At 37.0% G+C, this 72,089-nt stretch overlaps 3 protein-coding genes across 8 annotated transcripts; 1 reads left to right on the top strand and 2 right to left on the bottom strand.

Moving 5' to 3' along the window:
• Positions 1 to 1,792: 1,792 nt before the first annotated feature.
• Positions 1,793 to 16,042, bottom strand: EBAG9 (estrogen receptor binding site associated antigen 9). Its single transcript, XM_039354546.1, has 7 exons — positions 15,834 to 16,042; positions 13,551 to 13,648; positions 11,463 to 11,541; positions 11,174 to 11,332; positions 8,991 to 9,098; positions 6,866 to 6,957; positions 1,793 to 2,308 (listed from the first exon to the last, which is right to left on the bottom strand). Exons 2-7 carry the CDS (start codon positions 13,631 to 13,633, stop codon positions 2,188 to 2,190), a joined length of 642 nt encoding a protein of 213 aa, XP_039210480.1. The 5' UTR covers positions 13,634 to 13,648; positions 15,834 to 16,042; the 3' UTR covers positions 1,793 to 2,187.
• Positions 16,043 to 19,163: 3,121 nt separating this feature from the next.
• Positions 19,164 to 24,638, bottom strand: ENY2 (ENY2 transcription and export complex 2 subunit). Of its 6 annotated transcripts, none has more exons than XM_039354543.1 (5): positions 24,486 to 24,638; positions 23,026 to 23,126; positions 22,847 to 22,917; positions 21,060 to 21,134; positions 19,164 to 19,493 (listed from the first exon to the last, which is right to left on the bottom strand). In XM_039354543.1, the coding sequence occupies exons 2-5, from the start codon at positions 23,091 to 23,093 to the stop codon at positions 19,417 to 19,419; spliced, it is 291 nt and encodes a 96-aa protein (XP_039210477.1). In that variant the 5' UTR covers positions 23,094 to 23,126; positions 24,486 to 24,638; the 3' UTR covers positions 19,164 to 19,416. The 6 variants fall into 6 exon arrangements, with proteins under 6 accessions (XP_039210477.1, XP_039210479.1, XP_039210478.1 ...); XM_039354545.1 differs by having other exon boundaries at positions 23,026 to 23,123; positions 24,486 to 24,606; XM_039354544.1 differs by having other exon boundaries at positions 23,026 to 23,123; positions 24,374 to 24,511.
• A 1,620-nt stretch (positions 24,639 to 26,258) lies between these two features.
• On the top strand, positions 26,259 to 49,262 carry NUDCD1 (NudC domain containing 1). The gene is made up of 10 exons (XM_039354538.1): positions 26,259 to 26,504; positions 29,335 to 29,489; positions 30,352 to 30,537; positions 33,236 to 33,419; positions 34,623 to 34,808; positions 36,261 to 36,468; positions 37,097 to 37,244; positions 37,977 to 38,102; positions 46,735 to 46,891; positions 48,389 to 49,262. Exons 1-10 carry the CDS (start codon positions 26,288 to 26,290, stop codon positions 48,679 to 48,681), a joined length of 1,860 nt encoding a protein of 619 aa, XP_039210472.1. The 5' UTR covers positions 26,259 to 26,287; the 3' UTR covers positions 48,682 to 49,262.
• The last annotated feature ends 22,827 nt before the right edge of the window (positions 49,263 to 72,089 follow it).

Here is a 72,089-nt window from a genome sequence, read left to right as displayed (position 1 = left end):
GAGACTCGCCCATGGGACATTCCTAAACAAGAAGCTGTGAGAACACAGGATTCCTACAAACTTTCAAGCTTTGACAAGCACTCAAGAACTGGGTCAGCTTGCTATATTAAGATACTGGAATAATTCATTCCAAGCAAGAATAAACAAATGCTTATTTTTCTCTTTAGAGAATCTTACTTCATAATGATTTATGATAACCTTGTTTATTTTCAGAATTATGGATGCTTGGCCTAGAAGCAATAACCCTTAAGTTACCAAGAAGTAAAAGTTTATTTATAATCTTGCACTATTCCCTATTTGCCTCCAATATTTTTATTTATTTAAAAGATTTATATGGTCACCAGTGGTGGGATTCAAATATGTGAACAACTGGTTCTCTGTGTGGATGCCGCTTCCAGAAGTCCATTCTTGGCCTGGGTAATAAAAAAATTAGCTACCGGTTCTGCTGAAGTGATGCGAACTGGCTGAATCCCACCAGTGATGGTCACCTATCTTAAGCAATTCCAGGCAGCTCACAGCATAACCATAAAAAACCCACATAAAACAGTAAAAAGATCAGACAAATAAAAGCTTTAACTATCCCCTACTGCTCCTCAGTAAGCTACAATGACTCGTTTCATTCTTTTCTGTCCTATCCTGAGTAAAAAAACAGGTCTTGATGGCCTTCCAAAAAGCTAAAATGGGGAGGGGATTGAATTGTTGGGAGAGGAGGGCATTCCATAGGTTAGAGACAGGCATGTAAAGGCTGAGGCCCTATTAAGTGGAAGGATTTCAGGGAAAGGATCTAGATTAGTGTGCCTACTGTACCTTATCTAGTGGACAGCCAGATATTCTTAGATAGAGTGGTTCTACAAATAACCAGGTCCACTGCCATGTAGGGCTTTTAAGATAACCAGCATGTTGAATTGGACTCAGAAGGAAACTGGGAGCAAGTGCAGCTCATAGAGGTGTAGACAAACCTATTAACACCTAATACTGTGCACACCACTGCATTCTGGACCAGATGTAACTTCCAAGTGGCCTTCAAGGCAGCCCTATGTAAAGTGCATTCCACTCTAAATGGGAAGTAACTAAAGCAAGAGTGGTCATGAGCAAGGACTCTCAGTCCAGGAAAGGACGCAATGGGCATACAAGATATGCAAAGCCCACCCACCCAACCACAACTGCCATTTGCTCATCAACCAGAAGCTATGAGTTCAGGACACCCAAGTTGTGCACCAGCTTGATCCACGGGAGGACAACCCCATTCAAGTCACCATTGTTTGAGGGGCCAAAAACCTAGAGTCACTCCATCTTGCGAGAGTTGAGCCCACACAAACTGTCACAGCCTTCAAGGACTTGGACAGCACCATTAAAGCATTACTTGTCTAGCTCAGGGTAGAAATGAATAACTGGGTATTTTCAGCATATTGATGATACAACACCCTATGCTTTCAGATGACCTATGCAGCAGTTTCACATAGATATTAAAGGAGAAATAGACAAGCCCTAAGGCAACCCCCCTTTGCAGGGGTCTAGGGCTTGACCTCTTGTCTATCAACTAGAACCAAAAAGAGACAAAAGAGGGTTTTGCTGGGAACCATATCACATAAAATTGTCACTTAATTTTTCCCTATTTGAAAATAAGCATCTAATTCTGAAACAGATATGCCAGAGACACAAAGCAAAAAAGTCAACATCACTATAGCTGGCATTTACTTTCTGCATAATGCTGTCAGTTCAGTCAGCTCCTTCACAATAGGCAATACAATACCAAGCAAGAATTGTGGGAATGAGCAAAAAAAAGCAAGACTTTGTTTAAAATCATTTAATTAGTCTTTTCAGTAATAAGCGTAATAGACAATAGAATAGATTGCCATCATTCAATTATTTACACCTTTTTTTTTTAATTTAGCTTCAAAACAGGCAGCTGAAGAATTTACATAGCAGTATCTCTTTGCAAGGAATGCAATGCAATCCAGCTTCAGCACAAAACCCCGTCCTGTCCTAGAGGAATTGAGTGCAATGAGGCTTCTGTCATTTCAACCGTCCAGCTGAAGATACACTAAGGAATTATGAACTGTTTTTCCTGGATGACTTCAAAAATGAAACAGAAAACTTTAGTTCTATTAAATACTGAGATCATTAGAAAATGATGCAATGCTGTGGAAACTGAATTCTTTCCCTTTGCAGGCATAACAAGTGGCATTAAGACAACTTCACACCAATTTTGTTCTGTTCTTTTTTCATTAACCGCTGTACTTCTTTCTCCATTTTTTTCCTTTGTTGCTCAGCTGCCCGTTTTTCTCTTTCTGCCATTTTCTGCTGCCTGAAATTTCACAGAAAATACAGAATTAAATGCTCCTCGAGTAACTCAGTATCATACAGTATTATAGACATTTCCTGAACTTCACTGGTATTCTTTGCTTATACTCAGCATGGAAATGGATTGCCAAATACCTGAACTGTACAAATGACCCAAATAATCCATTGGAAGGTAGAATAAGCTGAGCACCATTTAATTTTAAAAGTAGAATTATTACTGCTTATTAAGCAATCAAGCTAAGAAATGGTAAACTGAGCTCTATCGATGTAACTTTCTGTATTCAGTGACCAGCATCCTGCAGGTTTAGATGGAACTCCTCCATCGGGCCATGTCCAGCAGATAACAATATGCCCAGTTTTCTACAGATATAATTAATAAGCTTATATTCTATCCAACATTTAGGGGGTTGCTGTAAAAGCTATTATGGGGAATCTGACCATTTCTGCCATATTTGTTACCTTTTTCACCTGCAATTTAACTTTACAAAATACACCCTCAAAACTCTTTTGATAATTACATTTTTAGTACATCACTGTTAGTTTGAAATACAATATGTTCTACATTTTGAGCTCAGTTTTGATGGTATATTTATATCATCAGTATATTTATATACTGTCCTTATTATTTTACAAATAACTTAAGGCAGGGAACATATCCATCACAATTTCCTCCTACTTCTGTTTTCCCCACTGTTAGGTGGGTTGGGCTAAGAGAGAGTGACTGGTTCAAAGTCATCCAGCTGGCTTTCACAGCTGAGGCGGGACTTGAACTCACAGTATGATGCTTTTTAAACTCGCAACGTCACGTGACGTGTCATGACTTTTTTTTTTCATTGCCAGCAATGGGGTGGATGAGGTTTCAGTTTGACACCCCTGCTCTAGATCGTATTAGAAAAACACACTTTTTGTTACTCACTTCCACTAGTGATCTGTCTCCTCACTAACTCTATGGGAGTGGAGTTGGATATTGTTCCAAGAAATATTTAGGCAGCACTAGAAGATACAGGTAGTCCTCAACTTACAAACATTCATTTAAAAACCATTTTAAGTAACAGTGGGGCTGAAAAAAAGTGATTTACAACCAGTTCCTGCATTTATGACCATCAGTCACATGATCAAAATTCAAATTCTTGATGATTGGCATGTGTGTACAGTGGACTTCTGACAAGCAAAGGCAATGGAGGAATTCAGATTCCACTTAAAGACCATGTGATTCACTTAACAACTATGGCAAAAGGTCTTAAAATCAGGTGCAACTCACTTAACCACATTCTCTACCTATAGAGAGGGCCACTCTCTCTTATGGCCCAAATTGTTTTAGGACTACAATTCCCATTATCAGAGTTGTAACCCTACAATTGTAGAACCAAGAAAATACTTTTTTTTGCACACTGTATATATAAGATATAGAACTCACGGACAGAATCTAATGATTATGGCAGTTATTAAAGGAGGAGCATGACAAATTCATACAGGAAGAGGTTATTTAAGGACACTAATTGCAATGGTTGTTTACCACTTTCTGAATGATAGGCAACGTGCCAAAAGTTTCAGACTTCCCAAATACAGCAGGGCTGTTCTTATGTTTTCTCTGAAATTAGGAACAAATGCTCTCCAAAGCCAAGGACATAACTTTGTTAATAAGACATATGCTCAATGTGTATGTTGATAAAACACTTTCAAGAGCCTGCAGAGATGCAAGGTACTTTACAAGGAGAAACTAGAATGGTTGAGAGTAAAAATGGCCATTTGTTCATTTACAAAATTTATAAGGCCGCTCAAACTCATTTATGAATCAAAGCAGAATACATCAGTTACAATAAAAAGCAATTAAAATCAAACAAAAGAAATATAAAAGCCATTTAATAAGCCACAATAATACACAATTTTTTTTATATAACAACTGCCATGACACTTTAATAAAATTAAAAATTTATAGAATAATAAATTAAGCAGTGGAAATCTGTAAATAATAACCTGATACTTGAAACGTAAGTCAGTTATAGAATTCAATTTAATTTGGAAATCATGGAACATGTTATTTTTTAAAAAAACATTATGTTTGTATTGATATTTGTTTTGCTTATTCCTTATCTTTTCTACCATGTTCTTAAATACTCATTAAATAAATAACCCCCTTTTGGGAATTTTCTTTGTTTGTTTTGAGGTTTGTGTCCAAAACATACTGTCTTTGAGGAAACAGTCGATTTCAGCTTTTTAGCTTGATTTTACCATGGCAAAAATTTCACACAATGTCTAGCATTAGAAGAAAGAGGGTAATCTTCAAGCAATGCTTTCTATCCACGACTCTAAAAGGCAATGTTAGCTGTGTGCTGAGCCCTCTGCTGGCTTGCTTGTGGGTTGTTTTTAATGTGAAACAATAGTTTATGGATATATAATTAAACTCCCGTCAGGCTATTTTTTCTTAAGGTGACCAACATTATCAGAGCACAGAAGAGAGAGTATGAAATAATAAATCAAGGAAATTAAAGGCATGAGAGAAGAAACAGGAAAGGAAGTATAATTAAAACTAGTTTACACCAATCCCATTCTTAATATATCTCTGTATTTTTGTAAACTATCAAACTATCCACCTTCTACCAACATGGCATATTTCATACACTGTCTTTTGTTCTTCAAACTACTTACTTTTTCCCCTATGGAAGATCTCATAAACTATATCCAACCACTTCTTCAGTCTTCCTCTTCCTTTCAACCTATTCATTATTCCTTGATATATTTCTTTTACAATTTGATCCTCACTTATTCTCCTTATATGATCAAAGCACCTCAATCCACATTTGATCTGAGTCTATTCATTCTCAACTCTTTTTGTTTTACCACATATATTTCTTAATCACCCTACTCCTATTCTATTCAAATCACTGTTTATATATCTCCTGTCATAGCCAAGTCTCACTTTCCTACAATGAACTGGGCAGAAGAAGCCTCTGTGCTTCTTTCAATAAACATACATTCCTTGAAATACATATACCTATTATCTTTCTGCCTGCCACACAAGAAAAAGCAGAGAACAGGGTGCCAGAGAATGATAAGCATCTTATCAAATAGCCATACAGACTTTGTAAATTGTTAAATTTGCTACTGTCAGCTCGGAGGCGAATCTCCATAGCATCTACATAAAAACATCATTTAAGCATTTCAGCAAAGCAGATCCCATCACTTCGACTTCTGAATAGCTTTTTTATTGGGGCAAAAAAGGAGTCTTCAAAATAAAATTTAAAAAACCAGTGTGAAAAAAATATAGAACAATTTTTTTTCTACGTCCTACCTCTCACTTTTGCCATGCAACAGTTTCATGAGAGAATAGTAGCAGTCAAAATTTTGCATCCTTGATGCATGGGAATACAGTCTTAATAAGCAGTATGTAACTTATATTGTGGCTAAGTGTTAAATAATAACTGATCAAAGACTTCCCATTGACTTGAGTACTCTGCATGTATCTCCTTATTTATTTTACTGAGTTTAAAGATGCCTCCCATTATAAACAACTCCGACTGAGATACATCCCAACCTCCTTAAATGGAGTTAAAAACAATACAATAAAAAGATAAGACATGGAAAACTGAGTTCAATTCTCTACATAGCCAAGCTATTCTCCACCAGTGCCTTACCTACTTGCTAGTCATATGAGAATCTTTATGTTTTACCACCCTAAGCGCTTGGTAACAGAACTGGGACAATAATTAGACAACTACCTAATATTTGAAAAAAATGTTAAATTATTATCCTAGCAATGACAGCACTCTTTAAGAGCAAAGGGCTGCTAAACAGAGAAGGTGTGAATTAGCAGCACCAACAGCTGACATGATTTGGCAGCGGAAGGCATAACACATCTATTTCAAGTCTGGCAGAAATCCTCACCAGTAATTTTCAAATTCAGATGAAATGATTAACTGCAATGGAAATGGAGAGTGAGAAGTTTTAGAGTAGGTTTGTACTATAAACTTCTTCACATTTTTCAGAATAAAAATCTAGTTCAGGGGTAGGCAATATAGTTTCTACAAGCATCAATGTCTCCTTAAGAAAATATTTGGTGCCCATCAGGTTACCTATAATTTTTGCTTCTTTTTTTAAAGAGCTTTCTAAAAAACATAAATAGGTGACTTCCTACAAAGCAAAGCAGCACATCCTGGCATCCTATTTATTTGCAGGAATGACAATGAACTCCACCAGATCTAATTGAGATGGCACAAAATATCCTGAGAAAATAGGTACTTGGTGATACATCATGCTAACAATTGTTTATTTCCTTTACTCACATACTTCTAATTGTATCCTCAGGTCAAAAAGAATGATTTATTGATAGAAGCTTAAGTTCAAACTTAAATTAAGGTTGTTAAATACAAAGAAAAGCTAAAGGCTTTAATGTGCTCTTACTTCCATACCAGGAGAGAGGGAACAAAACTCACATTATGACTTCATTGATCGTATGATAAACTAGGGTTTGTTGTTATATCCAGATACACTCACAGTGAACCTTCTCTGAATCATGGTGGATGGATAAGTTATAATCAGTTACAGGATTTGGTAAAGTTACCTCAGAACCTCTTCTGCTTGCCAGGAAGCATCTTCCTCTTCTTCCCAAGCATTTTTGTTTTCCTGCCATGTCTCCAAGTCTCCTAGTTCTGGCTGCAAATGGAAATTAATTAGCATCTCCAAAATACTGTTTCACGCTAGCAAGTAATTATTCTAATAAAGTACTGCAATTCAAATATTGGAAAACGTAACTTCCTTATTCCTGGAAAGCATTGAAGAGAGACTTACGGACAGCAATTTTCTTTGAATGAATTCATTGTAATACAGAAAAAACCTACCCACTTTCAAATGCTAGCTAATACTTTCTTAATTAACATGTTCTCATATATCTGTTACAGGCAGTCCTTGGCTTAGGTCTATTTGTTCAGTGATTGCTGAAAGTTACAGCAGCACTGAAAAAAATTAGCGTACGATTGATTCTCAAAGTTCTGGCCATCACAGAACCACTATAGTCACATGATCACCATATGAGTTCCTAGCTCACAATCACAACATCATAGGAAGCCATGGCCACATGGCTGCCATTTGCAACCTTTCCTATCAGTTTCCCACAAGCAGTTGGTGGGGAAGCCAGCATGGAAGGTCGCAGGTTGTTCTGGTAAGTCCCCTAGGCTTTCCTGTGCTTGCACAACACCATTCACCCCATGGTCTTCTTGCACTTACGCAGCACTCCTCGCCCCACAATCTTGCATCACTACACTCTCCACATGGCCTTCTTTCATTCACACAGCAGCACACGCCCTATCCTACTGTGCTGGTGTAGTACCATACCCGCCATTCAATGGTCTTCCTGCACTCACATGGCTCCCTGAATCAGATAGTCTTGTGTCACTGTAACCGCCACCCCATGGCCACTGCATATCTTGGAGTTATGACGGTAAGACTGCTAGGATTGTTGTCACTAATCAATGTAGTCACATGACACCATTCTTTATGACTACATCACTTAGTAATAGCAATCTCCACTAGTAAGTTCTTGGTCATCATGCTCTCACTTCCTAATTCTTGGTAGAGTAAGCATATTTCTTTTTATTATGCTTAATAATTTAGGGGATTGTGCCTATTAAATGCATAGGTGGGACAACACAAAAAAATGCTTTTGCAAAACATTCCAAAATTCCAATTATTCACAATCATGTTCTTCTTCCACATCAACGTCCTCTCTCACCTTCACATACTTGAGTAAATGTCTGAGCTTCCCAATATAAACCCATACTTGCTCACCAAGATCTATTCTATCATGTTCAATGAAACATACTTAATAAACTAATCCACCTTTAGTTTTTGCCTTTGCTTTTGCTTTCTTTCCTCTATGGGAATAATAAGGACATTCCTTTAATTGTCAGGCACATATGCAGCCACATTAAGCAAATTCCAGAACCACTTCATAGATAAAACATATCCATAAATTAATATTTCTCAATTATGCTATCAAATTCTGCAACCTCTCATTTTTTAATACTGCCACATTTATGATTTCTTTTTCATCAATTCTTTTTGGATGCTAACATATAAAAAATGTTTCATTTTAGTCTTCAGTATAACACTATCAGTTCCAACCAAGTCTCTAAAATACCCATTCCAGCATCCCTTCACTTAGATTTCATTCCAAATTATTTCATCAGTTTTATTTTTAATTTTATTCAAATACTTGGCATGTTGATCTGAAAATTCATGAAAAACCGAGGAAGAGGTTATGTACAAATGGTAAAAAGCAAGTTGAAGTACATAAATATGAATACCTTGGTAGACTATTTACTAAATGTGGGAGAATGAATGGGAAAAATTAGATATGCAGATGTTGATTGAACGGTAATAGGTAATACATGACCTATGGTAAGGGATAAAAATTGTTGAAAGAAGCAAAAACTTATGTATAGAAGAGCATGTTTTTTTAAATAAAAGTGAGAATTTGGAATGACAGGAGAAACAGGTTAATTCATTGGAGTACCTAAGACAACAGTATGGGGTTTTTTTTTTACACAATTTAAGGCTTTATTAGATTATGGCTATCAATTTGTCTTACCTATGCCCTCCCCAAAAAAACCACAACAGCTAGTATTCCTTCTTTAAGACATTCTGGAAATTATACATACAAAAATATTTATGATAAAGAAGTTACTTACAGATTGATGAATAAAAGGAACATCTGGTGTAGCTGCTAATCTACTTGAAAATCCGGCACTACCATCTTGGTTGCCAAAATTTAAAGGTTCACGTTTTTTAACAATGATCTGAAAAGCATGAATTTAAAGTCGTAATTTGCAATATTGCTATTTATTAACAAATAAAATTGGAAACTTATTAACCCAACTATAAAAACTGATGTCACGCAACAATGCCATGTTCGCTGTTTCACAGATGTCAACTTACATTTCCTGCCAGTGCAAAAGCAGCAGTGGGCCTGAACCCTGCAAGAATTTCCCATCACTTTTTCAATCAACCAAAGCATCCTTAGCTCTGTCATCTCAACCATTTGATTTCTGGTTAGCAACTTGGAAGTGGAACTGGCTGCATGAGCAGCTCCTCTCTCTTTCCATGCTGCTCTTCTGACATGGCTCCTCTTAGGGCCCTATACTTGGGCTACCAGATTTAGACTATAAAATCAGACACTATAGCAAAAACTCTTTTCACTGTTGCCTTTGGGCACCTGGATTTTGCAGGCTGAATACAGAAGTCCAATGACAATTGTTAAAAGCATGAGGCCAAAAAAAATGAGGATAAGGAGAAGACCAGCAGGATTTCCTGTGCTTCCACTTCTTCTCTTGCCTTCACTACAATTAAGCCACTGCTTTCCACCCTTCTCTTTTTTTGGCCACCAGGGGTTAGCCATCTTCCTGAACTAAGTTTAACTCCCAGTTATAAGCGAATATGGAAAGCATTGCTCTTCTTACATTTTTCATCAACCCGTAAGTATGGATGAAAAGGAAAAAAGTAATTTGTTTTAAAGGAGCAAATGCTTCTGTGCTGTTAATATCTACAAAAGAAATGGAAAGAAAGGGACATTTGCAAGCTAAAGGTATTTGCAGGCTTATTGACTTCTCAGATGGTCCAATATTGTTTTCAAAAGCTTAGTTGATTAGTATAATATACACTCCAGACTGTTCAGAATTCTATACCCTGAAATGTGTTATCTTACACATTCGCTTGGCCCTAATTACATGCAATATCCTTATTGCCTACTTATGGTAAGGGATAGGACTGTAACAAACTGAAGCAAAGCCCTTTGACTCTGCACATTCACTTGCACATAATAGGCTTATCTAGCTGCTTGATGGAATGAAGTGGGGCTTTACCACAGCATCAGTCAGAAGAAAGTTGGCATGCAATCCTTCAAAATCCTCAAACAAACATGTATAACCTCAGTCAATCCACATAACTTAATTCATGTGTAGCAACCAGTTTTGCTTTCAAACTTTTTTCTTTAACCTCACCCTTGATTAAAACTATATTGCTCAGTATATAAACTTATTTAAATGACTGGGAAATTATCTTAACATAACAAGTTGTTCAATGTGATTACATTTCAAATGCAAAACAGAAAGGACGAAATAATGTAAATTATTTGTTCACTATACATATATATTCTGCTGTACTCCCAAAGAATACAAACACAAATGTCATAAACTCTGGGTAAAAATGAAGGTTTTTTTATGATACAAAACTGAAAAGGGAAAATTATTTTCTGCTTTGGCAGTTTCACTCATATTCATGTCTATGATGATGAATTTAAATTGCTCAAAATGCTGCACCTCTACTGGATACGATTATTTTTAAAATACAGTAGTTAACTGCATAAGCTATCTAACTGAGCCACAGATAGAAAATGTCATGGTTGACTTGCTACGCACCCCTGCTCACAACAAGACAACAGAAACAGGGAGGGAGGACGGAAAGTATTGAAATGCAAGAGAGGCTTGGGAGGGAATTGAGGAATGCAAGGGAGCCATCATAGCATGGGACAGTCCCAACACTCCAAGGTCAAACGCTGGGAAAAGAGGTGCTCAGATTTTTTCCAAAACAAAATGAATGCAATTGATTGGTGGACAATGAACAGTGGGTAGGTCCAGGGGGAAAAGTGGATTTTATCTATGCTGGTTTTCGTGCGAAAACTTTAGAACTGGCTTTGCTACTTCCATGCCTATGTGGATTTATCAGTAAAGTTATACTCTTGGTAAAATAATGTCCCAGAAGTTTATTTTGATGCATTTATCAAAGGGATGGTTGACAGAAAACAATTTTCACTGCTAAATAACTACATTAGAAGGTAGTTTTAGGTTTTAGACTGTTGTGAATGCTGAAAACATACTTTCTGTGTTTTCCTTATTGTTGGTGTCATGTCCTTAAAGTAATCAGGCTCCATTTCTTCCAATCCATTTTGTTGATTGGCTACACTGCCGTTGCCACCTTCAATTTTCACACTTGTAGGGGCATCTTCATCCCATGAAGACCAATCTTCTACTTCTGGCTAAAAAGAAAAGGGAAAGAGTTCCATTCTTTATTGGCCATCCAATGTGCATAATACATAACCTATTTTTATTGGGTCATTAGGTAGAATTAATTTTAAAAATTGATATCCAGATCATTCAATATATTACTTGTTTCGGAACAGATGAAAAATCCACAGTAGTTGGCAAAGTTATTTGGTCTCCACTAAGCTTTCGTCCTCTTCCAGTCCTGAAAAACAAAAGTTTCTTTTTAAATCTGATACATTTGAGAAAACTGAAGTTGTAAATAAGAAATCATTTAAAAGCTACATTAAAAGTTAGAATACTTAAAAAACTTAGCACTTTTTATGTAATTTTAACTACAGAGAATCCTCAACCTCACAATCGAGCCCAAAATTTCTGTTGCTAAACAAGACAGTTATTAAGTGAATTTTGCCTCATTTTACAACCTTTTTTGCCACAGTTGTTAACTGAACCACTGTAATTGTTAACACTGTTGTTAATTGAATCTGGATTTCCTATTGACTTTGCTTGTCAGAAGATCACAAAAGGTGATCACAAGACCTGGGATACTGCAACTGTCATAAATATGAGTCAGTTGTCAAGTGTCTAAATTTTGATCATGACTATGGGGATTATACAATGGTTGTGCAAAAAATGTTCATAAGTCACTTTTTTCATTGCCGCTATAACTTCGAATGGTTACTAAATGAACTGTTGTAAGTTGAGGACTACCCATACTGATTAAAATCCTAATTTAAGAATAAAACCAACAGTTCTATTTTTCAGATCTTTTTCTACCAATTTAAAATTTAAGGCACATTTTCTACTATCCATATTAGTCAAGGAATTTTTCACTAAGATATGATGAGCTTCCTTTATAAAATGATGCAATAACAAGAAGTACAGTAGAATCAACATTTAAGAAATAAGCTAACTTTAAGAAAACAACTTAGTTATTTCTATAAAACAGTACAGATTACATTATGATATGTCAACTATCACATTCATGCATATTTAGATGAATTCTCCTATAATATGTAAAGAAACTCGGACATTTCCCAATTGAAGAGATTTATATACTTGAGTGCTTCTCAGTACTAAAAGCATGTACCCCATTTTATTTCTACCACAGCATATAAAAAAATATGCATCATTAAACTTCCAAATCCTGCAGATAGGTGAAAAAATTAGCATGCATGCTGGACGTGCATATTTGAAAGGGTAAATCATTATAAAAAAATTAGTGTAGAAAACTGTAGTATATGTTTATAAAATCAAAACCTTAAGACAGGGGTGTCAAATTGCTGGCCCGCAGGCCAGATGCGTCACACAGAAGCTGCACCCACCCCAACTCCGGCAAGGGAAAAGTGTCATGATACGTCGCGACACGTCATGTGACACGGTGAGTTTGACATCCCTGCCTTAAGAGCCAAGTAACTTGGACAGAGAAAACTGTAAAAACAAAAAGCAGGTCTGTCAGAAAGTAAGGAAAAATATTCTTGTTCCAATCATCAGAATTTTCAAGAGAAATTGCCATTCCTTTTCCTTTACAAATCAAATCAAATATTTTTACAAATATTTTCTGAATAAATACTTATTCCTATTCCTGTTTAACAGAAGTAGTATGTATAATTTCAGGTAACAATTCACAGCAGTTCTCAAAACATACAAAACTTAACCATAGCAGAATACTAGTATTATATTACTAACTCTCCTTCTTTATATTATTTGACTTTGTGGCTTTTTCCTGACTGAAAAATATATATTATTTTCCCTTTCTCTGAATACTTGCGATATATATTAATCAATTACTCATTTTACGTATGCAAAGAAAGAAGCACACACTTACAAAACAAGTTCTTGTATAAATATTTGTATCATACATATTTATTTTTAAGTGGTAAAACTAATCACATGATGCCGTAGTTTTCTGTTTTTCTAAGATTATATCAGTTTATTTAGCTATACAAAGATAATAGAAAGGACATTAGTAATTTTTTAAAAAATCTCAATGCAACTTCAAATTATGTCACTATTCATTGTTCAATTAAGGAAGAAATTCCACTTCATGTTTGTAACCATTTTAAACCTTCATATAAAAAAAAACTATTAAAGGAATACTACATTCCTCCTTCCCCAATTTGAAACACACACAAAGTAAACTCTCAAGAGTAATGAGGTAGAAATCTTAGAGGAAAAATCAGAGCAAACTCACATGCAACCTTTGATATTTACCTGCAAATCAATCTTTTAAAAAAAGATAGTACTGCTGCCAAGCATGTACAAATTTTAAATAGACGGAACTGTGTAATTGCCATGATGAAAGACTTCACCTGAAAAAGAGGGGAAAATGTACTGATAAGCATAATGCTATTTGGATGCTTTTGCAGCCATAGGCGCTAAAAGAAGTCTGCGCATACATTTCAATGTAGCTACAACCCATAAGTACGACTTCAAATTCATATTAGTAACAAAAATCAAAAGGAAAGTGTGGTATTGATGAACATCTAATGCAGTTCACAGTACTAGTCTGCAAGCAGGATTGCTATATCCAAATATCCCACTGATTTTTAAGAAATCAAGAATACTAGTGGAATATATATTCATACTGTGCTAGACCTCAACAAAAACTGTCAGAATCTATAGACATCTAAAGCATTTCAACAATGGAAAATGTTTTTTTTTTTTCCTGACAAGGTGGGCCAGCAAGTTAATTGGTTAACTAGCTCAATAACTTAATCGTGGATGGTTTGGGCAGGATGCTCAAGTCATTATGCTGCACTCTTTGTGCTTCCTTTCCAAATCATATTGTCATCTATTCCATTTCCACATTCCCATTAGCTTTCTTTGATATCCCAACTAGGTGCATTACAATTAATACTAAGAGTGAGATTGAGAATGTGTCTCTGAACTAACAAGGAAAAAATATTTTAAAAAAAACCCTAATTTGGATGAAAACTGCAGAAATATTTGTCCATCAGAGTAAGAGGAAAGAAAAGCTCCAGGAAAGTAGAAGATGGATGAATAGGATCAAACTATTAATCAAATAGTTTGAGCCTATTCAAATAGAAAATTTTCAAAGCTAAACCATATTTTGGTTACAATATCTGAACTTTTGGCTACAATGTCTGAACTGGTTCAATATAATGAAGATTGAATTCAAATGTTAGGCTTCTTTCAATCTTCTTCCTAGCATTATTCCCGCGCTATGGCAGGGTCCGCTTAAGGCTTCTTTCAATGTTAATTGAAAAGTTTGCTTTAAAGCAGTTCAGCAACAGAGTGGCAAAAACCATGTTATTTCTAAAACACCTTCGCAAAGTCTCAAAAAATTATGAGATTGCTTGGCCTCATATGTACCTGTGTACCTATGTGTCAAAGAAACAACTAGTCCACAATAAAAAGCTGCTTTTATGGAAGTCTATTTTAAAAATACGCTCCAAACTATCAAACAAGTTAAATGACATACAAAAGATGCTGTTGCCTAATGTTTGTTTCCTTAGAGTCAACTACCCAGGGAAATCCCTGCATTTTCTGAAGTAGTTTATCATTGCCTCTTTCCTAGGGCTGAGAACAAATGACTAGCCTAGGTCATTGAGCTATCTTTGTGCGTAAGGAAGGACTAGAATTCACAGTCTCCAGTTTTTTAGCTTGGTGCTTTAATCATTACACCAAACTCGCTCTTTTTCCTAAAGCTACAGGAGCAGTAAATCTTAAAATTTTGAGTAAATGGTTTTTATAAAAACCATGTATGAATTGTAAGCATTGTATCTTTTTCAGTGTCTTACATGCATAGATGGGCAAGTTCTAGATATAGTACATTACTAAATTATTACTAGATACATTACTAAATTTAAATTCCATTTAGATTCCTGCTTGCAAGACATCCAAACTACAATATTTATGTGGGAGAAGTTCTTTCTGTTCAGAGGAGCCAATGTTATTCTCAAAGGCCACTGTGAATATCAGAAAAAGTAAAGTTTTGCTACTTGGGGCAAAAAATGCGGGTGAAATGAAGAAAAAACCAGCATGGCCACAGGCATTACCTTACTAAAATCAGCTTGCATGAAAGAAAGATATGGAGAAAACTTTGTTCTAATATTTACCCTTCTCTTTCCCACAGAGGAAAACAAATCAAACCAACCAACCACAGGAAGCCTACCAGGTAATTTTTTTAATAAAAAAAATTTCCTAAGTTTGTTTGGAAGATATGTATCCTACATTGTATTCGTTTATGGTTTTATTTTTTGTAACGGTAGAGCTTTTGCAATGGAGTATAACCTCAAGGCCCGGGGACAGAAAAGCCACGTTGGGGCCTCCCGGAGGCTTGCTTGGAGGGCAAGGCCGTCCACGGTCGGGAAAAGCCTGGACAACCAACCAGCGGTCGCCTCATCAGGACTCCGGCCGGAGGGAGGAGCGGGGAAGAAAAACCCGACCGCGCGCTTTCTTCCCCGGGAGGGGACGGTGAGAAGTGGCTCAAGGAAGGCGACTCCCGGGCAGGCGCGCTCCTCTCTCGCTCACCTTGTCCAGCGCGGAGGCGAGCGGACGTGGAGGCGACGCGGCTCAAGCCGAGGGACAGCCGCTTCCCTCGGCGACCGCGACTTCCCTTCATTCAAGAGAGGATGCGGTGGCCTCCGTCCCAGCCGCGGCTCTTCGCTCCTCCATAGCCTCCCTCACCGGCCACTACCGGCTCCACCTTCCTGTCACCCTAGAGACCCCCCCCCCTTGCGCCTGCAGTCGCCTCTTCCGGTCCCGCCCCAATACTTTAAGCCAACCGGGCTCGGCATTAAGAGAAAGGGTGGGGGAAAGAACCGGAAGAATGGAGGTTCCTGCGCAAGCGCAGAAAGCTTAAGCCCTCTGTGCGGACGGGGAGGGGAAAGATGAAAGGAGAGGAGGTGGAGCTTAAAAGGCAGGACCGCTTGGCCACGTGATCTGGGGCTCCGCCTTTCTTTCGCGATTCAGTAGTAAAGGTTGAGCGAGCTGGGTGCGTCTGAAAGGAGATTTGCGCATTTTCTCTGACAAGAGTATATGCATATTTTTATTTCGGAGGAGAAAACGGAATGGTTTAAGCCGGTGTTTTACAGAGCTGCGAAGTTTGGGAAAGTTAATTTTTCTTTGTGGCATTCATTGTAATTAAAAAGAGTTGCTACATAGAACATGTGATAAATAGGGCTGGAAGGGACCTTGGAGGTATTCTAGTCCAGACATGTGAAACACAAGGCCTGGGGGCGGGATGCAGCCCGTGGTGTGGTTTCATGTGGCCCATGAAGCCATCCTGGAAACAGAACGGCTTGCGCTGCCTTGGCCCTGGCCTAGGCCAGCAGGGAGCCAATGTACAATTTTGTGGTGGCCATCTATGTTAAAACGCATTCGGTCTTAGATCCACAAGGCCGTCTGGAAACAGCAAGGAACCAGCCCCTACCGGATCTGCCCCGCCCCCTGGGTGCATGCTGGGGAGGCATGACCCTTTGTGAAGAATGAAGAAATGCACCATTGCCTGGAAGTGGCCAGCAAATGGCCCTTGCCTACTTCATATCTGGCTTGATGGGCTCCGAGGGAGGGGTTTTGGCAGGCTCTTCCAGTGGACCATGTCTTGGTGCTTGCCCTGGTCCCACCCCCTTCTGCCAGAGACCTTCAGATCCGTCCCACTCCTCTGCAGGCACCCTTGACACAAATGATGTAGAGCTGGTCATGCCCACTGAGTAAGCCCACTCCACCCATGTCCACCCAGAAGGCCGTGCCCACCCTGGCCATACCTACACCCCCCCCCACCCCGAGGACAACTGCAACGCTGATGCGGCCCTTAATGAAATTGAGTTTGACACCCCTGTTCTAGTCCAACCCTCTGCTGAAGCAGAGGACCCTGTACTATTATGGACAAATGGCTGTCCAATCTGAAGCAATCGTTAAAGAAGGGTTACCTGTATCTATCTCCAAATCTTCGAAACATCAATTGTTGAGTGCTATATGCTTGAGGTTAAATTTCTAGTAAACAAAATGTGTCAATCGAGAAATAATATTTATTTTATGGCATAAATGTGAATCTGGAAAATTAATCCCTTTTGCTGGCAAGTGATGCTGTCTAAATGAAAAAACGAGCTTCTCCAAATAAATCTTTAAAACAGTGCGGTTTCTAAAAATAAAAATTAAAAACATTAATTTTAGAGTATTTGTGTTACTTTTAATTGGGGCCCATCTTCCTGTTCCAATATATATATATTTTTTCTTACCCTGAATGTTTCATCTTTAAAAAATACAAATTGAAGGTATTGAATACATTTTAAATAATTGTTATGAAGCATTTCATTTTTTTTACAGAACTGAGACCTAACATCTATATATGTGCTTAATAATATTCAAAGAACTGAACTGTCATTCAGAAAAGGTTACCTACATTTAATCTGTATGTGTTACTAGATCTACCATAATTAGGCTGCAAACATTAGGGTGATCACAAGTTGGCGGCAGCAGAAAAATGCAATCTGCTACCACCTGTCTGGATATTTGTAATGTAAATAATGCTAGCTTTGTAAAGCACATGCACACGCTCATTTTGAGAATCTTCTATTTTCAAGATAGTTTTAGTTGTAACAAATATGCCCGCCACACATGATACCACATAGTCTGGTTCCGGCTTACAATAGTCATACAGGCAGTCCTCAACTTACTACCACAACTGAGCCCAAAATTTCTCTAAGACAAGTTGTTTTGCTCCATTTTACCACCTTTCTTGCCACAGTTGTGAAGCCAATCACTGCAGTTGTTAAGGTAGTAATGTGGTTATTAAGTGAGTTTGGGTTCCCCATTGACTTTGCCAGGTCGCAAAAGGTGATCACATGACACTGGGACGCTGCAGCCATCATAAATACATGCCAGTTGCCAAGCATCCTAATTTTGATCACGTGCCCATGGGGAGGCTGCAACAGTTGTGTGTCACTTTGAATGGTCGATCACTAAGCGAATAATTATAGGGCCGAGGACTACCTATAACTAGACATGAAATGCAATCCTACCATAATTAGGTTCAATATAGACCAGGGGTCTTCAAACTTGGCCCTTTTATGACTTGTGGACTTCAACTCCCAGAATTCCTCAGCCAGCATGCCTACCTGAGGAATTCTGGGAGTTGAAGTCCTCAAGTCATAAAAGGGCCAAGTTTGAAGAGCCCTGATATAGACTCACATCTATTTGAGCCATTCAAGTTTAAAACTTTCTACTACATTATTACAATCAAACTCCATATATTATACTAATAAGTAAGAAATAAGTTTGATTTCTGAGTCTTGTATTTTTGACATTCTGACAGTCTTGTAAGAAGAGTGGTATTAGTATATTTGTCCCAAATTGTGCTGCAGATTACAGAATATGGCTTCGTTGATTATGGAACACATTACATTACTTTCCTTTAAAAAAAAAGAATACTGAACTCATCTTGTTACTTACTCATTATGGATTGTGAGAGGCTAAAAGTAGGTGGAATCTAAATTTTACTATTCTGTACCTTCCATTATTTCAAAGGAATAATTCTTCCCCTGGTCATCCAAGGGATGGAGGTAAAGCAGGCAGGTGACAATATGTGTAAGATGCTGTCACACAAATGTTGGCATTTTCATCAGAGGTCAGCTGGCAAGCAGGCAATGGCTGGATTTTCATGGTGTCACTGGTCATGTGCCATTATTTGGAGCCATGGTAATTTATTTTACAGTTTGCTTTCCCTCTGCTGCAGTGCTGTTTTGCAACTGACATCAAACATTTAGAATTTATGCTTTCTTATCCTTTCTGCTGGATTCATCTAGCAGGATGGCCAAGAAGCCATTTAATATTAAAATATATTGACACAGGTCAGACCCGTTAAGACACGCAACACTGTTTTAATGGCAAAACATTTTTGATTTTAACATTTAAGCACAGGTTGTTGGCATTTTTCTTTTATTAAAACATTAATAATAATCAGTATATGGAAGTAGACTTGGAGTAAGTAAATGAAATATTTTTTTAAAAAATAATGAACTTTAATCCTGAAGCATGAAAAATGTTCATCCAGTTTTTCATGTGATTCACTGAACACAGCATGTTAAAGCATGGTAAGATTCAAAAGCAAGGATCAAAGACTGGCATGTTGAGCCAGAAATGTTCTTATTCTTTGTAGAAGTTCTTTCTTTACACTATCAGGGACCAACGCTGAAAAAGAGCAAGATGAAATCATCACCACATTGCAAATAATTTCAAATATAGATAGTCCCCACTTACGACTGGTCGCTTAGTGACCAAAGTTACAACAGACCTACCCAGAGCTATTTATGACCAGGTTTTCAAGTTCCAATAGGTAGTCCCACCCCTTCATGGTCACTTGACTGCATTTTGGGTGTTTGACAACCAACCTACACTGACAGCTTTTTTATTACAATGTATGTTTTCTGCTGGACGTTGATGTTTACTTCTGGTTTCCAGCAAAAAAAAAAAAAAAGTGTCCACTGGGGCTCCTCACAATTGTGTCAGTCACTTATTCACAGCAAAAAAGGTGTAAAATTGGGCACAGGGACACGGTGATCTGCTTAACAACTGACATGATTTACTGCTGTAATTCCAAGCTCAATTACAGTCATAAGTCGAGTACTGTTTATACAGTATTATTCTATTCTCTGTGCCTTTCTATGTGTATGAGCGTGGCTGCAGGTATATTTGTCATGTGGCACCATCTGACCGATGTTGGCAATCTAGAAATCTAAGTATGATTGACTATGGGTAGGACTTCAATGGGAAATCAAAATTCTTACAAAAAGCATGGAATGGCAACATTTGAATCATACCAAGATACAACATGAATGTGTCCGTGTGAGTCACCAAATGAAGCTCAACTCCAAAATAGTATTAGCTGCCTGAAACAAACTTTGGAACAATCTTGATAGAGTGGCGGATTGAAAATAAATGAATTATGTGTAGCAGAGACAGGTGAAAGTTTCATTTGGAAAAATAAATTAAAAGGCACAGGTACAGGATATGGGATGCCTTGCTTGGGAATAGTGCCTGGGGATTGAAATAGATCAAAAGGTGCATCAGCACTAGAATATGACTGCTCAAAAAGCAAATTCAGTGCACCTGAAAAGAAGCCCAGTTTGTATATCATGGAAATGAACAGCTAAACTCTATTCTGCACTGTGTTGCAATCCAGACTTGAAAGGAAAATGTCAGTCAAAGCAATTGGGCACATATGTCCCACAGATGCATGACACGATTTGCAGAGGTCCTGAAGTACTTTAACAAGGTGTTAAAGACCGCTTCCAACTCCTTGGGTTCACTTTGTCATTTTTCAACTTTGCTACATATCCTAGTGTCCAGTTCTTGGCAACATATTTGAGGATGCAATAAAGAATAGAGACAGTCCTCAACTTACAACTATTTATTTAGCAACCATTCAAAGATAAAATAGCACTGAAAACACAGTATTTTTCAACCTCAGCAACTTAAAGATGTGTAGACTTCAGTTCCCAGGATGTGTTGCATGCTGGTTGAAGAATTCTGGGAGTTGAAGTCCATACATCTCAAAGTTGCTGAGGTTGAAAAACACTGGGATAAACATTGAAATAAAATGCAAATGTAAATCCCAGGACTTCATTGGAGGGTTCATGAATCAGCCACCTTCTTAAAGCTATACAAATAAAGTCTGTTCAGTGCCTAGAAACAATTTATTCCAAGAACTCAGTGTATACTTTAGGCCTGAGTACCAAAGCAATAGAACCTTATTACCTCTGCCTTTTGGAGTAATTTCAGCCACCAAATCATCAACAGTAACATGTTCTAGCCCTTTCTCTTTGATGACATCTAAACAATATAAAGACAAGCAGACAGGTTAAAGACAGATAAAAGCAGAGAAATTTGTTTTAATTACAGAAATTGAAATAATACATATCTTTTGCACATTAAATTTAATAGCACAGACCATATATGTATGTATGTATGTATGTATAATTTTGTGGCTGACAAAGAGTTAAATGGGAGACTAGTATAGCTATTTAAAGCTCTTTAGTTCTCATCAGCTAGTCTTACCCTTCTGGGATTTGAACCTGGGCAGGTTGCAATCTGTTCTGCCACAAAATTTTGAATTTACAGTGTTCACAGTAGTGACGTCTGCCTGCAAAAGATGCTCCTAGACTGGAGTGAAACGCAGAACAGATTGCTTTACATTTGGTAGACCGGGTGTCTGCCCAACACACACACACACACACACACACACACACACACACACACACACACACACAGATATTTGTAACCTCCTTTATTATTTTTACAAACAACGCAAAGCGGCGAACAAATCCAACACATCTTCCTTCTATTTTTCCCATAACAACAATCCTGTGAAGTAGATTGGATTGAGAGAGTGACCTGTTTATCTTGGTCCACAACTAGACACCATTGCGACCTAGCTGACATTGCTATTTTATTTAAAGTTTCCCTTTCAAAGTAATTGGAATAAAGAAAATTTAATACAAAATATAGAGAGCCAGTTTCGTGCAGTAGTTAAGCATCAGACTTGAAGATTATGAGTAATACTCCTGTCTTAGGCAGAAAGCCAGTTGTGGGACCTTGGGCCAGACACTCCTTCCCAGCTCTAGAAAGGAGGTAATGGCAAATCACTTCTGAAAAAATCTTGCCTGCAGGGACTTGTCTATGCTGTGTGTACGTCTATATTTGTGAATGTATATGTATATGTCTATATAAATGTATGTGTATGTTTGAATATCTGTGGGTATGTATATATGCACAAACACAATTTATAGGGCCCAGATGAGGTTCATAATCTTTGTGGATAGAAACCATTTTGATTGCAATTTCCATTCATCCTTTTGTGTATCTTTTGTCAGGAAAGAAAATAAAATTAGGCTAGGAGGAGGAAAAGAAAAGAGTGTAGATAAAACAGCTTATTTTGCAGGCTAACGGGAAGGGGAAATTAGTTTCAGAAAAACCCAGTCGTATTCCATGCTAGCTTTACAGTAAACTCAGCATATTCTACAAATATACCTTATATTTTGCATTAATCTCAGAACGTCTGTTAAAAATACAATGACTGAGAGCCAATTTGGTCTAATGATGGTTAAGGCACAAGGCTAGATAGCAGGAGATCATGAGTTCAAGCCAACTGGGTGACCTTAGACCAGTCACTCTCTCTCAACTCAACCGACCTCACAGTATTGTTGTTGTGGGGAAAATAGGAGGAGGAAGATGTGTTGGATATGTTCATTGCCTTGAGTTATTTGTAAAAATAATAAAGGTGGAGTACAAATAAATATTGGAAAAAGACAAAGTAAAGGAGAGAGGGGTACTAACGAATTCCTTAGGCAGGCCAGATGTTAGGAATCGTGTATTAGTATGACATTGCAATGTGTGTTTCCTTTTTAAAAATATGGTCTACATGTCAGGCATCTGCAATTTAAAATGCAACATGAGAACATACATATTACATGAATATTAGATTTGTGACTTCCTGATACCAATTAATGAAGTGAGAGTTACAATCATTCCAAAGTGACAATTACCTTTACAGTGTGCCTTTAGCTGATCTTTCCAACCACATTCAATTAATTTGGCTCTCAATAATTCTTTAAGGCTGTAAAAACAACAGCATTAGAAATATATCCACACTGGGCACTAGAAAAACATTAAATAAGCGAGCAACGCAGTTCTACAACTAGAGTAAAAAATGAAACCTACATACCGTTCTCGTTCTCCTGTTTCAATTAACTTTTGATTAATAGTTGCCCTCATTTGTGCATCTTTGTTCATTTTTCCCACCTGAATGCAAGTAGACCAGATCTACTGAAAATCAGAGAGAGAGATGGACTTAACTGTCATATATAATACATTCATTTTCATTCATTTTTCAGGAGGGTGCAGTCTAATCCCAGAAACTGACAATACTGCCAATTTCATGCCAGAGGATACACACCTAATTTTGGTTCCCACTTAAATCTGAAACTGGTATCAATGTAATGGAAAGATTGATGAGTATTACTCTGTTGATTAAGACTTACTGCTGTGATTAAAGGACTCCACATTAAGTTTAATGTGTCATGTGAACTCAGATTCTTCTCCCCCACAACTTCAATCCGTTTTTTTCCTAGTGTATGCATCTCTGAACAGTTCAAAGAAGCAGGAAAGGGCAAGATGGAAAACCTTCATTTTATCAGAAGGATAAAGAAGAGTCTATGTGACTTAATGGTTGGATTAAATCCTGACTTGAATCGGGCATTCAAGTATACTTGCAGCCATAAAGTCTCACTGGGTCATTCAGAATCTTAACAGTTACTGGAAAAATGGAGACCTGGTCTCCTAAATGAAAGAAGCAAAATATATGTCACACAAATAAATATGTAATTAGCTAATGATCATCATTATTTCATTTCAATGATGTAAGCTATTTCAAGGATAATCTCTGGCTTCCATAAATTCTTGGTACAGCTCCATAAACTGCAGAACCACAATTGAAATAAGGGTATCAATATTGTGACTTGGTATAAGTTATCTTGTCATGTTGCCAATTTTGACTTTGAGTTTGCCAGGAACCTGCATGGTATGTATTTTGACTGCATTCACACAACATGCATCACCTATTCAGCTAAAAAGCCAGTCCATATATTTTCCCATTACATTAAGAGGGGTTTAATTCAGCAACCCATGTAAACCCTGTTGTACAAATGCATTTTCCAAGTGTAGAGTGGATCAAGCACCCAAATACTTGAGGTTACTGAATAACGTGGGGATCCCCTCTCTGAAAACCACCCATTTAGCGTCCTGCATGCTTCGAGTTGCACGCCCATCAGTTTCATAATATAATAATATAAAATGATGACGATGATGAGTATAAGCATAAGATATACTCCTGAAAAACGCCCCGCAATCACTGAGAAGTCAGATTTGGACTCGGTTTTTGTTTTAACGAAGGGAAACTGAAAAGGATGGGAAAAGGAGACGGGGATATCAAGCAAATTCGAAGAAGAATCGACATCCACACGAGTACAAAAGCTTCCATTAGATACACTGCCTACCCCAAACAAACGGGTTACCTCCCGGGCGAGCCACTTGTTTCCTCCGCGAGCTGAAGCTCCGAGGAGACCCGGGTCAACGGAGCCTCGAACTCGCGACACGACCAACCCTCCCGGATGCCCAAGACTTTACCCAACTAAAGAGAAGAAGCCTTGCAACAGCCTGCCTCAATCCTCGCAGAAAGATTTGGGAAACGTAGTTCTCAGCAGCATGGCTCTAACGGCTCGACGCCCAATGAAAACTACAACTCCCAGAAGGACGTTGCCTCTTAGCCATTCCATGACGCCTTCATGCTGCCTTAACACAAAAACTACTTTTCCCACAATGCTCTTCTGTACTGTACTTTTTTTTGGTTGCTAGGTTGGTTTACGTTGATGCTGCAATCGTTCCTTCTGACTTTAAACTAGCTATTTAGCACAATAGAGGTGGGGGCGTATTCCCATTACCTGTTTTATTTGGGATTTACCTTTTTAAAAAAAGAATCTTGGTTTGGTTATATTGAAAAGTAAATAGAATTCATGGCGGGATCGGGTTAGTTTCGAGGTGGGAGACACTAGGAAATCCTGGGGCTATAGACCACATTATGAACATGGGAAAATCATTCCCCCCCCCCCCAAATGAACAATTTCTCTACACTTTTCAAGAAAACACATGAATGTTCCATTAGGACTTGACCTTTATTTTATTTAAAATGAATGGAAAGTAAAGTTTAGTCTCTGACGTTTCCAGGTAGTTTTTTCGGAAAGCATAAAAATGAATGGTACACAGGGAAGTAAGCAGTGACTTCAAAATATATGTGTCTCTTTGAGAGAGAGAGAGAAAATCCTCAGTATGTAAAGTTCAGAAATAGGACCCTTTCAATTCAATGAATTTTATTCCCAATAAATTTGCAATCCAACTTATATTTTATTGGGAAGTGAAATCATTTTATAAAATGGGTAACCAGGTTCAAAATAAGAGACATACCACTGCATTGGAAACAGCATATATCTGGAAATTCCAACTATTACTCTAACTAAACCTAAAAATAAATCCTAAAAGTTAGGTTGACAGAGAAGGCAAGTTGACCCACTGCACTAAGTCATAATGTGGTTTGCTTGATCTTGGCTTAGCATGGTGTATAGATGCAAATTGTTTTGTTCATAGCATAGTTTTAGTGCAAAATGTTATGTATCCTCATCCAGACAACACATTAAGTCATAACTAAGACATCAAAGTTTCATTAACCCTAATGATTGAGATCACTTAATATGCTAAACCACAGTGAAGAAACCCTCTGTCTGTCTGTCTCTCAGATTATTGCCTTTATTACTTTATATGGCTTAGAGCAGCATATCTCAAACTTTGCAACTTTAAGAAGTATGGACTTAAAATCCCAGAAGTCCCCAGTCAATCTGGTTGCCTGGGGAATTCTGGAAATTGAAGTCTAGAATTCTCAGAATTGTCAAGGTTGAAAAACACTGGTTTAGACCAAGGAGTAACCCAAATATCCATCTTAGGAACTTTTGTATAGTTCTGCCCACTACATCCAATCAAATGTAGAAAAGGAGCAACCTTCATGAACTGAACAGAATTGCTTTGTACTGAATTGATTAGGGCAGGGGTCTTCAAACTTGGCCCTTTTATGACTTGTGGATTTCAACTCCCAGAATTCCTCAGCCAGGCACGCTGGCTGAGGAATTCTGGGAGTTGAAGTCCACAAGTCATAAAAGGGCCAAGTTTGAAGACTCTGGATTAGGGTGACGGAGACCCTTAACATTGACCCCCATCCTGCAAAGGACCATGCACCAAACTGCAACGCCCCGGCACGAAGCGCCCAGAAGCTCTATAAAGGCTTATCTGCTGCGACAGGCGCTCCAAAACTACGATTCCCATCAGGCACTGCACTCCTTTCCTACTCAAAATCCTTCGCGGAAGGGGAGGTCTCTGCTGCCATGGCCTCAGCGCTGCGGCGACCGGGACTCGAAAGGCTTGGAGACCTCTCCGGAAGCCTGTCCTCATCAGCAGCGGCTGTTGAGGCCGAGGCCTACGGCATGGAGGCGGCGGCGAACTGTTCATTGCGCGTCAAGCGGCTGCTGCTGGACGCCAAGTTCGAGGGCTACAAGCTTTCGTTGGAGCCTCTGGCCTGCTACCAAGTGGGGCTGGACTCGCGTGAGTGTCAGCGTGGCGCCCGTTTGGCGGCCAGGTTTGGGGTACGGGGAAGCGCAGGCTGCGTTGGGGAACCCTGTGGCTCGGCTTCCCGGATTTGGAGCCCTGCTAGACAGGGAGAGCGCTTCCAGGCAAAAACCCGGGAGAATGAGTAAAATGGAGCAGGAAAAGCCGAGAATAGTCCCAGGCTTAAGAAATGTTTTTCTGCTCCGAGTGTTTAAATACAGGTAGTCCTCGATTTACAACAGTTCCTTTAGTGACCATTCCGAATTATAACAGCACTGAAAAAAGTGACTTATGATCATTTTTCACACTTAACGACCATTGCAGCATCCCCATAGTCCCATGATCAGAATTCAGATGCTTGGCAACTGGTTCACATTTATGACAGTTTCAGTAGCCCAGGGTCATGTAATCATCTTTTGTGATCGGCTCTATTTATGTTATCCATTTAGTTAATTATTTTATTTTTTTCTGTCTTATTTATTTATTAAATTTATATGCCTGCCATCTCACTGTCAAGCAACTTTTGACTATTAATTTCCCATTCCTTTGAACCAAATTTGACTTCTCGTGGTTTTATGGAGTTGCATTTATTTATTTCCCATATATTTATTTAGTTATTTATTTTATAAATACCTCAAGGCGGTGAACATATCCAACACACCTTCCTCCTCCTAATTTCCACACACAACAACCCTGTAAGGTGAGTTGAGCTGAGAGAGTGACCAGTCCAAGAGCACCAGCTGGCTTTCATGGTTTCCCAGCTTCTAGCCTGATGCCTTAACCACAAAATCACCAGTTCTGTAGATTTCTTCCTTAAAAAGTGGCTTGCCCTTTTCTGGGGTGTTTTTTCACTCACCAAACTCCTCCAGTTCTCAGATTTCCTGTTGGTCTCCCATCCAAGTTCTAAAAACATCAGTTTGGAGTCTGCTTAACTTGGGATTCCCCAGAGAAATAAGTAGGGGACTATCCAAAAGAGCAAAAATCTTCTTTGTAGTACTATTAGTTAAGGATAAAGTTGTATTTATTAAATTAATTTCAGATAATAAATATTCCAGGTAGAATATAATAGAAATAGAATAATTGGAAGGGACCTTCTAGTCTAACCCCCTGCTCAGGCAGGAAACCCTATACCAGATGCTTTGGAGAATAGCTTGGCTCCCTCTTTGTGGCAACCTCTGAGATATTGGAACACTGCTAGCATGTCACCCCAATCCTTCATTAAACTACCCAATTCCAGATACCGTTCTATCCATCAACTGTCTGAAAATTCATGAAGGGATTGATGAACTGAAATGTTTGGGGTCCCCAGCTTATATTTTAAAGATTAGGCAAAATCATTTCAGTACCTTACATAAAAATGCATATTCATTTTTAACTTAGCAGCAGTAGGTATTGACATTTAAAATACAGTTAAAACACAATATAAATACAATATAGAATAAAAGCATCTAAAATACATTATAGAATAAAACAGCATGAAAATATAGGCATACACATACATGAATTTCTTTACTTAATTATTTAATATGTATACAAATACTTTGGTTTCAAATATATAGAGTTTGTATATTTCTTCTGAATAGTTTCAAACTAATATTTTTTCAAAAAAACCTGACTTGCTTGTAAATTTAATCCAGGCTAATTCATTAAAGGTAGACTTTAATGTACATTCTTTCTCTGCGTAAAAGAAATATCTTAAATAAGTCAAAAGAAATCAATAAGAAGTCAATTGAATTATATTAGGAACTTGATTGTACTCTGATACTTTATTGTCATAATAATTGTATTTATAAACTAAGATTTTATGGTGGTGATTTAAGGTGATTTAAGCAAAGGTAAAACTTATTGTTACTGTATAGTAACACTGTAGAATTAAGAATAATTGTGACAAAGAAGCTTGTATACTATTGGTATGTAACTGCTGTAATATCTACCAAGACTCTACCTTGGCAGCCGTTCAAATCTTGGAGGAAACCTCATTCCAGAGGGCAGGCACTGCAAAGATCCAGAAATATGGTATTATTTAATTGGAAGATCCTGGAGTCTGTCAACCTTGCCAGATAGGATCAGCTGGACAAATACTATGGGGGATCCCTACGATGTAATAGCAAACTAGTTGAATGTGGGAGAATAATAATGCTTTCAATATACTTATGAATAGGTTATAAAATTGTGATGACTAGAAAACTTTTCAGTATTCTGTTACTTGATAATCCAGAGTCCTACTAATGAAATTTGAGTTATTTCTAATTATTTACCTTGCTGTGCATACCCATAATGTTAGCATGCTTTGTTTCTGAAGAGATTTGTGGTCCTGGTGCAAGAAAATAGATATGGTAGATTTGTAGATTAAAGTTGCTGTCACGACTTAATTTTTCTTCATGTTTTTGAATGCCAAGGAAATGAAAAGCTATGAAAGCTGTTAGGGAAAAAATGCCTTCTAAGACTTGCCTAAGTATTTAAAGCAGTGTTTCTCAACCTTGACCATTTTAAGGCATGTGGACTTCAACTCCCAGAATTCCACAGCCAGCAATGCTGGCTGTGGAATTCTGGGAGTTGAAGTCCACATGCCTTAAAATGGTCAAGGTTGAGAAACACTGCTTTAAAGAAAAGTCAGAGACAGCAGATGGCACTCTAATACTAGTTTTACTTATCAGCCTGATTTCTGTGTATTTACTTTTGAGGTATCTTGGGCAAAACTTATAATACCCTTATTTTAAATAGGGAAACTATGTTTTGAACAAGACCCATAAGTTAAATATTGTAAATTCATTTCCTAAGTGATTATGCAATATCGCATTTTTCCTGTTTCTGTTTCCCCCTTCAGCGGTAGCAGAAGTCAGACTGACAGATGATCAGTACACCTTGGAGCACATGCGTGCATTTGGCATGTATAATTACCTACATCTTGATTCCTGGTACCAAGATAATGTTTATTATGTTGATCAGCTTGGAAGAGTCATGAATTTAAGTGTTACTTTGGTAAGTTCATTATAAAATAAATATGTCCATGGCTGTAGCAGCAAACTTGCAAATTTTCTTGCAAGTATGTGTCCAAGAGCTACATGTGTAATTTTCAGCAAAAATATTATTTTCACATTCTTGCCGCACAAATTTCAGTATTTAGGTATGGGGAAGTTTAAACTTCCAACCCTGAGCATGGAGACTATTTATATGTCTAATCACACCTGGCCAAGTAAAGTATTCTATTCTAGCTAATTAAAACAAAAAATAAAATTAACAGTCTTCTCTCTGTTAATAGATAATTATGGATGATCTGCATATTTGTCAAAGAGGCTGCAGTTTGTAGTGTGTAATATCTCTTCAGTTAAAGCTATTATGCACCTGTTTTTAATTTAAATATGAAAAGATAAGAGTGTGTGCAGGTGAACATTAAGAATTATGTGTATCAGTATTCTGTACATCTCATTCCAGAAGTGGTTCTAATTGATGTAATAGGAAGTAGATACTAACCAAAATAGTAACCATGTATTAATGTACTAAGAAACATAAGTAAAAAAAATACTCCCAGATTTTGACTTTTATTCCACTTGCCAATTCTTTCAGGGGAATAGCACCCCTATCACAGCCAAATGTTGAATTCCCTTAATCAGAGAATTTCTGGATCAAATAGCCATACATTCTTGTTCAGTATATATTGGTTTTCTAATAAGGAGATTATGTTTTCTTCTGACTTATCATTTCTAACTTTGTTTCTGCTTATTTTTGGGATGTATAGACTAAAGACCATCACCAGAGTCCATGAAAAGCTTAGCTACGCTATTATGATTGTTTATTCTTTGTTTTTTGAGCTTAAACATATTCTTGTTTTCTTGTTTTGCAGGACACTGCCTTAAAAAAACCAAGAGAAGTATTCAGGCTTCCTGCAGACTTAATAGCTTGTGATAATCGTCTTTGTGCATCACTACATTTCACATCTTCCACCTTGGTTACCCTTTCAGATGGAACAGGAAGACTATATCTTATTCAAACTGGCAAGCGGGATGATGGTTCTTGTGAAAAGTGGGAAGTAAGTCCTGAGAATTTGTCTTATGCTAAGAAGCATTAAGTATATTTTAAATGCTGTCTCCTTTCTCAAATGGTTGAGTATGCTTGGTTAAGATCACCCTCTTTCTACTGCTTAGTTGCTTTAGTATAAACAAATTGGCTTTCATATATGTTTCGAATTGTAAGATAAGTGATTTCCTCCTTGTTTCTTCATTAAAGACTGCTAACCTCAGGAAACCTAATATTATTGTCATTTGTTATAATTTTGCAAATGTCTGATGCACACACAAAACTGTTCTAGACAATGTATGTAAAACTCAGTCTCTAAACTCCTAAATTTCCCACTTTGAAGATCAATCTAGCCAACTCAAGTGTCAAAATTAAACACATATTAGCTGCTTAATCATCTCTGGAGTATGTAGAGATGCCTGCTTAAAAGGAGTGACTTAATTGCTTTTGAGAATACTGAGATTAATGGGGTAGGTAAAACTCTGGGATTCATATGCATTGTTGTACGTCCTTGTTTAATGACTAGCTACTAACTGACCGTTTGAAATTACAACACATCCCCAAAAGCTATTTACAACCTGAAGTTCTGATGGCTGCACATCCCGCAATCACACGACCATATTTTGGATGCTTGACAACTGGCTCATTGTTACAGCTTGTTACAGTGTTCCACACTTGTGACTATGCTTTAATGACAGTAGGAATACATTATTCACTTAATGAATGTGGTGTTCACTTAACCACTATGATGTTTGCTTAAGTCAAAGAAGTCATAAAGTCAGGTCTGGTCACCTTGACTTATGACCATCATGATTTATAATGGAAATTATTGTTATAAGTCAGATACTGTAAAATATTAAATGCATCATACAATTAAATAGAAAACAAAAATATTTATAAAAATTACTTGTAGTCATAAGAAAATCTAACCATTAATGTTCAGAAATATGTAAAGTATGAAAATAAAGACATCAGCTATAAAGGCTTATAGTTCCTAGAAACAAATACATTTTCTCTAAAGTATTTGTGAAATATGCCTTTCTGCATAGATCTGTTGATTTCTGGAAGGATTTTTTTTGTCCAAATAATAGTTATGGAAATGAATTCATATAGAAAGTTAATTAATTGAACATCATGTTGATCTTAATTGCATCTTGCTGGAGCTAGTGTCAAAAGTACTATTATCAAGCATTGAAGATTGCCCTATTTCCTAACATTCTCTGAGTAAAGAAATTCTAAATTACACTTAAGCCATTTCTGAAAAAAAAGATACAGCATAGAAATTTAACTATTTCTTCTCCATATTTTATATAGCAAAAGAATTATTTAGCTTTTTGCTAGTTTAGAATCTTTAGTGGATTTTTTTAATATCATTAATTCTTTTGTGACTCCTAAAATCAGCCAATAGTTAAGGCAAGCAGGCTAGAAACTAGGAGAGTATGAGTTCTAGTCCCACCTTAGGCATTAAAGCCAGCTTGGCTGACTTTGGGCCAGCGACTGTCTCAGTCCAACCCACCAAATAGGATTGTTCTTGAGAAAATAGGAGGAAAGAATATTAAGTATGTTCATTGCAGAATAAAAATAAATATCACTATTATCTTTTTCCTAGAAATTGTGCCAAGAGTTAAATACAATAATTAAATTCAGAATTTGGGATATCCTGCTACTATTATTTATTTATTTGTATTCTGCTTTTATTGTTTTGACAAAGAACTCAAACTGGCAAACATATCCACTATACCTTCCTCCTCCTGTTTTCTTCACAGCAACGTTATAAGATGAGTTAGGTTGAGAGATAGTCCCTGCCCCAAAATCACCCAGCTGGCTTTCCTGGCCAAAGTGGGACTTGAACTCACAATCTCCTTCCTTCTAGCCCAGTGCCTTAAATGCTAGACCAAATTGGCTCTCCATCCTATCTTATTATGCATTCTATCTTGAGAGCCGCATTGATATCTTGTAAACATTTGTAAGCTTCCAGAGCTTACAAATGTTTACAATTTGTTGGCATTTCAGAGTGTTTTTAGTATCTTGTTTTCCTATTCATACGTTCATAATCAATCTTAGAATTTGATTCATAAAATATAAACTGGTTTTTGAAGAGGTAAACAAACTTCCAACTTGTCCATAAAGCTTTCTATGATGGATTGAGCAATATCTGTGATGATCTAATCATTTTCCTGGATGATTGAGGAAGTTTATACAAGGAATATTAGTGTTTGTGGTTTGTGGAATAAAGCTACAAATAAGAGGATTCATCCATCATGATAAGCCAATCCCTAGAAATAAGGCTTGAATGAGCACTGTATTTGGCCTTGAGAAGATCTTTTTCCCCTTTGCAAAAGATTTTTAGTATTGAAAGATGTAGAGGCAGAATAAGTTTTATTGTCTAGACTCCAGATTTATGTGTAGGTTGCGCTGGATACATGATTCAGTTATAAAGATGGAAGATCTTGGACCAATAACAGTTTATTTGTATGGGGAAAAAATCTTAAAATTGGAATCAAATAATCATATACCATCAGCAACATCTAAAACACTTCAAATAAGTATTTTCTTTTCCTGTTAGATGAACTGTGTTTATTGGAAATAGTATATACTGAGTTACCATCACAAAAACACAGGTTGATAGTCTTTTCTATTAGATCTGAAGAATGCATTGTGAACTCAGAAAATATTACTCAGTTGCTTACTAAAGTTCCTTCTTTCTCCAGATATTATTCAGTGAAGAGTTTGAGACTCCCTTTATTATAGTCCACAGCACATCGTTTTTGCAGTCAGACTCACGTTCAGTTGGTGTGTTGCTCTTACGAATAGAAAAAGATGAATTGGATGCACAAGGCAGCGGCTTTCATGTTTCTTTGGAGTGGGCTACAGTTGTGAATACTTCTAAGGAGGGTGAGTGTTTCACTTGGTTTGATTTTGCTGCTATATGAAAGAAAGTTCACTGGCTATCTATACACATTTATTACATTCTTACAGTAGGAATTCTGGAAACTATTACCTTAGGGAATGGAGAAAAAATATAAATACAAATTTGCAAATGTTTGGAAGAGCTGTTAGAAAATAGGTCTTAAAAGAAAATATGGTAAGGCAGGATGACATTAAAAATAATAGTAAATCACATTGAAGTTAAAGAAGTTCCTTTTCAATAAATGTTTCCTTATCTTTTCTGTTCCCCAAAAATGTATAGAAACAATCTCAGATGGCTGAAATAGACTCTGTACTACAAGCAGTCATCTTTTCGAATAGCTTAAGGCAGAGCCTGGCCATAGAAATCAGTCATGAAAATGTGCTAGTGAATTTGAGCTAGTCACTTTCTCTCAGCCCAGCCAATTTCATATTATATAGAAAAATGAGAGGAGTATGCCCTCGTACCCTGCCTTGAGCTCTGGACATAAGGCAGGGTAGAAAATGGAAAGCTAGCTGAGTTAATTTGGGCTGATCACTCTTTCTGAACCCAACAAGCTTCACAAGATCATTTACATTTTTTTTATTTCTATCACATCTTTATCATTTTTTTACAAATAATTTAAGACGTTGAATATATTCAACACACCATCGTGCAAATGAGGATTTTGAGATATTCCAGAAGAATTGTTAGTGGTGTAATTAACCTTGGAGTTATAAGGAGAGTATTTATTTATTTATTTATTTATTTATTTATTTATTTATTTTATGAGACTTATATACCGCTTTAAATGCAAGCACTCTCTAAGCGGTGTACACCAGTAAGCAATGCATATATATATATATTTACATTGCCCCCAACAATCTGGGTCCTCATTTTACCTACCCCGGAAGGATGGAAGGCTGAGTCAACCTTGAGCCGGTGAGATTTGAACTGCTGACCTGCTGAACACAGTCAGCTAAAGCGGCCTGCAGTACTGCACTCTAATGCTGCGCCACCTCTGTGCTCCTATATCTACATAACGCTCTTTCAAGCACTCCATGTTGGTTGGTTCCTTTCATGAAGGCTGTATTAAAGCATTCCAAAGACAAATTATGCTCCAAATTTTGGTATGATCAAGGTATTGTTGAATTGCTTATCCTTTAAAAATTGGAGGAATTAAGAAATTAAAAGTTTTTTTTTTTAATCAGGTGAAGAAGTGTATGAAGTCTCCAAACGCCGAGTTCTTCAAGGAAAATCTGTTCCTCATTATGCAGCTCTAGAACCAGATGGCAGTGGCCTGATGGTTATCTCTTACAAGCCCTATACTCTTTTGCAGAATGGCGAGACCAAACAAGATGAAAATGAAAAGGAGAAAACAGAAGTAAACAGGAAAGGTAACTCCCTACCATTCCTGCTATCCTGAAGCTTTATAGTGGAAAACATAATTACAATCATGCAGGCTTGAAAATTCTTCAGTATAACCATGTGATAGTCAGTGATCTAATCCCAGAATCTCAAAAGCAACTTCTATGTTTACGTACCTTGATTTGTTAACTTGTCACACAGTTTTTAAAGTTAAAAGAAGTAATCATAGAAGTTAGAGTTGCAATATATTTACCTGTATGCAATGAGCTTTCCATCTGTTTAAATATTTAACCTGCCAAAGCCTTCAATGGTTAATGATTGTACGATTGTAAGAAGCTGTGCTGATGTAGACATTATCCAATTTATGTTCATTCGTGTGACAGAAGTAAATTTCTCAGTAGATAAGTAGACTTCTCAGAAGTACTATCATAGCCTGGTTCAGACATTATAAATGGTGGGTAGCGTTATTCATTCAAAAGCTTCTGCCTTTTTAGCTAGCGAAGTTGCTAGAAAAAAAATCCATACTAATAGGTTCATTTATCCTGTGTAGCCAAATAAGGGAAAATGATACTTTGATTTTTAAAAGCTAGTATGTTCTATATTATATTGATGTCTTAGTAAATTACGGTACATTTGTGGTAGGATTATCTTATACTGTTCAGTTAGTGTCTAAGATGACAGTAATAATGTTTTCTAATGATTCATAGGATATAATTGTTAGTGTGATTTTATAAATGGGAACAATCAAGCAAAAATGACAACTCTATGACTAACAGACCTGTCATTTAATTCATTAGAATATAATTACATACAATCCAACCTGCATTGGGATATATAAATAACTATTCTGCTCTTTTCTTTTTTGGTCATTCTTTAGATTATTGCATCTAGTTCTGGGCTCCATGATTTATGGATCCTGAAAAATTGTTAACAATTTCAACATAGGGCAGTGAAGATAATCAGGGACTACAAACTTAAGTGATGAAAAATGGAAAAGAATTAATATGTTTAACCCTGATAAATGATGACTAATAGGGGATATGATTATACTTTTCAGTGCTAGAAAAGACTTCTTAATATTAATAGCAGTTTGATCATGAAACCCCTCATTTGGATGTGTTTTAGTAGTAATTAGGTGGTCATATTTCTGGGCTACTTTAATTTGCATTTCTTCACTGAGCAGTAGATTGAACTAATAGTTTAAATGCCCCCTTTGCAACTGTTATGATTCTATTTATCTATGCATTGAATTTTTTATTCTCTTCATATTTAATGATTATTTGTACCTTCCTAGTAGATTTTAAATAATGACAGATGAACTTTGGAGCTGCTGTTACTTTTCTTTTTCTAGTTTCAGACAGCTAGGCAATACAACATTTTGTTGTACTAATAACTGGTTTTTTTTGACAGCTATTCCACAAATCTTCAATGTTTTAGCCTTTAGCTAATTATGTACTCCCCTTATGTGCTTCTGTTTACAGAACCTCTATATTACTGGCAACAGACTGAAGATGATTTGACAATCATTTTCCGACTCCATGAAAACTTTACCAAAGAAGATATACATGTCAGCTTTTCTCCAAATCAGCTCAGTGTAGCATTGAAAGATCCACAGTTTCCTATCCTGAAAGGTGACCTTTTTTCATTGATTGACCATGAAAGCTCCACATGGATAATTAAAGAAAATAGGTATTTATTTTAGTGTTGTGTACTTGATATGTTGAATTTGTTACATATTTCCATCTGTAGCCTATTGCCATTATTCATTTTTTATTTAATGGGGAAAGGGGTAACTAGGTGGTGGCATTACTAGAATATCTTTAGTGTAGATTGCCACAATGTAATGAATGTTGGTAGTATGTAGCATTCAGCAAAGCAGTCCCTGTATCATTTAACATGTGAGTTTGTAAATAGGTGGTCACCCATGTCTGATTCATAAAATACAATAACGTTGAATCAAGTACTTATCCATAACTGAAGTTTTTCTATAAACCAATATGATCTACTCACCTTCCTATTGCAGATGGTTTGTTTTTCCTTATATTTTTGGAATTGCTGTCAGTCATCAAAATTGAGGAGAAGACATGGCATATAAAGCCTAGAGGCAGAGATTTTTAAGGAATGATTTAATTCTAGACTGTTCCAGTGAAAGGACACCATCTACAGTATAGGTGTGAATTCATAGTCGGGTTTCCTTGAAGCACCTCACTACTATCAAAGTATTGTGAATAGATTAATATAGTTTATTTAATATTAAGTCCTGAATTCTACTTTTGCTCATGGCTTATCAATGTTTATCTATTTTATCCCTTCCTAGATTAGAGATAATTTTAATTAAGAAGGAAGAAGAAAAGCGTTTATGGCCAGAACTGATAATTGGTGACTGTCGGGGGGAATTTATTATGGACCCAGCTCAAAGTGCCACAATAGCTGAGCAGCTGATGTATCTTACTTCTGATGAAATGGTAAACTGATGATAAAATGTGTGGTTTTAATATATAAATATACATAGCAAAATATATTACAATCTAGTGATTAAATTGTATGTTGCATGATTTTTGAAATCGTACTTTGTTGAATATCCTACAGTGATTGGCTTTATATATTGTGCTTAGTTATCTTTAGGTAGACTGAAAGTGATGGGCATATTTCAAACTATAGATATGAAATTAAATGATTGCATCCTTTTGAAGAAAAGCTCAATATGCATAAACATAAAAAGAAGGGGACTAAAACTCAGCACAACTGTCCTCCCAAAATTCCAAGTTTCCAGTTTTTTTAATGAGAAATAATCATTGTTTCCCAACCTGCAATCTGAATTGTTTCAATTTAGGATGCAGTTATCTCATGCTCCTATGAATTGACTATATACTGGAATTAGACCTTTTTTATTATTATTATTATTATTATTATTATTATTATTATTATTATTATTATCATTATCATTACCATCATCATCATCATTATCATTATTATTATTTATTGTTTTATAGAGAATAAAATACAAAACAGTAAACAAAATGAAACAAAACAAAAGCATACATTCATAGAACGATACCTTTTTAAAGGTATCAATGAAATACTGGATGCAATACTTGTTTATAGATTTATTATATCACACGCTTCTTTTTTACTGTTATTTTATTAATGTCGGCTCACAGAATGCATAGAAAGCTAAATTTAATTCCTGATTTCAGAATCCAGATCATAACAAAGAAACTCCTCGATGTAATGCTCAAGAGCTGGAAGAATGCGACATTTTCCTTGAAGATAGTACAAGTTTATGTAGATTTGACGGTGATACCATGAAGATCACTCATGTGGTAAGCATTGGATTAAATTCTTAAATTCCATAATGATTGCTTTCAGCACGTTTTTGGAGGAAGTAAGGGAGACTTTGCTTTTTTATTTTCATTGAGGGTTTTTTAAAAAGTCATCCTGTTCCTTCAGGTATAGGCTAACCATTCCAAGATTCCAAGGAAAGCCTTGGAAAGATAATCAGATGACATGCTTTTGTTTGCAAAGATCAGCATTGGCTTTCCCATGAGACTCTATGGAAATGACAGTTGGATTTTGAAGAAGAAGGATAGAAAGTATTGACAGATTTTTGAACTCTGATGTTGGAAAAGGTTCCTGAGAACATCACGGGCAGCAAAAACAAACAAATGGATCATTGAACAAATTGATTCAGAGTTATCACTTGAGGCACAAATGACCAGGTTGAAATGCCTATATTCTGAACATATTATGTGAAGACCTGTGTCTCTTTAGAAGTTATTAATACTGGTGAAAGTAGCTAGAAAAAGAAGAGGGTGATTCGTAGCAAGGTTGATGGATTCAATTATGGTGGTGATGGGTGCAGCCTTGGGTGGCACGAAGAGCCGTGTTCATCATACTGGGGAAAAGCTGCCTGTGTGGTTGCTAAGAGACAACATTGACTGGATGAGACATAATCGGTCAAGAAAAAAGCCTGAGATCTATTTTAGCTGTCAAGTAATACACATCAAATGGATAGACCTGTTTATCCCAATAATCATTTATTAAAAGAATTCTGTATAAAAACATAGGTTCCAATTTAAGGTGCTATTCCCCCAAATCACATATAACTGTAATCTCCATGAATTTGTACTACCACTTGCTTTCTTCATGATACTTTTCAGGTTTTTTTTTTTCCTGAAACAATCAATAGTTGAATTTCCTCATATTACTTTATCTGCATCATCATATCTTGTGTGGCCACCAAGAATTGGTCAGTTAAACACCTTATCACTAGTGTCAGCTTGAACCCTTAAAGCTAAAATGACTGTCATGCTATAACATTTCATTAGCCATGAACCACCCAGTGCTTCATTAGCCATGAACCACCCAGCTCATTGTAATGGGTCACGTCGACCTAATTTAAAATCTGCTGTTCAGCAATATACTCTTACTATCACCAAAAATAAACTTCACCTTTTCAGATTCCCAGTACTTACACAACTTGACATTTAGAAGCAGCAGAACAAGTATTAACTTCTAGCTGGGTGCAATCAAGATGAATGTATCCATAGGCTTATTGAAGCTTAGATCTTCAGTCTATATTAGTCTTTCTCAACCTGGTGCTTTCCAAATATATTAGACTATCACTCCCAGGATTCCCAACCTTGAGAGTTACATAACACAGTTGGTCAGCCCAGAGTAAGCAGGGCACAATTTTCAGCTCCTTTTTTTTTTCTTTATGCCAGGTTGTGGTATTTTGAAGAGAAAAATGTATTAAAATTTTCTCAGAAGCTGACTGCTATTTTTTTTAGGGGGGGGGGTGAGATTTAAGACACTGGTGGTAGGATGGTTAGAATGCATTATTGCAGGCTAACTCTGCACACAGTGCAAATTCCCTGCAAATTCCCATGCAAAAAGGAATTGAGTTTGAAAACTTTATCCACTCCATTGATACCAGTAATCATTCCCTGTGCCCACCAAGCAAGTCAAGAACAGGAAGTGCTGTCCCGCAGAAGAAAAAGGTTGTCCACCCCTAATATAATGGAACCATTGGGCATCAGGTGGAGAAGTTCCATCCATATTGTCATTTTTCTTTGAATGCAAAACTGCATGGGATGCTGAGCTTTGTAAATGATAGTATAACTTGGAGTTCCTAACCAAAGTGACTTGGCCATTGCTGTGATGATACTACTAGATTTTTAATTCACTACAACTCAAAATGATACCGTGCCTAATTTTGAGCATTTGTGGATAGGTCTTACTATTAAAATTAAATTAAAGGGTTAATGTTTCTAACTCAATACTGCGTTCTAATATTGCATTCTAACCACTGGTGGAGCAATAGTGCAGGCTAACTCTGCCCATAGATAGCCTGGAGTTTGAGCCTGACAGTGGCACAGATTGACTCGGCCTTCCATCCTTCCTAGGTCAGTAAAATGAGGACACAGATTGTTGGGGGCAATTTGTTTACACTGTAAAATGCTCAGAGTGCTGTAAAGCATTTTGTTGTTGTTTTTAATTGCGAAGTTGTGTCCGACCCATCGCAGCCCCATGGACAACGTTCCTCCAGGTCTTCCTGTCCTCTACCATCTTCTGGAGTCCATTTAAGTTCACACCTATTGCTTCAGTGACTCCATCCAGCCATCTTATTCTCTGTCGTCCCCTCCTTCTATTGCCCTCAATCTTTCCCAGCATTAGGCCCTTCTCCAGTGAGTAAAGTATTATGGAGCGGTATATAAGTCTTAAGTGCTATAAATATTGTTACTGAGTTTACATAAAAATGCAGGATTAGGGCAACAGCATGTTGAGCACGAAGGAACAGAGATATAAGTTTAGAAGCATTGAAGTAAAAGAAAAATGTCCCTTCTAGAATTATTTTTGTTTCTGTTTTTTGGCTGAGGAGAGAAAGAATACAGAACTTCCCCCTCCCCCAAATTGTAATCTAGCCATATTTTATTTTTATTGATTTTTTCACAGCTATAAAATCACTTTGTTATTTTTTTAACAAAATAATTATATGTAAAATTTAAAAAATATAGTTCTGTGTATAGATTCATTTTCTTGTATCTTAACTCCATTATATATCATTACAAATAAAATGTTATGGATTCAAATGAAAACCATTTTTCTAGATTTCTAAATTGTCACAGCCATAAATTGCCCAGAAAATAATGAAAACAAATGTTTGTTTGTTTTAAATCCCTGGGCCTTTACAGCTGTAGAGGAAGGATCCATTACAATGGTCTCAGATCCAGAAATCACGTTATTTTTATTCCAATTTGATAAAAATGAGCCTCAAAAGATAATTCTGTACTTCTTCAGGTCTTTTTAAATATATAAATTTAGGTAGGTATGCAAGAGTTATCTTCCAGCATAGAAAGTCTTAGGATGAAAGTAACTCCACCAAAAAGCTTCAGAAAATTAGTAAAAGCTTCCCGTTACAGCTTATATTGAAAGAGTATGTTATATTTACAGGGAATCCTCACTTAATGACCATTGTTTTAACAACTATTTGAATTTAGAGCAGCATTGAAAAAAGTGAGCTGTGATCAGTTCTTGCACTTAAGACCTTAGTAGCATTTCAGTAATTGAGAATTTTTTTAAAAAACCAAAATAAATGAAATTTATAAACTAATAAGCAACATTAGAGATTGTCAGAACCATTCCAAACAGCCCCATTATGTGTTCAGCAAAACATAACACTTCTAGCATCTTGCTTTTCACAAAAAATATACATGCTGTATATTGCATCCTCAGATGATTTGTGAAAATATTACAATATCGAAAATCTCATTTTCACAACAGCTGTTGAAATAATATAAGTTTGTTTTTTTTCTGAATCCTGAAGTTGAATTGAGTTCTTTTTTGACAATGAGTAGACAAAAGCACTTCATTATAATTATCAGACATTTAAGCTGCTGTGAATATTAGTTTGTTGAAACAAAAACATAGTACAATTATGTATTTGTTGGTAAAATTGATACCACATTGTTTCATTGTTGGTTTTTGTTCTTTAATATCCCAAAGGAATGAATTTGTAAGCCATCATCTATAGCAGTGGTTCTCAACCTGTGGGTCGAGATCCCATTTGGGGTTGAACGACCATTTCACAGGGGTCGCCAAACAATGCAGTCCGCCATTTTTTTCCCCCTTTTCCTTAGCTGTGCTACTCCCTTTTATTCTATTGGCTTTTGAAAGCCAATAGAATAGACTCTCTCGAATAGAGTCTAATTCTATTGGCTTTCAAAAGCCAACAGGAATTGTCCAGGCTGTCTCTGCCCTGCTGAGCCCGCCAAAAGTCCCATTCTGCAAACAGTGTTGAACCAGTTGAGTAGTCCTCGACTTACGACCGGTTGGGGGTCGCAGCATTAAAAAGGTTGAGAACCACTGATCTATAGTCTCATTAGGAACAATAAAGTTTTGTGCAAGAGACTTGGTGACAAGAATACTGTGTAAATACAGCAAGCCTAACATAGCATCATGTTTCATATTGTCTTTTTTTCTTCCGTTCAGTTGTGTTGACTAGGGGTCAACATAATAGCAGTGTTCCAATATCTAAGGGGCTGCCACAAAGAAGAAGGGGGGTCAACCTATTCTCCAAAGGATCTGAAGGCAGGACAAGGAGCAATGGATGGAAATAAAGCGAGAACTAACCTAGAATGAAGGAGAAATTTCCTGATAGTTAGAGCAACTAATTGCTTGCCTCCAGATGTTGTGGATGCTCCATCAGTGCAGGTTTTTAAGAAGAGGTTGGACAAGTATTTGTCTAAAACGGTATAGGGTTTCCTGCTTGAGCAGGGGATTAGACTAGAAGACCTTCAAGATCCCTCCCAACTCTCTTATTCTGTGTTTGGTGTCAGTGATTGCCTGGGCAAGCTCTGCAGTTTTCTTCGCAAGGTTCTTCCGAAGTGGCTTGTCGTTGTCTCTTTCTTACAGCTGAGAGAGTGTGATTAGCCCAAGATCATCCATATGGCTTTGTGCCTTAGGTGGACAAGAACACCTCCCAGTTTCTGTCTAGCCCAGGGGTAGGCAACCGTGGCTCTTTTATGACTCGTGGACTTCAACTCCCAGAATTCCTGAGCCAGCATGGCTGGCTCAGGAATTCTGGGAGTTGAAGTCCACGAGTCATAAAAGAGCCAAGGTTGCTTACCCCTGATCTAGCCAGATACCTTAACCATTATACTAAAGTTGCTCTCAAGCCAGTTTGCCTTTCTATGGGTAGCTCCAGTTGCGGTAGTTAGGCAAATCTCACACAGTTGTTGGGAGTGTCACCACGTGATTGCCATATGTGACCTTTTTTTTTTTTTTAGTTTTAATGCAACTTTTATTCAATTGCTTTTGTTACTAGGGTAGAAAAAAAGTATGATATTTAAAATTATACCTTGGTGTAATGAACCACATTAAATTGCAGTAATATTTTTTTTGTTTATCACTTAATTATTCAGCCATGTAAGCTGACCTTTTGCATATTGTCATGTGGATTTTATTTGTCAGAACAAAATGGGATTTGTAATATATATATATAATTACTACCTTATCTGTTCTTTTTTTTAAAGTTAAAAGAATTTACAGATGGAAAGGACATTTTACATTTGCATTAAATTTTTCATTCCGATAAAATGGAAATTCTCTTCTGTCTGGAGATTCTTTGTTGTTGATTTACTTCATGTGGATAAGACTATAACTACAAACTGTACAGCGTTTTAAAAAGGACACAGGAGATAGTTGAGAAATTATAGACCAATCAGCTTAACATATTCCTGACAAATTGATAGAAATGAGGAACAAGGAAACAATATTTAAGCATATAGAACAGACATGTCAAACTCGTGACGTCATGTGACATCACACAATGTATCGGGATGGTTTTGCCATTGCCAGCAATGGGGTGGGCTTGGCTTCCACGTGATGCATCTGGCCTGTGGGCCGGCAATTTGACACCCCTGATATAGAAGAACAAACCTTATAAAGAGGAAAGCAGCATAAGTACCACTCAGTTAAATTCTGCCACACCAAACTTTTAGAGTACTTTGAGAGTGTTGAAAACCACATAAATGTTGGCACTATCTCTGAATTTTCAAAAAGTCATTGATAAAGTTTCTCTTCAAAGGTTTTTGAATAGATTTGTTGGTCATGGGATAAGAGGACCTGTTCTTTTGGGAATTGATAATTGGGTCAACAAAACAAAGGAATAAATGGGCATTTTTTTCTCAGTGGAAGAGAGTTAGAGGAAGAATTTTGCAAGACTATGAATTCTAACTCCACCATAGGCATGAAAGCCAGCTGAGTGACTTTGGGCCAATTACTCTGTCTCAGCCCAGGGAAAATAGGAAGAACGAGTGTTACGCATGTTCTCTACCTTGAGTTATTGATAAAGTAATGAAGGCAGTATAAAAAAATGATCTATGTTAGGTCCACTGCTTTTGAACTTGTTCATAAATAATTTGAATTTAGGATTAGCTAATAAGAAATCCAGGTATGTACTGTAGATAATGCTTTAAAAACTATTTAGGAAAGTTTTACCAAAAAAAAAAAAAAAAAAAAAAACAAACCTGATTGTGAACAGAGCTAAATAACTCAGTGCAAACTAGATGAATGTTTAGAAATGACAGATGCAGTTATTTAAATAGATATAAAGCGATACACATTGAGACAATCCTCCATCCTCCATACACACATCTGATGAGACTGATGGGGTGTGGGGCATCTGTAGTTAATCAGAAAGTGATCTGGAAGTCATGAAGATTTTGACAAAAATCTATTATAGGGATCACTAGAAAGGGGATTGAATTAAAAGCCAACATTTAATGCCTCTGTATAGTTCTGTGATGTGTCCACATTTGGAATACTGTCTACAGTATTTGTGGCATTTGTAAAAGTATATAGTAAAAGATGGAACAATGCAGAAGAAAACAATCAGAATTATAAAAGTGTTTCATAAACCTTTCCTACAGGCAAAGAATAGAAGGGGAGCAAGCAATGTTTGAAAAGTCAAGCATTCCTTGAAGAAAATGGCGTCAGGATCAGAATTTATGTAGTGAGGCAGATTAATGAATGAGAATAGACATAAGGGTCAAATCTGTTCTCCAACCAAAGAGAGAGAATGCATTATCACCTACATAGTAACTTGGATGGTCTTAAAATCAGATTGTATAAATGCATAGAGGACAGATCTATCAAGAATTACCGTACTACATTGGAAAGTTTAATGTTACCTCTGTAATGGGGGTTCAGGATTCCAGATGGTAGCAGGAAATAATAGCAAGGATTGGGAGGGGGAGAGAGATGTCTGCACTGCCTGCTTGTCAGAACCCATAAACATTTGGCCACTGTGAGAATCAAAATGTTGAAGGAATATTGGTTTTGATCTAATCCAGTAAGGCTTCCTTACAGTCTTAACGTAAATATAAATATTGCTAATTTTTGATTGCTTATAAATAATTTAGCAGTTCAAAAGATGTAGAATATTATCTGTAAGCAGCTCTTATTTATTTTATAGGTGCTAAAACTATAAATTAAGAAATTCTAATTAAAGTTTCTATTTTTTAAAAAAATCTGGAGCATGGTTTATCCTCTGCTAAGATATGTACCTTTTGATTTTGATTTATTTAAAACATTGGTATGAAACTATTGAACTCAGCAAAGCTAAATAAGTACCTAGGAGGTAATATGCTATCCTTATAATGTGACAAACCATGTTTCAAAACTTCAATTTGTGTGAAATGGCCATAGGGTAACTATGAAAAAGATTCCATTTTCAATCCCTTCAGAGTTTTAAAACCAAAGTTGCATCCTTCTATGGTATGAAGAACTTTCCAGGGTTTCATATAGAACGAGAGCTTCAGCTGCAAGGACAAAAATGCAATGGAGTGTTTGTAATTGGCATCTTGCTACTCAGAGCATATTTACTGAGAGACCTAGGCATTTGTAGTAATGCGCAAAATTCATTGTAAAATTAAGTATTTCAGGAAAGATGATACTGGATTAAGAATTTGATTACAAATTCTGAACCTTGGTTTTCAGCAATGAGGCAACTGTTTTTCTTACAAGATACAATGAATGGTGTTGAATATGTAGCCTCTGGATCTTTTTTGACCAGCTTATAACCTTTTCCATATGCAAAATAGAGTGATTTATTTATTTGGATTCTATTCAAAGTCTGAAAAAAATAGGTATGTGTTTAAATTGGCATAAAATAGTTTTTTTTTTTTGCTTCTGTTGGAAACAGCAGCTTTAATGGTTTGGCGTATCAACCATCCTAATTGTTATTGCTGTTTAAATGTATGCAGCAGACTTTTTTTACTATGTGCTAATGTCATTTATAGGTCTGGGGGAAGACAAATAAAAGCTGCCTTTCTAAAGGAACATAGCCATTCCCAAGTTCATAGGCTTTAAATAGCAATCTTTATTCCAGCTTAAGTGTAACCCACAGAATTCTACAACCTATATAGACATCCCACATAAAATTCTCACAATGATGCCTCCAAAAAGTTTTTCTTGGTATAAGTCTTTTGAAATATAATACTGCACAGTAAGTAATAGTGAAAAACTTACTTTTGTTTAACTTGTACTGGTTTGATTTTGTTGTTTTTTTTTAAAAAAAAACTTGTTAATCATCCTGAATATTACTTATATTGGAAAAGGTTATAAAATTAATAAATTACTCTGTGTTTTCCCAATAAGATTCATCACCAAATAAAGATCAGAATCTGTAGAGCCAGCATTAAAAACAGTATGCCATACTGAGTCAGGGAGCACAACTGAATAATATCAGTTTTATATAGTGTGTGCTGATCCTCCAATCCCCAAATCCTAATCCTTTAGAGCAGATCAGTACTGGACTGGAAAATGCAACAAACAGAGATTTGGACCACTCAACTTATTATTTTTTTACTGATATTGTTGTGTTCTGTGTAGTCAGTTAATACTTTCTGGAATCTTTGGAAATAAATAAGATTGCTTTTCCTAATCCTGCAGGTAAACCTTGGAAGCAATCAGTATCTTTTCTCAACAGTGGTAGATCCTAAGGAAATGCCGTGCTTCTCCTTACGCCATGATGTTGATGCTCTTCTCTGGCAGCCCCGTCCAGATCAGCAAGACAAGTGGGAGCACATTTCTACCTTCAATGCATTAGGTAAGGGAAGACTCTGATTGAACAATATTCTGAAGCGCTTTCCCACTTAGTCCAGTCATCTGTGTTCATATTGCAAAGTTTCCCATTAAAATTTGTTTGGTGCTGAGTCTTGGGAATCACTATCTCAGAAAATAGCAAACTTGTGATAAAAGAGATCAGTATAGCAATTGAAATGTTGTCTCATCAAATCTATATTTTTCAGAATTAGAAACTAGCTTTAGAGAAGAAAACTTCTGAAGTGTTAGGGAGAATATAAAGAGAATACATTTGTTCATTGCTACAAGTGTGGGCCATCTCCATATCCAGTAGAGGATAAAAGCCCAAATTAAATGAAATTTTCCTGAAGAAACTTACCTGGTATTTCCAACATCTTTATGCTGAGTTAACTACAACAGATTCTAGTCAAAAGTTATTTGTGATAGTCATAGCACCCTGGCAATCTAAGGTTGGACAGCCATTTATACCAGAGAATCTGATATCCTCTAAAAGACAGCTTAAATTTTAGATGTTAATTCCACCTTCTCTCTGGTATGAAGTTTTTATTATGTTTTTATTATTGCCTCTGTGTACATTTTCATTGACGCCCACATCTTTCAGTCATTTTAAATTGTGCTTTGCTTCTGCTTATAAAATTCCTTGCATTATATGTATGCATTGCAAAGAGAAATGGAAACATTTATACCAATAAACGAACAAGTCTGGTCTGTAAAAGAAGAAAATTAATGTCTGTTGATATTGCCTGGAAAAGTGAAAATAGGAACCTGTCAGTGTACAGTTTCAAAGCTTAAAGATGCTATTTGGGAAAAAAACTAAAATGTCCAGGATTTTTGTTAAGTTGCAAATAGAAAAAAATCTGCCCTTTTTGTTTTGGCTTTATCTTAAGAGTTTGATTAAAAACTAGCAACATTTTCCTCTTAGTTTATTAGTTTGTTGCAATATGGCATATAATGTAACACTTTGGTGATAATCTGTTCCAGTAATAGGTTCCAAGGAAAATATTGCTTCACTCCCCATGTATAATGAAAGATTAGAAATATCTTGCCAACTGTACAATTAAAGGCTTAAATAGATGTGTCAAAGATAGTCCATGTAATTCTTTAAGCTTTAGAAACTCAGTTTCATTTGATATTTACTTTAAATTAGAATGAGAGCAACATTTCATAGAGTTCAAATGCTGCACTGAAAAGCTCTGGAGAACCAATCTAGACACGGCGTTCCACTAAAGTATTTTTCATGTGCTATCCTCTTAACATGTTTGCCATAACTGTGTGTCTTTGTAGTTTCCCAAAACATCCCAAATCTATTCTATTAACAATAGTCCAGTCCTGAGGATACAAAGCTGTGCACATTTATCCAGTTGAATCCCAGAGAAAAAGTTGTGCCCCATAACACATCTTATACTGCATAAAACAAGAGAGCATAAGGTCACACAATAACAACTGGTCTGTGAGATAAAAAAAAATAATTACTTGCTTTTGCTGGCTATGTGTGTTTCAGGTTATGTGCAGGCATCCAAGCAAGACAAGAAATTCATGGCTTGTGCACCAGACCACTCATATTCTGCCCTTTGTGAGTGCCTGCGAAGAGTATTCATATATCGCCAGCCAAGTCCTCTAACAACTGTTCTCTACAATCGAAAGGAAGGCAGACAAGTTAATCAGCTTGCTAAGCAGTTGGTAGCAACTCTGGAAACACATGATCCTTTTTTGGGTTTCCAAGCAACAAATGAGAGATTGTATGTTCTCACAACAAAAGCTCTATTTATAATAAAAGTAAGCAATGAGAATTAATCATGGTCTCATAATGATAACATATATCATTGATCTCTCTGCATTCATAATGAGCTCCAGGTATGACTCCAAAATGTAGCACAAAAGTACAGAATACCAGTATCAACTATATTGCAAAGATGTAATGCAATATAATGTGTACTGTCTCCTAAAGGATGATCAACATTGTTTTGTTGTATATTTAGGAGGAAAGCAGTTGGAGACTTATTTTTTAATAAATGTATTATTATTTTCAAATTGCCTTAAAGCTTTTTATTGTAACTGTTTCTATTTGGCCTCCTGAATCAATTAAGACACTCTGAAAATGTAATTTGCCACTAAGTAGATACATTTTTAGTTTTGTTTTGTTTGGATTGGATTTTTTAAAATTTACTTTAAATGTTTTCACAAAATGCTTGCATTGGCTCATTGAACAAATTATACTGAATATGTACATCCACTTTTCTTAAGCATATTTTTAATTGAAGCTCAGCATTCTCATTATGTGCAAATGTGGTAATTGCAGTTGGATTGTATCTGGTTTCCGGAAGCAAATCCTCATCCACTTGAGAAATAAAGTAATTTTTTTTAAAAAATGAAAAGGTTTCAGTGTTCTTTATCTTGACATTAAAAATAGATTTGAGAAAATGTAAAGATTTGTTAGAAATAGTCTTCTCTGAGCTGATATCATTTGAAAATACTGTGAGTTAAAATGGCTGTATGTAAGATTTTACTAGGAGAAACAAACTTATTAAGATACATTAAAGATAATCTGGCTGGGAAAGTAGATTTTACCATGAGATAAACAGTTCTAGATAAAAGAACACATCATATTTTGTACAAGACTTACAGTTACTACAACATAACTGTGAAGCCAATAATTTTCAAAAATGATGTTTACGTGCCAGTTTAAAACAAAGCTTGCAGCAAAACGTATTACTCATTTTTCCAGACTGCCTTTTTATTATACACTAATAAGAGGAAAGCATAGCTAAGATATTTTAACTTTAAAAGGACTTACAACATCTGCAAACCACATCTAGCCAGATTAACTGCTCTTTTCTAATACCGTAAATGCCGGTGTATAAGGCGACTTCCGCGAGTGCTGAAATTGGCGCCAAAGACCGGGGTCATCTTATACGCCGAGTCGTCTTATACGCCGGAAATACTGGTAATTTCCGGGGTATAAGACGACGTTCTAGGAATGCGGCCCGGCTATAAAGACGGGGGTCGTCTTATACGCCGGGTCGCCTTGTACGCCGGCATTTACGGTACTTCTTTCCGTATTTAAAATGGAATGGTGCGCTCAGTTTTATAGTTTTATAGTACGTCTGAAGGAAATTAGTTATGACCATATAGCTACAATGGTTTAATTTTACATCATATATTGAACTGCATGTAGCACTAGCAAAACTAGGGAGGGCATTCAGAGGGCTTTGACTCTCTGAATTTCAGTATTGCTTTTATTTTTCCTCCATTTATTTTAACTGCATGTGCTCTACAGCATTGCCAAGCTCATTCATTTAGATTTCTGATCAGCTGGCAATATTCTTAATATACTGTTCAGCTTCTCTTTTGTTACTTCTATTCCTTCCATTCTATTCCAGCTTGAATAAATTGTATCTTCTGAATGGTGTATTCTAGTCATGGAATTCGCCTCATTAGGTCCCCGTTTATTACTATTAAGTCATACGTAACTTCTTTGTGTAAGAATTTAAGCTATCTTCTGGCTTATTGTCCATACTCTAATCATTACTACAGAGACCACAAAGACTATGAATTTTATGACCCAATCCCAAAGGTGCTTTTTCAAAAGACAACTGGACTTTGTTTTTCCTTGAAACACCTTTGGGGCAACTATTACCTAGATGGCTGAGAATCTCCACAGACATTTATGTCCCAGTGTTCTTGATTTTTTATTAATAAATTCAACAGACTACTACAGCTACCTATTTCCTTCACCACTACTTAAGAATGAATGGCTTTGTCCCACTCATCTATCCCTGAGTCTATTTAAAGTAGTCCTGATTAAGCTGAGTATATTTCAGCCAAGCACATTTTGCCTAGTCCTAGTGAAACAGAACATATCTTAAGCCAGAATTCTATTATCCAGAAGCCAAAATCAGTCAATCCTCGTTGTGTTCTTCCCTTTCAGATTAGGTCAAAAGATAAATAAATGAGGCCACCTAAAACCATAAAACGACAATGTTTCCAGGACCATATTCATTTTTATTTTAACGTGGAATGGAGTGCCTGATTTAGTTAATGTGCTATGCCAGCATTCAATAGTTCTCCGGTTAAAGCCTTCTCTTCTCCAACGGCCTTACATTTTTCCATGATGTGTAAAATCTCCTTCAAGCCAAGTTTGACTCCCAAATACTTCCTGGACAATTTCATGTAGTTTCTTGGCAACAACACAGAAGTGGTTTGTCATTGTTTCCTGTGCGAAAAGATTTAATTTCACTGAAAAAATACTTTTTTTTATCCCAGATCTCTGAGATTCTTTGCTGATCTTCTATTAAAGCAATAATTAGGGTCAACATTGTTTAACAGCTGGGCCCTAAGTCAGCCATATGCTATTGCTTGCTCTCCAAGTTGAGACAAAGCAGCGTTTTAAAGACTGTCCAGTGAATTATTAATGCTTTATAGCTATTACCACAAACTCTAGAAAAGAGCGGGAACTCAAGAGTGCAACGGAGACTAAATTTTAAAGCACAATTGGCTTCAATTAAGCAGATTCTTTGCCCTTTTGCCTCATGTTTATTCAATCTATCACCCTTCATGTAATTTTGCTACTTGCAATCCAAATAATATTCCATTCAAATCAGAGGTATATTCTTGCCAAAGAAAATTTCCGAATGTATTAAAGAAATTATATGATGGTTTTCTGAAATATTTCTGCAGGGGTAGTGCCTGGAGAAGCAAAAATAATCTCTGCCAATCCAAGCAGTATAAAAAAGGAATATAAACCATATATGTAATTTATATAAAATATTTAAGAGATGATACCATGTTTTATCACTTGGAAATACAATTTTGGATATTTCCAAAAGTGGGCTGCTTTTCGGCAGCTAAAGAATGGCAGGGTGCTTTTTGTCCATGGGCTCACAAACTGTGTGAATAAAAACAACTAATCTCCAAATGGCAAAACAACAAGAACAATCTTACTTCATAATGCACCTAAATTCTATTTAATTTAATTGGGATGACAAAAAAAGGCAATATCCATTCAAATGTCTTTTTAAAAAGAGAATAAGTACCAATTGTCAACGCTGCAAATACTGTATATTCTTGCTTTGACAATATGCAGAACTGTCTGGTATTTTGGGAGTTAATACAGAGCAGAAGAAGGTGGTGGTAAAGCCCAGGAAAGAAAGAAGAAGAAAACCTTTGACCTTCACACTAATTGGATAATGTGATATATGACAGCTAATTTAGGGAGGGAACATGCTGATAATTTAACTGCTCAGAGGAAGAGAACTTAGATCTTAGCATAGACTTCGTTATGCCTGTACAGACATTTTGAATCAATAAAAGACTTAGGGAAATCAATGCCTGGAAGTTCTTTGAAGTGTTTCATTAGCCGGAACCATAACACCAACTATCATAAAGGATCTGTCATGCTTTTTGTTCAGTTTCTTGACTAAGTTTTATAACATTTGCAGGAATGTTGCAGGAAAGTGCTTTTCAAAGTGATTACCATTAGCTGTTCCTGCCACAACATATATCAAGTTTATATGTATACGTATTAAGATGCTTCATCTGCCTTGTAGCTGCTAGATGTTCTTTCTTTTTCATGTCTAGTTTTAGGATATGGCGGAGGAGGTCCCAGAGACAATGCAAAGGCTCATAGCAGTTTTGCTTTGTTTGACGAAATGGGAGAAAATGTTTCATGAGTCACCTCTGAAGGGAAAGTATCTTTGCTAAAAGCATTCTTCAAGCACAGTATATTTTCAGTGTCTTTTCACAGCCCTAATTTACATGCATTCTGCTTATACTTTTTTACAGTCCTTGGCAAAATATTTATCAGTCTTGAACAAGGATGTTTCAGCAGTTCACATTTAATGGACAAACTTTATCTGGAAGTCGGATGTCTTTTAGATTCATTGTGAAAGGTGTCACACTCAATTTATACAAAGTCTGCTTGTTTGGACTCTGCTCTTGGCAAGGCATAAACTCCGCCTCAGTGCTACTTCATACAGACTGCATGTCTATAGTTAAGGAGGGGGAGTAAAGCCCACAAAATGAGTAAAGTCATATCCTGTGGCTAAAACTTTAGTCACAGATACAGAAGCTAAGACCAAAAGCACATCAAAATAGGCAAGAACATTTCATCAAATGAAATAAAATGCAGTGCTCGATTTTTACTTTATTTCTGATATTTTTATGCATTGCTCTTCTTATAAACTTTCAGTTCAGCATTTTGAAAAATTGCAGATAGAAATTTCTAGAGGTGGGCTTGGAGGAGATATATGAAGGTGAAAGTCAGGACAGAAAAACAAAAACAATGCAAAAAACTTGACAACTCTGGCAATTGAAGAATAACATTTAATTGAAGTTTCAGTTGCAATATGTTTCCTCAACTGCTAATGAATGTTATTGTTTACTGGAGAAAGTGAAATGATTTTTTAAAGATAAAGAAATGTTGCCATCCTTTGTATCTAGTAAAAAATTCAGACAGTTTTATTAGAGAGGACATGAGCAACTGAGAATGAAATGACAACACATTCTGTACATCATCACCACTAAGTTGATTGTTTTTTCCCCCTTTTTCCCTTGGTTGTTTTCTTCCAGATGTTTCATTACCCAAACTAGGCAACATCAGGACCAAGTATCCTTCATTTCAACCCTGAGCTACAAATATTCTCCTTTATTAGTAATAAAGGCAGATAAAAATCTAATAAATACATGAAAAATAATGATGTGTATTCTATATTTCTTAAGACCTGAACGCATTAATTTTCCTAGATAGGTTATCCCAATTCATCATCTCGCAATTAGGAACACATGTTTATTATTTAGGAGAAAGCAATTACTGATCTTGGGCAGAGTCTTTTCAGATCTTAGATATCCCTATTGTAGAGGGAAGATTCTAAAATTTACCACATGAGAGGCAGTAGTAGTAAAACAGGATGAAGAGAATGCATTTCCCTAGATCAGGGGTAGGCAACCTTGGCTTTTTTATGACTCATGGACTTCAACTCCCAGAATTCTTGAGCCAGGCACGCTGGCTCAGGAATTCTGGCAGTTGAAGTCCACGAGTCATAAAAGAGCCAAGGTTGCCTACCCCTGCCCTAGATGTTGCTGAGATTCCATCATCACCCATTACTGATTATTCTAATGAAAGGGGGGCTGTCAAAACCCATAATTCATATCTTGAGGACCAGTTTCTCCACTGAAACTGGAGTTTTTTCATTTTATATCCGCTTTTAAAGTTAAGCCAAGATTCACTGGTCCTTGAAAATGTGATGTAATAAGTAGTACTGCAGATCACTACTACTATTCTCTGTCTGTCTCTCTCTCTCTCTCTCTCTCTCTCTCTCTCTCTCTCTCTCTCATTCACTCACTCTCTGATTGATTGATGTGACCACCTCAAATAAATGACTCTGGGTAGCTAATACAATACAAATATCAATACAATAGCAGGACGCAATGAATAAAACACAAAAATCAAATAAAAAACAACTAAGCATAAAACATCCATAATTGTTTAGGTTATCTGGGACTAATGAAAATGCATCATCCATTACTAATATGAAAAGGCACACAAGAAGTCAGTAAATAAAAATAATGAATTTGAAAGCAGGAACACCATGACTTCCATACTGGTGAGTAGGGAAACAAAGTGAATCACTATGGCAACAAGTGACTTCCAGAATTCAAAGGAAAACACTGTGGCAACTTCTAAAGGATGAACATCATCAGATTCTGTCTCTGGCTTAGGATATCAGCATACACAGTACAAAATTATCACCAATGTCCAGCATGGAAACTGGAAAAACAAAGCTTCTATTCTTAACCGTGAGACTCATTCCCAAGATCAATTCAAAAGAAAGTTGTGTCACAAGTGTGTGAGAAAGAGGGAGGTAGTTATCAAGCAATCATCAGGAAGATATAACTTTAGTCTGATGGCCATTTCTTCCTGCTTAACAATCTCATTCCCTACTATCCATGTACTTAAATCTATATGCACTAACTGGGGTAGGTGGTGAAGAAATACATGGCTTTGTATTCTATATACCATATATAATTGTGGATAAATCCATTGGGTTTTTTAACCCAATCACCATGAAAAATGTGCCCCCCACAAATTATCCAAGCCATACTTTTATGGTTAAAAATCCAAGGGTTGAATTATCCATGGATGAATTTTTACATGAACATATATGGGAAATATGGGCACCTTTTAAAAATATTGCTGCATATAATTGCAGATAAGCCCATTTGCAGATAAACTGAACCAAATTTTTGAAATGATTTTGGCATCTAAAATTTTCAGCTTATCCTCAAGTATGTACAGTATACAGTTATTTAAATGTGTCTTTTTATAACTTAGAACTAAGCAGATTAGATGGTGGAAATCTTTAATTTGGGATGATCATTTTTGCTGTTTCTTTTCAAAAGGAAAGCATTAATGAAATCCTGGGTATTCTACATTTTTTCAAAATGAATAGAGGATAGGCTGGTGACTAATGAGGACCATCAAAATTAGAGGCTTCTTTTTGTTTATGTATTTAATATAAGAGAGAGGGAGGGAAGGAGGGAGGGAAAGGGACAGGGGGAGAGAGAGAAGTGTAGCAAGTAGTGAAGATACTTTCCTCCCACTCAGAAGGTTAAGAGTTCAATCCTGGGTAATAGATATTTCTCTCCTAGGGCACAAAAATAAAAAAAAAATATCTGCTGTAAACTCCATGTGGAATCAGGAAGGGCATCTGGCCAGTAAATGCTCAGCTCCATCCAGTTGCCCCGACTCTATCCCAAATTAAGGGATTACAGGATCATAAAAAGAGAGTTTTATTTAATACATGAGAGAGACTGACTAAAAGCAATAAAAGCACATGACTAAACATAATAGGACTAAACATAATAGTAATTCAAGTATGTAATTATGAGATCATCAATGTAGGGAAGTTGGATTCTTTCTTTTTCTTTTTTACAAACCTAAATTGATCTAAAATATAAATGCTTCTACTTGCCATGACGATCAAAACAGGGATTGTCATCTGCTGTAAATTCATCATAGGAATAAGCGTCAAAATTATAGTTCCATCTCAGCAAATGACCCTTGTGGCTTTTAATGTAGGAAACATAGCAGATCTGTTGATAAAATAGGGCCAAGTCCCGGATGTCAAGGAGATAGTTATACAGTGATAACTTTTTAAAACTGCCATGGTTTGATCACTTGAATTCCATAAATAGACGTCACTAGCATTCCCAGTGATAAAGTGAGATGCAGGAAAATTTATAAAACAAGATACAATAGTCATTATGTGACCATTCTTGATTTTATGACCATTTCTTGCCATAGTCATTAAGCAAATCATATTGTCATTAACTGAATCTGGCTTCCCCAATTGAGTTTGCATGGTGAAGACAGCTGGGAAGGTTGCAAATGGCAATCATTTGGTCCCGAGATGCTACAGCCATCATAAATATACATCACTTGCCAGGCAATCCAACTTTGATCACGTGACCATAGAGATGCTGCAAGGGTCATAGGTGTCAGGATTGGTTATAAGTTTGAATGGTCATTAAATAAATGGTCATAAGTCAAGGACTACAGTTTCTGTATTTATTGTCTTGGGGCTAGAGTTGCTGTCAGTATTTTTGCACAACATTTAACAAGAAAACCAGATAACAGCCTGAATAACACAACAAAATCTTTTCTAGCATTCAAAATCAGTTACATAAACCTAACTGGGGGTCATATTTAAAAGGGCATCAATATAAATCTCCTGCAGTATTTAATATACAGACCTTACTATGCCTTCTTCTTTTATTCAATGGGCTAATCGTATGGACTAGGTGCTTTTCCTGTGTGCATTTCCACCACTCTCCACTGGCTACAACAGTCTGTGGCTTTTTAAAAGTGAAAAAAAATTAAAAAGACTGCTATTCTTCTAACTGAGATGATCCTATAACAAAAATTTCTTAGCAGTACCTAAGTCAGTGATGGTGAACCTTTTAGAAACCGAGTGCCCAAAAACTGACCCCGCCCTTCTCCACCCCTGCCCCGCCCCCGCTCCACCCCCCCCATCCCCTGCCCCGCCTGCCCGCAGGGCCACTCACCACCTCCAGGGCCTGCTGGAGATTGCCCAGGCAGCCCAGCAGTGCTATGGCGGTCACACCTTCTGCCCGTGCCCTGCAGCATCAACTGTGCATGATGGGGGGTGAGGGCAGAGTCTTGTCTGCGCTGCCTGGCTGCCATGTCCTTGGCTGCGCTGCTCCGGGTGGGGCACGCTCAGGGGCGACTCTCCATCAGGGGGGCTGCTGGAGAGGAGGAGGTCACAGGGGGAGGCGAGGCTGGGGCAAGAGGGCTCCGAGTGCTGCCTCTGGCACCCGTGCATAGGTTCGCCACCACTGACCTAAGTCATAAAACCTCTCCATACCAGCATCACAGGATAAACAAGCCCTTTCTGGAGAAACTAAAAGTACTTGATTCCTTTTTGTTTAGCGGCCAGATAAGGAAAGTTAATCATGACCATTCCAGAGTTATAGGAAAAAGGTTTTTGCAAATAAATGATGGAGATCATTGCTAATGATTTGGAGCAATCAATGTACTATAGACTTTGGTACAGATATTCAATGTGTGTATTTCTTTTGACTTGAAAACCATAGTTTGGCATATTTGTTCAATTATTTGGCCATGATACTCTTATTTTTAATATCCCAAGCTGGCTCACACACCATAGCTGAAATTATCATGTAACTTCCAGCCTTACTGTTAGCATTTTCTGACAAATCAGCTATAATCAGGACAAATAAAGTAGGATTCAAGCTGCAATGTCTTTAGGATTCACTATCAATTGTACATAATAGGTAGAAGGTGAAAAGTTCTAATGATAGAAATAATTATTTTTATGTGCCAATCTCATGTGCCAATATTAGCCATAAATGTATCCCAGTTCTATGTGTTTTTCAAGAATTGAATACCAATAGACATATAGGAAGGATACAACCAAAGGAGAAAAAAACAAACTAACAGAATAAATAGAGGGAGAGAAGATAGTGTTTTGTTTGACTGGAAGTGGAGTTGTGAGTATCCAACAGCTATAAATTTCTGGTTTTATCTTTTGACTCTGGTTTTTATATTCTTGTTCCTTATACTAAGTAAATAAATTAATAACATGGCTTTTAAATCAGAGATCCCCAACCTTTTGGGCACCAGGGACCGGTTATGTGGAGAGAGGTTTTTCTGCGGACCGGAGGGGGCATGGTTTTGTGTGCTGCCTGCATCCCGCGGATGGGGCTTTGTTTGTTTGTGCGGCCCAGTTGCTGGTATGCCACAGCTCAGTACTGGTCCACGAACTGGTGGTTGGGGACCCTTGTTTTAAATGACAGAAATTAAGACTCCAAAATTCAGATGCCTACTTTTTCACTTGTTCTGAGAAGAACAATTGGCTTTATACCAGGAAATGTTATTCTGTTAGAATCAGAGAAATGATGTATTGGAAAGGACTACATAGGTCATTTAATACAGGGTTCCTCAACTTCAGCAATTTTAGATGTATGGACTCCCAAGCTGGCTGGGAAATTCTGGGAGTTGGAGTCTATAATCTTAAAGTTGCTGAAGTTGAGAAACAATGATGTAGTCCAACTGCTTGCTCAGTGCTTAATTGTTCCCAACAGACAGCCACTTGAAAGCCTCCAGTAAAGGAGAATTTATTGCCAGAGTTTCAAGTAGACAGTTGCCTGATAAATAGTGCTTACCAACTTGCATCATCACATAACATTTTGTTTAAATAGACATGAGGCTGAGCATCAGATTTTATTCTTGGGCAAGTGTATAAAATTTCTGAAGCTCATTTAGAATTTGGTCAACATTAACTTCACATGTACTATAATTTAGGCATGTACAACTTCCAGGTTAAAGTCTGCTGTAGGATCTTGAATTGTAGTCCAGGGTCATATTCCAAAATGTAGGCAGAGTTAGACCAATTAAAAAAGAATTGACATTTCTTTTAAAAATTAAATTTAAAACAGAACAAAATAATTGATTTCTGATTTCTGCATCATCTATTTAATAATTCTCTCCTTCGGATGCATTCAAACCTTCTACATGAGGGCAAATTTGGAGGTTTCTAATGGATTCATGCAAGAGTTTTGGATGACTCTATTATACTCTTATACCCCATTAATGTTGGGGAGAAATTTTTAGTCTCATTTATTCTTTTCTTCTTTTTCATATATGATTAATACCAAAGTAAAAGGTGGGAAAGTCTACTTTCCTTTCTTGAATACATGTACTCTTCCTTCCCTCTAATATCTCAATTTCTAAATTTAAGTTAGAAATAATTGCAGATGTTACATCTTCTCTGCCACCTGAAACATACTTTTCTTTAAGCCAGATTTATGATTCTAATGGGCTTAACTTTCAAGCAGGCATGTTTGGAGCACCACCTTAATTTCCAGTTTATGATTCAGTTATCAGTTCAGGAACCAGCCAAGTGTGTTTTTATGATTTGAATAATTCCAATAGAAGAGAATATTTGTAGCTCAGTGTTGAACTGTGGAGTCCTTGGTGTTCTCTGAGCTTGGTCGTTTGCTTACAAATGTTTCATTACCCTAACAAACAATCAAGCTCAGAGAGTACTAAGAACTCCATGATTTGAATAGTAATGAAAAGAACTATTTCATTTGCTTTGCAACAATGAGAAAATCCAGGAGGAAAAGGGTACAAGGGACAGATTTAAACAGATTTATAAAGCTTAATAACCTTGAAGGTTATTTAGTCAATCAAAGATCCTAGAAAATATGTGATATCTAGAGAACGTTTCACTAAAGGTTACAATGCCTAAACCAGTAATGGTGAACCTTTTAGAGACCGAGTGCCCAAAAACTGGCCCTGCCCCCACTCCACCCCCTGCCCCGCTCCCATTCCACCCCCCATCCCCACCCCGCCTGCCCACAGGACCACTCACTGTCTCCAGGGCCCGCCGCAGACTGCCCAGGCAGCCCAGCAGCGCTATGGTGGCCACACTCTCTGCCCGTACCCTGCAGCATCAACTGCATGATGGAGTGTGAGGGCAGAGTCTTATCTATGCTGCCATGTCCTTGGTTGTGCTGCTCCATGTGGGCCACGCTTGGGAGGTGACTCTCCTTCAGGGGGGCTGCTGGATTTTTGCCTATGGAAATGCTTATTCTTCACATCCTCTCTATGCAACCATCAACACCCTTGGATATTATGATTTTGAATACTGCTATACAGTACAGTATTTCTGAAAATTGGTATTGGTGTAAAATATTAAAATATTTTGCCCAGTTTAAAAAACAATGGCCTCCATGAGATAATTGATAGCCACCATTAGTGGTCCACGTCTAGACATATGCATCATAACTTGGCAACTCTTTGGTAGAAGCTGGAAATTTTACTTTGGTTTTGGATGGATTTTTGACATTCTGGATTTTGCTTCAAAAACTACTATGAGAGATTGATTTTGGGAGAAGGAACACACTATATCTTTACAGATGTATCAGGGATAAATATATCAAGGGTGTCACTATCATGATTGAAGAAGCTAAATTTACTAGATGTCAGTGAGAATATATTATTACTATTTTGTTGCACAGTCAGCCAGATGTTTAGACTGGATTTGGTATTTTTGTCTGACTATTGAGAAGTTCCCAAAGTCCTGGGATAAGCAGATGTGGATATTTGAAGGTATTATTATTATTATTGAGGATCATTGCATAGTCAGCCAGATGTTCAGACTGGATTTGGCATTTTTGTCTACCTATCGAGTCCTTACCAAGGACCTGGGATAGGCAGATATAGATGATGATGATGATGATAATGATGGTGGTGATGATGATAATCATCACCATCAAATTTATCTGCACTCATCTTACAGTCTGAAGCAACTCTGAGCATCTTTCTACATCCTCTTCAGGCAAACTCTATGTGCCTGGATCCTGACTTGCATTTTACAAGAACAAAATATTCTGTATTTTTGAAATGCAAGATTTTGGAAGGGAAGCTTTCCACTGCTTCCCTTCCAAGGACTGAGAGAGAGTAACTGGCCCAAGGTCACAACTTGCTCTGTGCCTAAAGCAGGACTAGATCTCACAGTTTCTTGATTTCTGGCTTGATATCTTAACTACCAGCTCTGCCTTAAATCATACAAAAAGTGGAAATTGCAATGGCATGATTACAGCGCATAGTCTAAGAAAGAAGACATTTTATTTATTTATTTATTAAACCAATTTATATGGCTACTCAACTCACACTGGGTGACTCACAACATTAAAATTTTACAATGTAAGAACTGATAAACCCACCAACCACCACAATAGGAGCAACCACACAATCACACCAGCTTTCATATCAAGCTTGAGCCTGCAAGCTACTTATAGAGTCACTTCTCCAGGGCGTTCTGGAAAAGTATCAAGGTGGGGACCAATTTTATATTTGGGGGGATGGTATTCCAAAGGGAGGGAACCATCACAGAGAAGGTCCTTTTCCTTCTAGAAAGACTTCCTTAATAGGTGGGCCCTCACAACATACCTTGTCTAAGTACCATTTTATTCATGTTCTTTCCACTTTGCCTACTTTACAGGGCTGTTGTGAGAAAAAATAATAAGAAAGAACACTATGAATAAAAGATAACTCTAACAAATTAATAAACTGTTCCACTTCAAATTAAGATCCCAGATGGAAGATTTTTTTCTTAGTCTAGAAAAATTATTTCTACATTTTACAAATTCTAAAATAGCCTTTTTCTTGAAGGTTTTTTTTTTTGTACTTTTGAGAATATCTGTTAATTTTACTTCATGGTGTTGGTGCTTTTGATATTTTTTTTTCTAACCACAGGCTTCCCTAAACATTTTTAGTAGTGAAACTTTTCATTCATATTGAATACACATCTTTAGCTGATCACAATTAGTCTTACTTCCATGCTTTAGGAGGGCACCTGTGCCTTGAAAAACAAGGAAACAAGAATGTTGATGCAATTTCAGGTGTACAAAGAATTTATCTTCCTCTCTCTGTTTTCTGTAATGATCTAGGATGAAGCTGAGATTGTCTAACTGTGTTGTGCCATGGCATGAGTCCAATTGTATTTATAATCCTTTATTTCTGCTCAAGACAAATTGAAAATGCAATTACAAGCATGACCAAATTGGATGGGCATTTAAATAATTTTAAAAACAATATGTTCTTGTTTTCTGCAGGAGCCCTATGACCTTCCTGCCAAATGACATCTCAGATCAGTAGGTGTATTTCTTCCATTGTGAGTTTCCTGTTTTTGAAAACCAAAGGCAGACAGTGGAACCTTCAAATTAAATTGGGCCCTTAATCCAGAAGACAGAAAGTTAACCCTTTCCTTTCACAATCTTTTTCTGCTGTAAAATGTTTCTTTTCCTTAGAAATCTGTGTGATCTCAGAAAAAGATGCAGTTGCTTTAAATTTCTGGAGACAACTGCTCCATCCTTGTCCCCCACTCACTCCAAAGTATCTCCCCCCCCCTTTTAGATCTGCACAGCTTCCACCTTACTTCCTTATTCTGGAAAATTTACTTCCAAAAAACCTGCAAGGCTGGATTGTTTCATTGAGGAATAAAAAAAGATGATGAATTGGGTGCTCCCAAAAAAATCTTCTACCCCAAAACAAGTTATATGAGCATAATGGAGGAAAAATTAGATGCTTTTTTTTTCTTTACTTCTTAGAATCCTAAAGTTGGGAGGGGCCATTGAATGATCTCTGCTCAGTGCAGAAATCCAAATTAAAGTATGTCTGTTTTGGTTGTCTGTTCTTTGCATTCATCCACTAAACTGCAGATAGTCCACAACTTACAACTGTTAGCTTAATGCCATTTGAAGTTACAATGGTTCTGAAAAAAGTAATTTGCAACAGGTTCTTGCACTTACAATCATAGTGGCAGCCCCATGATCATGTGATCAAAATTTGAGCACTTGGCAACCAGCATGTATTTACGATGGTTGTAACATCTCTGCCTCATATGATCAACATTTGCGACCTTCCTAGCCAGTTTCCAAAAAGAAAATCAATGGAGGAACCTGGAATTTCTCAATGACCGTAGTGATTCACTAAATAATGACAAAAAGGATCATAAAACTGAGTGTAACTCACTTAGAACAATTAATCAGTGGAACAACTTGCCTCCAGAAGTTGTGCATGCTCCAACACTGGAAGTTTTTAAGAAGAGATTGGGCAACCATTTGTCTGAAATAGAGTTTCCTGTTGAGCAAGGGGTTGGATTAGAAGACATCCAAGATCTTTTCCCACTTTGTATATTCTATTATTCACTTAACACATGCCTTGCATAACAATGGAAATTCTGGTCCCAATTGTGCTCATAAGTTGAAGTCTATCTGTATCTGGTTAACTGGTTCCATAATCAAATTTCTCTCACTAGTTCTCTCTCTCTCTCCCTCTCCCTCCCCCCCCTCTCTCTTAGAAAATTCCATAATTGATGCATATTTATAGAAGAAATGTCCTTCTATAAATATGGAGTTTAGTTAAAAAAAAGGACATGGCTGGGTTTATGCAGTGCTAAGCCATGATTTGTTAACAAACCAGCCATGTTTGTTCAATTAGTCACAATTAGCTGAATTCATGGCTCCACACAGGACACTTAACCCAAATGAACCAGTTTATAGTATGCATTAGTGTGTTGTGTGAATATCTGTAATAAATTTCAGTTTCTTGCTGGAAGCCACAACATAAAGCAGAATTGACAAATATTGTCTTTGGAATTACTTTTTCTCCAGAAACTGTAAACTCTTGCCCTTTGAAACAGTGTCATACTGGGAAGTAACCAGAGATAGAAAAATAAAATGTCAACTGCAAAAATAATTGATTAAAGCGGCATCAGCACTTGATTGGCAAGAGGCAAAGACATATTAGCGCAAGCTGTAATCTCATCAATTTGCAGGCATGATTGCTTAAATAATGTGACTTCAAGAGAGGTCTAGTGATATAGAAATATATTTCCAAGAATTATGCTGACTCAGACACATCCAACCACCACTAAAGAAGACTTAGATTTGGGGGCTAAGATCCAGAGCCTTAAATCTCAAGGATTGCCCAAAAGATCTTTCAGAAATTGACAAGTGGTGAGAACCATGCCAAAACAGGCTGATTTCAGTATTTGGAATTGCCATCCTGGAACTCTTTGAGGGTTGTGCTTCCCCCTTCCCACCCACCCCCATTTTAGATGGGCATCTTCCAAAGAATCCAAACTATCAAGGACAGAGTTCTACACCCTTTTCCATGTACATGGTTCAGACACAGGCAGCTTTGATTGCATAGTTACAGCCACCATCTTGAGTCTTTTGAGTTCCCCAGAAAACACCCTTGTACTTAAAAAAAATCATTATCAATAGTGGGCATATAATGGTCTTCCTTCCTTCCTTCCTTCCTTCCTTCCTTCCTTCCTTCCTTCCTTCCTTCCTTCCTTCCTTCCTTCCTTCCTTCCTTCCTTCCTTCCTTCTCCTCTCCTCCCCCTCCCCCCAGCCGCCAAGCTGCAAAGGTTGGTGACTGCTGCTGTAGAACTTAAATATCAAACCATAACAAAACTGGGTTTTTATACTAAGTATAAATAGAAAACCACATGAAAAGCAATTTCAATGTCCAACTTGTATTTTAGCTGCAGTAAAAATAACACTATAACTCATATATACATTTCTTCATAAAGATTGCTATAAACTGATCCTACCAGCATTGTAAATAATGTTTAAAAATTGTAAATTAATAAATCCTGCAAATGAGTAGCTTGATCTTGAAGTATTTATTTATTTTCAGCACTATTTCACCATCTGTGGCACATAGTATGTCAGAGTTTTTAAGCTGGTGGTTTTCTTTTATGTGAGATTGATTAAAGTTTTTATACCCACTCTTTTCTAAGTTAAAGAAATCATATTTTATTTCATTTCCAAAATGTTTTCTTTCATCCTGTCCACCCTTATGTTTATGTGCACACGTTCATTGTGAGGGCTGTAATAGCCAGTATGCTGCACAGGCAGGCAGAAGACCCAGGAGAGCATATCCACAAATAAACAACTAGCTGTCAGAAAACACAATGAAAAATTGGTAATCTCACAACACATGTACAGATTCAACAGTTTCAACTGGGAAACTATTGGCATCTTAAACAAGCCAAATCCAAGAATGTTAGAGAATTCCTGGAAGTCTGTCATTTAGAGAAACCAGTCATCAACAGACACATAGAGATAAATCACATGTACACACTATTCAAAGAAGACAATAAAGGAAGAAAATAAAAACACTACATCACAGCCCTTCCAGCAGCCAACATTCAGGTAAGCAGACAAAAAATTAGGCAGAGTCCTCTTATCAAGAACTACCAAGGAGGAAACTATATCCCTGACATAATTGTCAGGGCAAGCTAACATATATAAAGAGGCATCAAATTCCACACATACTGATGATATTGCTTAGTTGGATAATGAAATGTCTGCAAGCAAACAACCAAGCATAGAGGGCACTGAGAGCACCACATGAATTCACACACTAGTTCAATTTTTCTGTAAATCAGAGGCATCTTCAGAAAGATCACTAGCTTTATGAGTGAAGCTCTGAGCCCTTTTTATACACACCCAATGGGTGTAGCACATATTAAAAAGCAGCAGAGGTTTGATTGCTAGGTGGTGCCAACCACTGTGAAATCAGCATCTGTCCTTACTGTAAAGTATAGAATGAGCTATGAAAGACATAATCCACACCACATAATTTCCTTTCTATTTTACTTTCTCTGCTACTTTCTTTTGTGGGTATCAGATAGATTCAGCTTTTGGCTGATCATCAGCTCCAAGAAGCTACTTCTCCACAGATAAAGAAGATGATTCTTTTTTTCTCTGTCTGCTCATTTTCAAACACATATCTTTGCACTACAGAACAGTCATTTAAATAAAGAAATGCACTTTCTATTGACTCATAAAGGAATAAAGCCAATAAAAGGCTGTGGAGACAGCTTTTAATTTGGGAGGTTTATTGCAAGTCCAAGGTTGCTCAAAACATTCCATTTGTTGACCAAATGAAGCTGCAAATGGTTTGTTTAAGGTTACTTAATGAAATCCAGGATAAACAGAGATTTGAATAAATAGCCCAGACCTCAGTGTTATTTTAACAAGAAAAAGAGGAAAGAAGCTAGCTGCGGTACACATAAAATGTATATAAACTCAACTCTTGGCCTAAATAGGTCTTAAAGCTCAATCCACATTTTTATTGTGAGCAGAATTCTAAGTGAGCACATGTAAAATTGTGAACATAGATGCACCAGACTTACAGAGAGATAGAGATGACAGATAATATCCTAGAAATCCATCAGCTACTGATATGGGAACTACCAGCCAAAAAAATCAACATAACATCAACTGTCAGAGTCAAAGATGATTAATACATCATAGCAATGAACATCATAAAACTAGGCATGCACAACATAAATTGTTTGCTTCTCCCACTTATCAGCCTGATGTAATATGAGTATCACATCAGCCTGATAAATGGGAGAAGCAAGCAACAGTACACATACTCCTTTATGAATGGAAGAAGAGAGAAAAAGAAAAAGGGAGAATTCAACTGGTATAGGCTAGACTGAAAATCATCTTAACTTTGTGACTGATGCTTTATGATAGGTCTTTCCCTATTTGAGTGGACAAAGACCAGTTTGTTGATGCTAGATAAGTTCATATAGGATAAAAAAAAAGCCCTGCATGTACATTGGTGATTAAACTAGATTTTCTCAAACCCTCAACTGTTGCTGTGATTCTGCCATCTATTACAATATGAGCAGGTGCAGCTGATCTCCTGGCTTTGTTTTTAATCATGCCTGGATCAAACAGATGGACATTTTGTGGAGCATAGCAAATGTTTAAGAGATGTCTCCCACTTCTCTCAGCTTTGCTTGCATTTAAAGATTAAACGTATTTTGCCCAGAGCCTTTGTAAAATGAAGATCCCTCTTGTAATTTACTCTGGAACTTCAACAGTTCTGCCTTCCTTCTTTGCCTTGACAGGAATTCTAAGGGTCTTAATTGTTTTCCCAATGAGATCCCGATGGCTTATGATTCATAAAAACAAGAAAATAAAGAATTCTAATCATGAATGAAGGCAAATATATGTATCCCGGGATAATGTTGAAGGATCCAATCTGGATTGGTCACCGGGACCACAGGTTTAGTCTTTGAGCTTTTGAACTCATGCTGGAGCCCATCCTCGGGGAACTTGAGAGAGAAGTTCAATGAGGATGGGCTCCAGTGCAAATCTGAAAGCTTTGAAGACTAAATCCCTGGTCCTAGTGGCCATCCTAAATTGGATCCTTCATGAATTCTAATTCTTGAACTGGACACAAAAGTACATGCGGTTTCAAGAAATCCAATCACAGAAGTTGTGATTAGCAGATTTGTTGTTGTTAACTGCGAAGTCGTGTCCGACCCATCGATACCCCATGGACAACGTTCCTCCAGGTCTTCCTGTCCTCTACTATCTTCTGAAATCCATTTAAGTTCACGCCTACTGCTTCAGTGACTCCATCCAGCCACCTCATTCTCTGTCATCCCCTTCTTCTATTGCCCTCAATCTTTCCCAGCATTAGGCCCTTCTCCAGTGAGTCCTTCCTTCTCATTAGGTGGCCAAAGTATCTGAGTTTCAACTTCAGGATCTGGCCTTCTAAAGAGCAGTCGGGATTGATCTCTTCTAGGACTGACTGGTTTGAATGCCTTGCAGTCCAAGGGACTCGCAGGAGTCTTCTCCAGCACCATAGTTCAAAGGCCTCAATTCTTTGTTGCTCAGCCTTTCCTATGGTCCAGATTACAGAATGAAAAAAGAGATTCAGAGGCCAATATAAAAAGCCCTGCCTCTTCTAGTGGATTACTAGTCCCTAAGATTTCCTGGGAATCTATTTTCCAAGTCCTTAATGAAATCCAGGATAAAGAGAGATTTGAATAAATAGTGCAGACCTTAACAAGAAAAAGAGGAATGGAAGCTGGCTGCAGTGCACATAAAACACATATAAACTCAACTCTTGCCTAAATAGGTCGATCTACATTTTCATTGTGAGCAGAATTCTAAGTGAACACATAGATGCACCAGACTTACCAGAGAGATAGACCTGTTAACTTTCTATCATCTCACAACATCATTTAAAGAAATCCTAAAACACATTAGAATGGTAGAAAAAAATTATAAAGAAAAAAAACCTTCAGAGAATAGGAGGAAAGATTTTGATATTGTAATGTTTTGTTTAGTTGTAAAGGGACAACAACAAAAAAGAACAACTTCTGATTAAAGTATATTTTGTAAGGGACTATGGATTTCCAGATATTGTTGAACGACAGCTTCATCATTCATAATCATTGTGTTGCAGGATATGGCATCTGGATGCTGTAACCAAAAACATTTGGATGGCCAAACATATACTGTATAGCCTTTGCCATATACTTCCATGGTAAATATGTGCTTAGTAAGAGTTTTCTAAGCATTCACTTATGGATCCACAACTATATTTGCTTCCACTATAAAAACACTCTCCTAAGCAGAAATGTAGGCTCATTCTGCAAGGCAAAATATAAAAGTGAAGTTCATGACTGAGACCCTAGTGTAATAGATTAGGTTAGTCTAATTCCCAAACAGTGACACAGTGAATGATTCATGTGACATTTTGTCTTCTTATTGCAATCTTTGTTAAACAAATTAGGCTTTGAATCCATTTAGTCAAAAAGATGGTGCTTCAGTGCACTTCATTGACCTTTGCAATATTTCAAAAATTAATATAAGGCCTGTCCTTATACTGTATATCATGCCATTTTCCTCTTCTGAATATCAAGTTGACTTGAGAAGGAAAAGCAGTATTATGTAGTGACTGACTTTCTTTGCTGTAATTTATTCTCTCTCTCTCTCTCTCTCCCTCTCTCCCTCTCTCTTTCTCTCCACATGTGTAAATAATTAAGTCCAGTTAGACATGACCTTGTGGGATTATGGGATTAACCTCTGGAGTGAGTTTGAGTCTGTGATACCAGATGAGGTGGATACAGTCCTTCAGACTGTGAGCTCAGTCACTTGTTCATTAGATTCATGTTCTTCCCTTGCTCCACAAATTGTTGGGGTTACTTGGGAGGTGACTTTGGGAAGTTAGATAAGTATGGTGGTATCTGGTTCTTTGACAGAGTTTCTTTCAGCCTTGAAAATGGCACTGATGCAACCCCTGCTCAAGAAACCATTACCTGATCCAACGATTCTGCACAATTTATGTCCCATCTTCAACTTTATTTTGAGGAAATGTTTTCGACAATGTGATCAAACAATAGTTCCTAGAAAAAATAGATTATATGAACTCAATTCAGTCAGCTCAGTCTGGGGTACAAAATAGCAGAATAACTGAGTTGGTAGAGACAGTGGAGGTCTTCTAGCCCAACCCCCTGCTCAAACAGGAAACCCTCTATCATTTTAGACAAATGGCTATCCAAGTTCTTAAAAACCTCTGGTGTTGGAGAACCCACAACTTCTGGAAGCAAGTTGTTCCACTGATTAATTGTTCTAATTGTCAGGAAATTTCTCCTTAGTTCTAGGTTGCTTCTCTCCTTGATTAGTTTCCATCCATTGGTTGTTGTTCTGCCTTTAGGTGCTAGCAAAATAGGTTGATCCCCTCTTCTTTGTGGCAGCCGGAGATAGCATAGGTTATGCTTGTTGATAACTTTTAGCAAAGATGGGATAAGAGCTATTCCAATGCTCTTTGATCTCTAGGTAGTTTTTGATACCATTGATGGTATTCATCTGGACCAGCTATGATGTTTGAGAGTGGGGGATATTTTAGTATGGTGATTCTCTTTTTTCTCTGGTCAATTCCAGTCAATGGTAATAGGTAGAGAAGATTGAGCTCATGGTATATCATTGTGGAGGCTGCAAGGCTCAATATTTATCCTTTTCTAGAGCTGCATGAAACTTCAAAAATTTCCAGTTTGTGTGGGTTGCTGACAGCAAAATATTTGGATCTAATGAAGCACTTTGTGGTTGGAGTGCTTCCTGTAGAACATAGGATTCCCTTTCACCACACTAGCATTAGCATCAGCACTTAGACTTATATACCACCTCACAGTGCTTTACAGTCCTCCCTAAGTAGTTTACAGAGTCAACACAGTGCCCCCAATAGTTTGGGTCCCTCAGAAGGATGGAAGGCTGAGTCAACCTTGAGCGGGTCAGAATCAAACTTCTGGCAGTCAGCAGAATTAGCCTGCAATACTGCATTACAACAACTGAACTACCATGGCCACTACACACTTTCTATTCATAAAATCAATCACTCCCATTAACTCAATATCAGTGCAACTATTATATACAAACAGATGGGACGCATTCAATTTGTCATCAGTTGTGTACAGGTTTCCAGACCTGTGTTTCATAACCATGTGCTCTGTAGGCAAGAATATGGATGATTATCTAAAGGAACCCTGACCTGGGATCTTGGAAGAGACATTAAAGTAAATAAGTATTTATTTAATTACAGGATTTATATAGTCATTTAGTTCAAGCAATGACTCTAAAAAGCTCATATAAACAAGTACAGATGGATGACATCCAGAAACTACATTTGATTAAAAACCATAAAGTTTTACTGCTGTGATTTACAATGTAATTAAACTGAAATATTGTTGGATAGCTCCAGATATAGTTGTGTTTAACCAACTTAGGTTTTACTGATTTCAATGTATGATTAAGCATAATTAAGATATGCCCAACCCAGGTATTTAATTTAACTCTCTTATAAAAGCAGTGGAAAAAGACTGCAGTACATTTTCCAAGGAAAATGGATGAAATCAAAAATAGTCACATAGAAAGAGGTATGCTTGATAATCATCAACCAATTTGCGAAAACAAAAAGGCCCATGAAAATATGAGGTTAAATTACTTTAATGGGAATTTGGATTACTGTGTGATTTTTGCAAGAATATATCTTGAACTTCATACACATCCTACAGCTAAGTTAAGAAAACAAGCCACAAAAATATCCCCACCAGTAGTCTAAACTATTTGCAGAAAACCATCAAGAAAAGGACTCAAATGTTGCCAGCTCCTTTTAGCAGAGTCAGGCAAAGAACATCAAATCTGGACTTTCTTCCTTTTTTCTTCTTTTTTGAAAACCCAGCATGAAATAATCAATGAAAACCAGTTTGCAGAAAGGACAGCTTGTTATTAATTTTGGAACAAAATGGAGGCATGGAATAGCTCCTTACAGATTATTTTTCCATATTAGCTGACAATTTCTCAGGTGTCATTTTGAAACACTGTGGGCAAGGCAAAGTTTGGATGACAACTGATTTTATTCTTTATAAATAAGTAGAGTGAAGGAATATTGTTTAGATCTTTATATCAACCACATTAAAAAGCTTCATTGGAATGATGTGATGCAATTATACTTATTGCCTATAACAGGGGTAGGCAACCTTGGCTCTTTTATGACTCATGGATTTCAACTCCCAGAATTCCTGAGCTGGCTCACGAATTCTGGCAGTTGAAGTCCACGAGTCATAAAAGAGCCAAAGTTGCCTACCCCTGGCCTATGACCTCTATGAGGCAGCAGAACAATTGTCTATAAATAAACTCATTATGCAGGTAGTCCTTGACTTATGACCACAGTTGAGCCCAACATTTCTGTTGCTAAGCGAGACAGTTCTTCAGGGAGGTTTTTTATGACTTTTCTTGTTCTTAAGTAAATCACTGCAGTTGGGGCTTCCTGTGGATCAAGCGGCTACGATGGCTGCTTTTCACAAAGCAGCCCGTTCCTGGGTTGTGTAAAAGCAGCAGGACTTTTACAATCATCTGTCCTGTGGCTTGAATCTCTTCCCTGGGAGAAAGGGAAGAGAAGAGCTGCTCAGGTAGAGGTAAGAGCTCCCCTGGATCCCCATAATTTCAGGGATCGGAGGGTAGAGCTCCCTCGGAGCCTGAGCCAACTCCGCACTCCAGGACATCTTTGTCCTGAAGTTCTGGGATGAAGCAAGGCTTCGCTCCCACATCTGTTTTTTTGGGAGGCTTGTGAGTATTCAAATGCAGACAGAGCAGACCAGGAGAAAGTGGATTTAAGATTTATTGTGACTTTAACCCCTGCAAGCATCTTCCCCCTCTTTTTTTGTTTACTTTCCCTTTTGAAGAAAGGGAAAGTGAAAGGCAAAATGGCGATTGTCTTTCTTGTTTGATCTGCATTACAAAGTTAAAATCCGGATACAGACTAATGCTTC

The sequence above is a fragment of the Crotalus tigris genome, unplaced genomic scaffold (genome assembly GCF_016545835.1).
Source record: "Crotalus tigris isolate CLP2741 ecotype Arizona unplaced genomic scaffold, ASM1654583v1 scf7180000018559.1332295, whole genome shotgun sequence".
Taxonomy (NCBI): domain Eukaryota; kingdom Metazoa; phylum Chordata; class Lepidosauria; order Squamata; family Viperidae; genus Crotalus; species Crotalus tigris.
This window is presented reverse-complemented; position numbering and strand designations above follow the sequence as displayed.

Bases quoted from the DNA above. Each gene is read 5' to 3' on its own strand.
- ENY2 (XM_039354543.1), bottom strand. From the start codon at position 23,093: ATGAACAAAGATGCACAAATGAGGGCAACTATTAATCAAAAGTTAATT. The intron at 21,135-22,846 runs GTAATTGTCACT...TATATTGTTTAG, and splicing joins GCTAAAGGCACACTGTAAAG to ATGTCATCAAAGAGAAAGGG. The intron at 19,494-21,059 runs GTAATAAGGTTC...GCTCTTTTTCAG, and splicing joins AATTACTCCAAAAGGCAGAG to CGTTGGTCCCTGATAGTGTA.
- NUDCD1 (XM_039354538.1), top strand. From the start codon at position 26,288: ATGGCCTCAGCGCTGCGGCGACCGGGACTCGAAAGGCTTGGAGACCTC. The intron at 30,538-33,235 runs GTAAGTCCTGAG...TTCTTTCTCCAG, and splicing joins GTTCTTGTGAAAAGTGGGAA to ATATTATTCAGTGAAGAGTT. The intron at 33,420-34,622 runs GTGAGTGTTTCA...TTTTTTAATCAG, and splicing joins TGTGAATACTTCTAAGGAGG to GTGAAGAAGTGTATGAAGTC.
- EBAG9 (XM_039354546.1), bottom strand. From the start codon at position 13,633: ATGGCAATTACACAGTTCCGTCTATTTAAAATTTGTACATGCTTGGCA. The intron at 11,542-13,550 runs GTAAATATCAAA...TTTGTTTTTCAG, and splicing joins TTTAAAAGATTGATTTGCAG to GACTGGAAGAGGACGAAAGC. The intron at 2,309-6,865 runs GTAACTTTACCA...GTGAAATTTCAG, and splicing joins CAAGCAGAAGAGGTTCTGAG to GCAGCAGAAAATGGCAGAAA.